Source organism: Chiloscyllium plagiosum, unplaced genomic scaffold (genome assembly GCF_037043375.1).
Source record: "Chiloscyllium plagiosum isolate Xiang-an unplaced genomic scaffold, Cpla_swu_hap1 HiC_scaffold_42, whole genome shotgun sequence".
Lineage (NCBI taxonomy): Eukaryota > Metazoa > Chordata > Chondrichthyes > Orectolobiformes > Hemiscylliidae > Chiloscyllium > Chiloscyllium plagiosum.
Genome location: NW_028270180.1, coordinates 69,994,991 through 70,064,511, shown reverse-complemented (window position 1 = coordinate 70,064,511; position 69,521 = coordinate 69,994,991).

Sequence of the window (69,521 nt, the reverse complement as noted above, 5' to 3'; positions counted from 1 at the left end):
GAGAGAGAGGAGGATGAGGGGGTGAGAGAGAGAGGGTGAGAGAGAGAGGAGGATGAGGGGGTTGAGAGAGAGGATGAGAGAGGGGTTTTAGAGAGAGGGGGGTTTTGAGAGAGCGAGAGAGCGGGTGAGAGAGAGAGAGGAGGATGAGGGGGGTGAGAGAGAGAGGGTGAGAGAGAGGGGTTTTAGAGTGAGAGGGGTTTGAGGGAGCGAGAGAGAGCGGGTGCGAGAGTGAGAGGAGGATGAGGGGGGTGAGAGAGAGAGTGTGAGAGAGAGGGCTTTCAGAGTGAGGGGGGTTTGAGAGAGCGAGAGAGAGCGGGTGAGAGAGAGAGAGAAGAGGATGAGGGGTGTGAGAGAGAGGGTGAGAGAGGGGTTATAGAGAGAGACGGGGTTTGAGAGAGCGAGAGAGAGCGGGTGAGAGAGAGAGAGAGGAGGATGAAACGGGTGTGAGAGAGAGAGGATGTGAGAGAGGGGTTTTAGAGAGAGAGGGTTTTTGAGAGAGTGAGAGAGAGCGGGTGAGAGAGATTGAGGAGGATGGGGGGTGAGACACAGAGGGTGAGAGATAGGGGTTTTAGAGAGAGAGGGTGTTTGAGAGAGTGAGAGCGAACGGGTGAGAGAGAGGGAGGAGGATGAGGGGGTGAGAGAGAGGGTGAGAGAGAGGGGTTGAGAGAGAGAGAGGGGGTTTGAGAGAGCGAGAGAGCAGGTGAGAGAGAGAGTGGAGGATGAGGGAGGAGAGAGAGAGAGGGTGAGAGAGAGGGGTTGAGAGGGAGAGGTGGTTTGAGAGAGCGAGAGAGAGCGGGTGAGAGAGAGAGTGGAGGATGAGGCGGTGAGAGAGAGAGGGTGAGAAAGAGGGGTTGTGAGAGAGAGGGGGTTTGAGAGAGCGAGTTAGAGCGGGTGAGAGAGAGAGAGGAGGATGAGGGGGGTGAGAGAGAGAGGGTGAGAGAGAGGGGTTGAGAGGGAGAGGGGTTTTGAGAGAGCGGGTGAGAGAGAGAGAGAGAAGAGGATGAGGGGGTGAGAGAGAGGGTGAGAGAGAGGGGTTATAGAGAGAGACGGGGTTTGAGAGAGCGAGAGATGGCGTGAGAGAGAGAGAGAGGAGGATGAGACAGGTGTGAGAGAGAGAGTGTGAGAGAGGGGTTTTAGAGAGAGAGGGGGTTTGAGAGAGCGAGAGAGAGCGGGTGTGAGAGAGGAGGATGAGGGGGTGAGAGACAGAGGGTGAGAGATAGGGGTTTTAGAGAGAGAGGGGTTTGAGAGAGTGAGAGAGAGCGGGTGAGAGAGAGAGGAGGATGAGGGGGTGAGAGAGAGAGGGTGAGAGTGAGGAGGATGAGGGGGTTGAGAGAGAGGGTGAGAGAGGGGTTTTAGAGAGAGAGGGGGTTTGAGAGAGCGAGAGAGCGGGTGAGAGAGAGAGGAGGATGAGGGGGGTGAGAGAGAGAGCGTGAGAGAGTGGGGTTTTAGAGTGAGAGGGGTTTGAGGGAGCGAGAGAGAGCGGGTGAGAGAGAGTGAGAGGAGGATGAGGGGGGTGAGAGAGAGAGTGTGAGAGAGAGGGCTTTTAGAGTGAGGGGGGTTTGAGAGAGCGAGACAGAGCGGGTGAGAGAGAGAGAGAAGAGGATGAGGGGGGTGAGAGAGAGGGTGAGAGAGGGGTTATAGAGAGAGACGGGGTTTGAGAGAGCGAGAGAGAGCGGGTGAGAGAGAGAGAGAGGAGGATGAAACGGGCGAGAGAGAGAGGATGTGAGAGAGGGGTTTTCGAGAGAGAGGGTTTTTGAGAGACTGAGAGAGAGCGGGTGAGAGAGATTGAGGAGGATGGGGGGGTGAGACACAGAGGGTGAGAGATAGGGGTTTTAGAGAGAGAGGGTGTTTGAGAGAGTGAGAGCGAACGGGTGAGAGAGAGGGAGGAGGATGAGGGGGTGAGAGAGAGGGTGAGAGAGAGGGGTTGAGAGAGAGATGGGGTTTGAGAGAGCGAGAGAGAGCAGGTGAGAGAGAGAGTGGAGGATGAGGGAGGTGAGAGAGAGAGAGGGTGAGAGAGAGGGGTTGAGAGGGAGAGGTGGTTTGAGAGAGCGAGAGAGAGCGGGTGAGAGAGAGAGTGGAGGATGAGGCGGTGAGAGAGAGAGGGTGAGAAAGAGGGGTTGTGAGAGAGAGGGGGTTTGAGAGAGCGAGTTAGAGCGGGTGAGAGAGAGAGAGGAGGATGAGGGGGGTGAGAGAGGGTGTAAGCGAATGTTTTTGAAAGAGCAAGAGAGAGCGGGTGAGAGAGAGGGAGGAGAATGAGGGGGGTGAGAGAGAGAGGGTGAGAGAGAGGGGTTGAGAGAGAGAGGGGGTTTGAGAGAGTGAGTTCGATCGGGTGAGAGAGACAGAGGCGGATGAGGGGGTTGAGAGAGGGTGTGAGCGAAGGTGTTTGAGAGAGCAAGAGAGAGTGGGTGAGAGAGAGGGAGGAGAATGTGGGGGGTGTGAGAGAGAGAGGGTGAGAGAGAGGGGTTTTAGAGAGCGAGAGAGAGCGGGTGAGAGAGAGAGAGGAGGATGAGGGGGTGAGAGAGAGAGAGGGTGAGAGAGAGGGGCTGAGAGAGAGAGGGGGTTTGAGGGAGCGAGAGAGAGCGTGTGAGAGAGAGAGCAGAATGAGGGGGGTGAGAGAGAGAGAGTGTGAGAGAGAGGGGTTTAGAGAGAGAGGTGGTTTGAGAGAGCGAGAGAGCGGGTGAGAGAGAGTGCGTGGAGGATGAGGGGGATGAGAGAGAGGGTGAGAGAGAGGGGTTGAGAGAGAGAGGGGTTTTGAGAGAGCGGATGAGAGAGAGAGAGAAGAGGATGAGGGGGTGAGAGAGAGGGGTTATAGAGAGAGACGGGGTTTGAGAGAGCGAGAGATGGCGTGTGAGAGAGAGAGAGGAGGATGAGACAGGTGTGAGAGAGAGGGTGAGAGAGGGGTTTTAGAGAGAGAGGGGTTTGAGAGAGTGAGAGAGAGCGGGTGAGAGAGAGAGAGGACGATGAGGGGGTGAGAGAGAGAGGGTGAGAGAGAGAGGAGGATGAGGGGGTTGAGAGAGAGGGTGAGAGAGGGGTTTTAGAGAGAGAGGGGGTTTGAGAGAGTGAGAGAGAGCGGGTGAGAGAGAGAGAGGAGGATGAGGGGGTGAGAGAGAGAGGGTGAGAGAGAGAGGAGGATGAGGGGGTTGAGAGAGAGGATGAGAGAGGGGTTTTAGAGAGAGGGGGGTTTTGAGAGAGCGAGAGAGCGGGTGAGAGAGAGTGAGGAGGATGAGGGGGGTGAGAGAGAGAGGGTGAGAGAGAGGGGTTTTAGAGTGAGAGGGGTTTGAGGGAGCGAGAGAGAGCGGGTGCGAGAGTGAGAGGAGGATGAGGGGGGTGAGAGAGAGAGTGTGAGAGAGAGGGCTTTTAGAGTGAGGGGGGTTTGAGAGAGCGAGAGAGAGCGGGTGAGAGAGAGAGAGAAGAGGATGAGGGGGGTGAGAGAGAGGGTGAGAGAGGGGTTATAGAGAGAGACGGGGTTTGAGAGAGCGAGAGAGAGCGGGTGAGAGAGAGAGAGAGGAGGATGAAACGGGTGAGAGAGAGAGAGGATGTGAGAGAGGGGTTTTAGAGAGAGAGGGTTTTTGAGAGAGTGAGAGAGATCGGGTGAGAGAGATTGAGGAGGATGGGGGTGAGACACAGAGGGTGAGAGATAGGGGTTTTAGAGAGAGAGGGTGTTTGAGAGAGTGAGAGCGAACGGGTGAGAGAGAGGGAGGAGGATGAGGGGGTGAGAGAGAGGGTGAGAGAGAGGGGTTGAGAGAGAGAGGGGGTTTGAGAGAGCGAGAGAGAGCAGGTGAGAGAGAGAGTGGAGGATGAGGGAGGTGAGAGAGAGAGGGTGAGAGAGAGGGGTTGAGAGGGAGAGGTGGTTTGAGAGAGCGAGAGAGAGCGGGTGAGAGAGAGAGTGGAGGATGAGGCGGTGAGAGATAGAGGGTGAGAAAGAGGGGTTGTGAGAGAGAGGGGGTTTGAGAGAGCGAGTTAGAGCGGGTGAGAGAGAGAGAGGAGGATGAGGGGGGTGAGAGAGGGTGTAAGCGAATGTTTTTGAAAGAGCAAGAGAGAGCGGGTGAGAGAGAGGGAGGAGAATGAGGGGGGTGAGAGAGAGAGGGTGAGAGAGAGGGGTTGAGAGAGAGAGGGGGTTTGAGAGAGTGAGTTAGAGCGGGTGAGAGAGAGAGAGGCGGATGAGGGGGTTGAGAGAGGGTGTGAGCGAAGGTGTTTGAGAGAGCAAGAGAGAGTGGGTGAGAGAGAGGGAGGAGAATGTGGGGGGTGTGAGAGAGAGAGGGTGAGAGAGAGGGGTTTTAGAGAGCGAGAGAGAGCGGGTGAGAGAAAGAGAGAGGAGGATGAGGGGGTGAGAGAGAGAGAGGGTGAGAGAGAGGGGCTGAGAGAGAGAGGGGGTTTGCGGGAGCGAGAGAGAGCGTGTGAGAGAGAGAGGAGAATGAGGGGGGTGAGAGAGAGAGAGTGTGAGAGAGAGGGGTTTAGAGAGAGAGGTGGTTTGAGAGAGCGAGAGAGCGGGTGAGAGAGAGTGCGTGGAGGATGAGGGGGATGAGAGAGAGGGTGAGAGAGAGGGGTTGAGAGAGAGAGGGGTTTTGAGAGAGCGGATGAGAGAGAGAGAGAAGAGGATGAGGGGGTGAGAGAGAGGGGTTATAGAGAGAGACGGGGTTTGAGAGAGCGAGAGATGGCGTGTGAGAGAGAGAGAGGAGGATGAGACAGGTGTGAGAGAGAGGGTGAGAGAGGGGTTTTAGAGAGAGAGGGGTTTGAGAGAGTGAGAGAGAGCGGGTGAGAGAGAGAGAGGAGGATGAGGGGGTGAGAGAGAGAGGGTGAGAGAGAGAGGAGGATGAGGGGGTTGAGAGAGAGGGTGAGAGAGGGGTTTTAGAGAGAGAGGGGGTTTGAGAGAGTGAGAGAGAGCGGGTGAGAGAGAGAGAGAAGGATGAGGGGGTGAGAGAGAGAGGGTGAGAGAGAGAGGAGGATGAGGGGGTTGAGAGAGAGGATGAGAGAGGGGTTTTAGAGAGAGGGGGGTTTTGATAGAGCGAGAGAGCGGGTGAGAGAGAGAGAGGAGGATGAGGGGGGTGAGAGAGAGAGGGTGAGAGAGAGGGGTTTTAGAGTGAGAGGGGTTTGAGGGAGCGAGAGAGAGCGGGTGCGAGAGTGAGAGGAGGATGAGGGGGGTGAGAGAGAGAGTGTGAGAGAGAGGGCTTTTAGAGTGAGGGGGGTTTGAGAGAGCGAGAGAGAGCGGGTGAGAGAGAGAGAGAAGAGGATGAGGGGGGTGAGAGAGAGGGTGAGAGAGGGGTTATAGAGAGAGACGGGGTTTGAGAGAGCGAAAGAGAGCGGGTGAGAGAGAGAGAGAGGAGGATGAAACGGGTGTGAGAGAGAGAGGATGTGAGAGAGGGGTTTTAGAGAGAGAGGGTTTTTGAGAGAGTGAGAGAGAGCGGGTGAGAGAGATTGAGGAGGATGGGGGTGAGACACAGAGGGTGAGAGATAGGGGTTTTAGAGAGAGAGGGTGTTTGAGAGAGTGAGAGCGAACGGGTGAGAGAGAGAGAGGAGGATGAGGGGGGTGTGAGAGAGAGGTTGAGAGAGGGGGTTTGGGAGAGAGAGGGGGTGTGAGAGAGCGAGAGAGCGGGTGAGAGAGAGTGAGGAGGATGAGAGGGGTGAGAGAGAGAGAGGGTGAGAGAGGGGTTGAGAGAGAGAGGGGGTTTGAGAGAGCGAGAGAGCGGGTGAGAGAGAGAGGAGGATGAGGGGGGTGAGAGAGAGAGAGCGTGAGAGAGAGGGGTTTTAGAGTGAGAGGGGTTTGAGGGAGCGAGAGAGAGCGGGTGAGAGAGAGTGAGAGGAGGATGAGGGCGGTGAGAGAGAGAGTGTGAGAGAGAGGGCTTTTTGAGTGAGGGGGGTTTGAGAGAGCAAGAGAGAGCGGGTGAGAGAGAGAGAGAAGAGGATGAGGGGGGTGAGAGAGATGGTGAGAGAGGGGTTATAGAGAGAGACGGGGTTTGAGAGAGCGAGAGAGAGCGGGTGAGAGAGAGAGAGAGAGGAGGATGAAACGGGCGTGAGAGAGAGAGGATGTGAGAGAGGGGTTTTAGAGAGAGAGGGTTTTTGAGAGAGTGAGAGAGAGCGGGTGAGAGAGATTGAGGAGGATGGGGGGGTGAGACACAGAGGGTGAGAGATAGGGGTTTTAGAGAGAGAGGGTGTTTGAGAGAGAGAGAGAACGGGTGAGAGAGAGGGAGGAGGATGAGGGGGTGAGAGAGAGGGTGAGAGAGAGGGGTTGAGAGAGAGAGGGGGTTTGAGAGAGCGAGAGAGAGCGGGTGAGAGAGAGAGAGGAGGATGAGGGGGTGAGAGAGAGTGAGGGTGAGAGAGAGGGGTTGAGAGAGAGAGGGGGTTTGAGAGAGCGAGAGAGAGCGGGTGAGAGAGAGAGAGGAGGATGAGGGGGTGAGAGAGAGAGAGGGTGAGAGAGAGGGGTTTAGAGAGAGAGGTGGTTTGAGAGAGCGAGAGAGCGGGTGAGAGAGAGTGCCTGGAGGATGAGGGGGATGAGAGAGAGAGGGTGAGAGAGAGGGGTTGAGAGAGAGAGGGGTTTTGAGAGAGCGGATGAGACAGAGAGAGAAGAGGATGAGGGGGTGAGAGAGAGGGGTTATAGAGAGAGACGGGGTTTGAGAGAGCGAGAGATGGCGTGTGAGAGAGAGAGAGGAGGATGAGACAGGTGTGAGAGAGAGGGTGAGAGAGGGGTTTTAGAGAGAGAGGGGTTTGAGAGAGTGAGAGAGAGCGGGTGAGAGAGAGAGAGGAGGATGAAACGGGTGTGAGAGAGAGAGGATGTGAGAGAGGGGTTTTAGAGAGAGAGGGTTTTTGAGAGAGTGAGAGAGAGCGGGTGAGAGAGATTGAGGAGGATGGGGGGTGAGACACAGAGGGTGAGAGATAGGGGTTTTAGAGAGAGAGGGTGTTTGAGAGAGTGAGAGAGAACGGGTGAGAGAGAGAGAGGAGGATGAGGGGGGTGTGAGAGAGAGGTTGAGAGAGGGGGTTTGAGAGAGAGAGGGGGTTTGAGAGAGCGAGAGAGCGGGTGAGAGAGAGTGAGGAGGATGAGAGGGGTGAGAGAGAGGGTGAGAGAGAGGGGTTGAGAGAGAGAGGGGGTTTGAGAGAGCGAGAGAGAGCGGGTGAGAGAGAGTGAGAGGAGGATGAGGGGGGTGAGAGAGAGAGTGTGAGAGAGAGGGCTTTTAGAGTGAGGGGGGTTTGAGAGAGCGAGAGAGAGCGGGTGAGAGAGAGAGAGAAGAGGATGAGGGGGTGAGAGAGAGGGTGAGAGAGGGGTTATAGAGAGAGACGGGGTTTGAGAGAGCGAGAGAGAGCGGGTGAGAGAGGGAGAGAGGAGGATGAAACGGGTGTGAGAGAGAGAGGATGTGAGAGAGGGGTTTTAGAGAGAGAGGGTTTTTGAGAGAGTGAGAGAGAGCGGGTGAGAGAGATTGAGGAGGATGGGGGGTCAGACACAGAGGGTGAGAGATAGGGGTTTTAGAGAGAGAGGGTGTTTGAGAGAGTGAGAGAGAACGGGTGAGAGAGAGAGTGGAGGATGAGGGGGGTGTGAGAGAGAGGTTGAGAGAGGGGGTTTGAGAGAGAGAGGGGGTGTGAGAGAGCGAGAGCGAGCGAGTGAGAGAGAGTGAGGAGGATGAGAGGGGTGAGAGAGAGAGAGGGTGAGAGAGAGGGGTTGAGAGAGAGAGGGTTTGAGAGTATGAGAGAGAGTGGGTGAGAGAGAGAGAGGAGGATGAGGGTGGTGAGAGAGTGAGAGAGGGTGAGAGAGAGGGGTTTTAGAGAGAAAGGGGGTTTGAGAGAGCGGGTGAGAGAGAGGAGGATGAGGGGGATGAGATAGAGAGGGTGCGAGAGAGGGGTTGAAGAGAGGGGGTTTGAGAGAGCGAGAGAGCGCGAGTGAGACAGGGGGAGGAGGATGAGGGCGGTGAGAGAGAGAGTGTGAGAGAAAGAGAGGAGGATGAGGGGGGTGAGAGAGAGAGGGCCAGAGAGAGGGGTTTTGGAGAGAGAGAGGGGGTTTGAGAGAACGAGAGAGAGTGGGTGAGAGAGAGGAGGATGAGGGGCGTGAGAGAGAGGGGTGAGAGAGGGGTTGAGAGAGAGGGGTTTTAGAGAGAGGGGATTTGAGAGATCGAGAGAGCGCGGGTGAGAGAGATAGAGGAGGATGAGGGAGTGAGAGAGGGTGAGAGAGAGGGGTTTTAAAGAGAGAGGGGATTTGAGAGAGCGAGAGAGCGCGGGTGAGAGAGAGAGAGGAGAATGAGGGGGGTGAGAGAGAGAGGGTGAGAGAGAGGGGGTTTAGAGAGAGAAAGGGTTTGAGAGAGCAAGAGAGAGCGGGTGAGAGAGCTGGAGGAGGATGAGGGGTGTGAGAGAGAGAGAGAGGGTGAGAGAGAGGGGTTGAGAGAGAGAGGGAGTTTGAGAGAGTGAGTGAGAGCGGGTGAGAGAGAGACGAGGATGAGGGGGGTGAGAGAGGGTGTGAGAGTAGGTGTTTGAGAGAGCAAGAGAGAGCGGGTGAGAGAGAGGGAGGAGAATGATGGGGGTGAGCTAGGGTGTGAGAAAAGGTGTTTGAGAGAGCAAGAGAGAGCGGGTGAGAGAGAGGGAGAAGAATGAGAGGGGTGTGAGAGAGAGAGGGTGAGAGAGAGGGGTTGAGAGAGGGGGTTTGAGATAGCGAGTGAGAGCGGGTGAGAGAGAGACGAGGATGAGGGGGGTGAGAGAGGGTGTGAGAAAAGGTGTTTGAGAGAGCAAGAGAGAGTGGGTGAGAGAGAGGGAGAAGAATGAGAGGGGTGTGAGAGAGAGAGGGTGAGAGAGAGGGGTTGAGAGAGGGGGTTTGAGAGAGCGAGAGAGAGCGGGTGAGAGTGAGAGAGGAGGGTGAGGGGGGTGAGAGAGAGAGGGAGAGAGAGGGGTTTTAGAGAGAGAGGGTGTTTGAGAGAACGGGGGAGAGCGGGTGAGAGAGAGAGAGAGGAGGATGTGGGGGTGTGAGAGAGAGGTTGAGAGAGAGGGGTTGAGAGAGAGAGAGGGTGTTTGAGAGAACGGGGAGAGCGGGTGAAAGAGAGAGAGAGAGGAGGATGAGGGGGGTGAGAGAGAGAGGGTGAGAGAGATGGGTTTTAGAGAGAGATGGGGTTTGAGAGAGCGAGAGAGCACGGGTGAGAGAGAGAGAGGAGGATGAGGGGGGTGAGAGAGCGAGGGTGAGAGAGAGGGGTTTTAGAGAGAGAGATGGGGTTTGAAAGAGCGAGAGAGCACGGGTGAGAGAGAGAGAGGAGGATGAGGGGGATGAGAGAGAGGTTGAGAGAGGGGTTTTAGAGAGAGAGGGATTTGAGAGAGCGAGAGAGAGCGGGTGAGGGAGAGAGAGGAGGATGAGGGGGTGAGAGAGCGAGGGTGAGAGAGAGGGTTGAGAGAGAGATGGGGTTTGAGAGAGCGAGAGATCGCGGGTGAGAGAGAGAGAGAGGAGGATGAGGGGGGTGAGAGAGAGAGGGTGAGAGAGAGGGGGTTTAGAGAGAGAAAGGGTTTGAGAGAGCAAGAGAGAGCGGGTGAGAGAGCGGGAGGAGGATGAGGGGGGTGAGAGAGAGAGAGTGAGAGAGAGGGGTTGAGAGAGAGAGGGGGTTTGAGAGAGCGAGTGAGAGCGGGTGAGAGAGAGACGAGGATGAGGGGGGTGAGAGAGAGAGGGTGCGAGAGAGGGGTTGAGAGAGAGGCGGTTTGAGAGAGCGCGGGTGAGAGAGAGAGAGACGAGGATGAGAAGGTGAGAGAGGGTGTGAGAAAAGGTGTTTGAGAGAGCAAGAGAGAGCGGGTGAGAGAGAGGGATGAGAATTAGAGGGGTGAGAGAGAGGGTGAGAGAGAGGGGTTGAGAGAGAGGGGGTTTGAGAGAGCGAGAGAGAGCGGGTGAGGGTGAGAGAGGTGGAGGAGGGGGGTGAGAGAGAGAGGGTGAGAGAGGGGTTATAGAGAGAGACGGGGTTTGAGAGAGCGAGAGAGCGCGGGTGAGAGAGAGAGAGGAGGATGAGGGGGGTTAGAGAGAGGGGTTTTAAAGAGAGAGGGTATTTGAGAGAGCGAGAGAGCGCGGGTGAGAGAGAGGCGGATGAGGGGGGTGAGAGAGAGGGTGAGAGAGAGGGGGTTTAGAGAGAGAAAGGTTTTGAGAGAGCAAGAGAGAGAGAGGGTGAGAGAGCGGGAGGAGGATGAGGGGTGTGAGAGAGAGAGGGTGAGAGAGAGGGGTTGAGAGAGAGGGGGTTTGAGAGAGCGAGTGAGAGCAGGTGAGAGAGAGAGACGAGGATGAGGGGGGTGAGAGAGGGTGTGAGTAGGTGTTTGAAAGAGCAAGAGAGAGAGGGTGAGAGAGAGGGGTTGAGAGAGAGAGGCGGTTTGAGAGAGCGAGAGAGCGGGTGAGAGAGAGAGACGAGGATGAGTGGGGTGAGAGAGGGTGTGAGAAAAGGTGTTTGAGAGAGCAAGAGAGAGCGGGTGAGAGAGAGGGAGGAGAATGAGAGGGGTGAGAGAGAGAGGGTCAGAGAGAGGGGTTGAGAAAGAGGGGGTTTGAGAGAGCGAGAGAGCGCGGGTGAGAGTGGAGGAAGGGGTTGAGAGAGAGAGGGTGAGAGAGAGGGGTTATAGAGAGAGACGGGGTTTGAGAGAGTGAGAGAGAGCGGGTGAGAGAGACAGAGGAGGATGAGAGGGGTGAGAGAGAGAGGGTGCGAGAGAGGGGTTTTAGAGAGAGGGGGTTTGAGAGAGTGAGAGAGCGCGGGTGAGAGAGAGAGAGGAGGGTGAGGGGGGTGAGAGAGAGAGGGTGAGAGAGAGGGGTTTTAGAGAGAGAGTGTGTTTGAGAGAACGAGGGAGAGCGGGTGAGAGAGAGAGGAGGATGAGGGGGATGAGAGAGAGAGGGTGAGAGAAAGGGGTTTGAGAGAGCGGGTGAGAGAAAGAGAGGAGGATGAGGGGTGTGAGAGAGCGAGGGTCAGAGAGAGGGGTTTTAGAGAGAGATGGGGTTTGAGAGCGCGAGAGAGCACGGGTGAGAGAGAGAGAGGAGGATGAGGGGGGTGAGAGAGAGAGGTTGAGAGAGGGGTTTTAGAGAGAGGGGTTTGAGAGAGCGAGAGAGAGCGGGTGAGGGAGAGAGAGGAGGATGAGGGGGGTGAGAGAGCGAGGGTGAGAGAGGGTTGAGAGAGAGATGGGGTTTGAGAGAGCGAGAGATCGCGGGTGAGAGAGAGAGGAGGATGACGGGGTTGTGAGAGAGAGGGGTTGAGAGAGAGGGTTTTAGATAGAGAGGGGGTTTGAGAGTGCGAGAGAGCGCGAGTGAGAGAGAGGGAGGATGAGGGGGGTGAGATAGAGGGGTTTTAGAGAGAGGGGGGTTTGAAAGAGTGAGAGAGCGCGGGTGAGAGAGAGAGAGGAGGATGAGGGGGGTGAGAGCGATTGTGTGAGAGAGCGAGAGGATGATGAGGGGGGTGAGAGAGACGGTGAGAGAGAGGGGTTTAGAGAGAGAGGAGGTTTGAGAGAGCGAGAGAGAGTGGGTGAGAGAGAGAGGAGGTGGAGGGGGTGAGAGAGAGAGGAGGAGGAGGGGGTGAGAGAGAGAGGGGGTTTGAGAGAGCGAGAGAGAGCGGGTGAGAGAGAGAGAGGAGGATGACAGCGGTGAGAAAGAGAGGGTGAGAGAGAGAGGAGGATGATGGTGTGAGCGAGAGAGGGTGAGAGAGAGGGGTTTTAGAGAGAGGGGGCTTGAGAGAGCGGGTGAGCGAGAGGAGGATGAGGGGCGTGAGAGAGAGAGAGGGTGAGAGAGAGGGGTTGAGAGAGAGGGGGGTTTGAAAGAGCGAAAGAGCGCGGGTGAGATAGAGAGAGGAGGATGGGGGTTGAGAGAGAGAGGGTGAGAGAGAAGGGTTGAGAGAGAGAGGGTGTTTGAGAGAGCGAGAGAGAGCGGGTGAGAGAAAGAGAGGAGGAGGAGGGGGGTGAGAGAGAGGGGTTGCGAGAGAGAGGGTGTTTGAGAGAGCGAGTAAGAGCGGATGAGAGAGAGGAGGATGAGGGGAGTGAGAAAGAGAAAGTGAGAGAGAGGGGTTTTGGAGAGAGAGAGAGGGGGTGAGAAGGAGGGAGAGGGGATGTGAAAGAGAAAGTGAGAGAGAGGGGTTTTGGAGAGAGAGAGGGGGTGAGAAGGAGGGAGAGGGGACGAGGAAGAGACAGTGAGAGAGAGGGGGTTATGAGAGAGGGGTGAGGGAGAGCGAGTGAGAGTGAGAGGGGGTTAAAGCGAGCGGGGTGAGAAGGACAGAGACTGGATTAGAAAGAGACGGAAAGAGGGGTGGGAGAGAGAAGGATGTGTGTGAGTGTGTGTGAGAGAGAGAGTGAGAGAGCGAGGTGAGATAGAGGGGAATAAGAATAAGAGAGATTGGGGTGCGAGAGAGAGAGGGGGGTGACAGAGAGAGAGGGTGGGAGGGTGAGAGTGGGAATGAGGTGGGAGAGAGTGAGGGGGTTGAGAGATGGGGTTGTGAGATGGGGTTGAGAGAGGGGTATGAGAGAGAGGTGGTGAGACAGATGGGCTGAGACAGATGGGGTGAGAGAGGGGTTGCGAGAGAAAGCGGGTGAGACAGAAGGGCGGTGAGAGAGAGAGGGGGTGAGAGAGAGGGGGTGAGAGAGGGGAAGTGAGAGAGTGGTTTGGGAGAGAGAGAGGGGAGAGAGAGGGGTGAGTGGGGTGTTGAGAGAGAGGGGCAGTGAGAGAGAGTGGATGGAGAGAGGGAGTGAGTAAGAGAGGGGGTGAGAGAGGGGTGAGAGAGGGGTGAGAGAGAGAGTGAGAGAGAGCGTGGGGTGAGAGAGAGGGGATGAGAGAGAGAGGGGGGTGAGAGAAAGGGGAGTGTGGGGGGGTGGGGTGAGAGAGAGGCGCGGTGAGAGAGAGAGAGGGGAGAGAGAGAGTGACGGGTTGAGAGAGAGAAGAGAGTGAGGGAGAGGAGTGAGAGAGAGGGGTTGAGAGATAGGGATCGAGAGAGAGGGGGATGAGAGAGAGGGGGATGAGAGGGGGGGATGAGAGAGGGGGGGATGAGGGGGGGGGGTTGAGAGAGACGGTGTGAGAGAGAATGGGGTTCGAGAGAGACAGGGTGGGAGAGCGATGGGGATAGGAGAGAGAGGGGTGAGACAGAGAGAGAGAGAGAAGGATGAGAGAGAGAGAGGGTGAGAGAGTGGGTGGGAGAGAGGGGTGAGAGAGAGTGGGTGGGAGAGAGAGGGGTGGGAGAGAGAGTAGGGTGGGAGAGACAGCGGGTGAGTGAGAGAGGGTGAGAGAGAGAGAGGGCGATGAGAGGGGCATGAGAGAGAAAAGGGGAGAGACAAAGGGGGTGTGAGAGTGGGTCAGAGAAAGGGTGGAGGTGAGATAGAGAGGGGCTGGGAGAGAGGGCGTGGGAGAGAGAGGGGTTGAGAGAGAGAGACGGTGTGAGTGAGATGGGGTGAGAGAGAGACACTGAGTGGGAGAGAGGGAGGGAGTGAGAGAGAGAAGGGTAAGAGAGAGAGGAGGTTTGAGAGCGAGAGAGAATGTGGGTGAGGGGTTGAGAGGGGAGTGAGAAAGGGGGTTGAGAGAGAGAAGGGGGTGAGATAGAGATGCTGAGAAAGAGAGAGGGGTGAGAGTGAAAGAGAGAGGAATGAGAGAGAGGGGGTAAGAGAGAGATAGTTTGAGAGAGCGAGAGAGCAGGTGAGAGAGAGAGGGGATGAGAGGTGTGTGAGAGAGGGGTGAGATGAGAGGGTGAGGGAGAGAGAAGGGGGTGAGAGAGAGGGGGTGTGAGAGAGAGTGGGGTGAGAGAGAGCGTGCGGGTGAGTGAGAGAGAGGGGTGTGAGAGAGGGGGTCGAGAGAGAAAGAGGGAGAGACAAAGGGGGAGAGACAAAGGTGGACAGAACGAGTGGAGGTGAGACTGTGAGGGGATGGAAGAGAGGGCGTGAGAGAGAGAGGGGTTAAGAGAGAGAGGTGGTTTGAGAGAGCGAGAGAGCAGGTGAGAGAGTGGGGGTGAGGGGGTGGGAGAGAGAGGGTGAGAGAGAAGCGTGTGAGAGAGAGGGGGGCTGAGAGATGGGATGAGGGGGGTGAGGGAGAAGGCAGTGAGAGAGAGAGGGGGGGTGAGAGAGGGGAGAGAGAGGGGGGATTGAGGGGGGTGAGAGAGAGAGTGAGGGGGTGAGAGAGCGAGAGTGTGTGAGAGAGAGTGGAGAGATGAGAGAGGGAGTGGGGTGAGGGGGTTTGAGAGAGAAAGTGGGCTGAATGAGAGGGGGCTGAGAGAGAGGGGGTGAGAGAGAGGAGATGAGAGATAGAGCGGGGTGAGAGAGAGGTGGTTGAGAGAGAAAGGGGGTGAGAGAGAAAGGTGGGTGTGAGACAGAGGGGGTGTGAGAAATAGAGAGAGAGTGAGAGGTTAAGAGGGTGAGAGAGAGAGGGTATGAGAGAGGGGTGAGATGAGAGAGAGAGCATGGTGTGAGAGAGAAAGGGGGCTGAGAGAGAGGGGGTAGGGAGAGTGGGGTGAGAGAGTGAATGGACTGAGAGAGAAAGGGGGCTGAGACAGAGGGGGTAGGGAGAGAGGGGGTGAGGGAGAGTGGGGTGAGAGAGTGAACGGACTGAGAGAGAAAGGGGGCTGAGAGAGAGAGGGGGCTGAGAGAGAGGGGGTGAGAGAGAGGGGGGTAGGGAGAGAGGGGGTGAGAGAGAGCGGGGTGAGAGAGCGAGTGGGCTGAGAGAGAGAGGGGGCTGAGAGAGGGGGGTAGGGAGAGAGGGGGTGAGAGAGAGCGGGGTGAGAGAGCGAGTGGGCTGAGAGAGAATGGGGGCTGAGAGAGAGGGGGTAGGGAGAGAGGGGGTGAGAGAGAGCGGGGTGAGAGAGAAAGGGGGCTGAGAGAGGGGGGGCTGAGAGAGGGGGTGAGAGAGAGCGGGGTGAGAGAGTGAACGGGCTGAGAGAGAAAAGGGGGCTGAGAGAGAGAGGGGGCTGAGAGAGAGGGGGTAGGGAGAGAGGGGGTGAGAGAGAGAGGGGGTTGAGAGAGAGCGGGGTGAGAGAGCGAGTGGGCTGAGAGAGAAAGGGGGTTGAGAGAGAGGGGGTAGGGAGAGAGGGGGTGAGAGAGAGCGGGGTGAGAGAGAAAGGGGGCTGAGAGAGGGGGGGCTGAGAGAGGGGGTGAGAGAGAGCGGGGTGAGAGAGTGAACGGGCTGAGAGAGAAAAGGGGGCTGAGAGAGAGAGGGGGCTGAGAGAGAGGGGGTGAGAGAGTGAACGGGCTGAGAGAGAAAGGGGGCTGAGAGAGAGGGGGTAGGGAGAGAGGGGGTGAGAGAGAGAGGGGGTTGAGAGAGAGCGGGGTGAGAGAGCGAGTGGGCTGAGAGAGAAAGGGGGTTGAGAGAGAGGGGGTAGGGAGAGAGGGGGTGAGAGAGAGCGGGGTGAGAGAGCGAGTGGGCTGGGGGGGCTGAGAGAGGGGGTAGGGAGAGAGGGGGTGAGAGAGAGCGGGGTGAGAGAGCGAGTGGGCTGAGAGAGAGGGGGTGAGGGAGAGAGGGGATGAGAGAGAGCGGGGTGAGAGAGCGAGTGGGCTGAGAGAGAAAGGGGGCTGAGAGAGAGAGGGGGCTGAGAGAGAGGGGATAGGGAGAGAGGGGGTGAGAGAGTGGGGTGTGAGAGAGGGTGTCAGAGAGGTGGGGAGAGTAAAGGGTATGTAAGGGAGGGGGGAAAGAGAGAGGGGGGAGAGAGAGGGTGCAGAGAGAGTGTGGAAGAGGGGATGTGAGAGAGAGGGTGAGATGAGAGGGAGAGAGAGAAGGGGGTGAGAGAGAGAGAGGAGGGTGAAAAAGAGAGAGAGAGGGAGAAAGAGAGAGGGGAAAGTATGAGAGGGGGTCAGAGAAAGAGTGGAGGTGAGGGGGTGAGAGAGAGGGAGTGGGAGAGAGGGGTTGGAGAGAGATAGAGGGTGAGAGAGAGGGTAGAGAGAGAGAAGGGTGAGAGGGTGAGAGAGAGAGGGAGAATGAGAAAGATCAGGGTGGAGGAGAGAGCGGGTTCGAAAGAGAAAGGGGGTGAGTGAGAGAGGGGTAGAGATACGGGGTGAGAGAGACGTAAGAGAGAGAGGGGAGTGAAAGAGAGAGGGGTAACAGAGAGAGGGTGAGAGAGAGAGGTGTGTGAGAGAGATCAGTGTGGGAGAGACTGGGGAGAGAGAGAGGGCTGAGAGAGAGAGATGTGAGAGAGAAGGTGTGAGAGAGAATCAGGGTGGGAGAGACTGGGGTGAGAGAGAGGGGTGAGAGAGAAGCGGTGAGAGAGAGAGAGGTGTGTGAGAGAGAGGAGGGTAAGAGAGAAAGGGGGGTGAGAGAGACAGGCAGAGAAAGAGAGGGTGAGAGAGAGGCGTGAGAGAGACGGGGTAAGAGAGAGGGGAAAGAGAGACAAGGTTGAGAGAGAGAGGGGTGAGAGAGAGAGGAGGGGGTGAGAGGGGGGGTGAGAGAGAGGTGTGAGAGAGAGGGGATGAACGAGAGGGACTGACAGGAGGGGTGAGAGAGGCGGTGAGAGACAAGGGGTGTGAGAGGGAGGTGTGAGAGAAAGAGGGTGTGAGAGAGGGGGGTGAGAGAGACAGGGTGAGAGACAGGTGGGTGAGAGAGAGAGGGGTAAGAGAGAGGGAGAGAGAGAGGCGTGAGTGAGAGAGAGAGAGGGGTGAGAGGGAGAGAAGGGTGAGGGAGAGAGAGGGATGAGGCGATGGAGGGTGTGAGAGAGAGATCGGGGTGGAAGAGAGAGCGGGTGAGAAAGAGACGGGGGGTGAGAGAGAGAGACAGACTGAGTTAGAGAGACAGGGGTGAGAGAGAGAGGGTGAGAGGGAGGTAAGAGAGAGAGATAGAGATGGGGTGAAAGAGAGAGAGGGGCTGAGAGAGAGAGGGTGTGAGAGAGAGGGGGTGAGATAGAGAGAGGGGAAGAGAGAGAGAGGTGGGAGAGAGAGAGGGTGAGAGAGAGACGCTTGTGAGATAGATCAGGGTGGGAGAGACTGGGGAGAGAGGGAGGGGTGCTGAGAGAGAGAGAGGGCTGAGAGAGAGGGGTGAGAGAGAGAGGGGTGAGAGAGAGAGAGAGGGATGAGAGAGAGGGGGGTGAGAGAGACGGCAGAGAGAGAGAATGTGAGAGAGAGGTGTGAGAGAGAGGGGGTAAGAGAGAGAGGGGGAAAGAAGGAGAAGGGTGAGAGGGTGAGACAGAGGGAGGATGAGAAAGATTGGGGTGGGGGAGAGAGTGGGGTGAGAAAGAGAAAGGGGGTGAGTGAGAGTGGGGAATAGAGAGGGGGTGTGAGAGAGGCGTAAGAGAGAGAAAGGGGTGAGAGAGAGCAATAAGAGAGAGAGGGGTGAGATAGAAAGGGTGGGCGAGATGGGTGTGAGAGAAAAAGGGGGTGAGAAAGAGAGAGAGTGAGTGAAAGAGAGAGAGTGTGTAAGTGAGAAAGAGAGAGTGTGAGTAATAAAGAGAGAGCGGGTGAGAGAGAGGGGTTGAGAGTCAAGGGGTGTTTGGGAGAGAGAAAGTGTGGAGGGGGTAAGAGAGAGAGTGGAGTTAGAAGGAGAGGGTGTGATTGAGAGAGTGAGTGAGAGAGAGGGTTTGGAGAGAGATAGAGGGTGAGAGAGGGTAGAGAGAGAGAAGGGTGAGATGGTGAGAGAGAGAGGGAGAAGAGAAAGATCGGGGTGGAGGAGAGAGCGGGTGCGAAAGAGAAAGGGGGTGAGTGAGAGAGGGGTAGAGAGACGGGGTGAGAGAGACGTAAGAGAGAGAGGGGAGTGAAAGAGAGAGGGGTAACAGAGAGAGGGTGAGAGAGAGAGGTGTGTGAGAGAGATCAGTGTGGGAGAGACTGGGGAGAGAGAGAGGGCTGAGAGAGAGAGATGTAAGAGAGAAGGGTTGAGAGAGAGATCAGGGTGGGAGAGACTGGGGTGAGAGAGTGGGGTGAGAGAGAAGCGGTGAGAGAGAGAGAGGTGTGTGAGAGAGAGGGGGGTAAGAGAGAAAGGGGGGGTGAGAGAGAGACAGGCAGAGAAAGAGAGGGTGAGAGAGAGGTGTGAGAGAGACGGGGTAAGAGAGAGGGGAAAGAGAGACAAGGTTGAGAGAGAGAGGGGTGAGAGAGAGAGGAGGTGTGAGAGAGAGGGTGTAAGAGTGAGAGGGGGTGAGAGAGGGGGGCTGAGAGAGAGGTGTGAGAGAGAGGGGATGAACGAGAGGGACTGAGAGGAGGGGTGAGAGAGGCGGTGAGAGACAAGGGGTGTGAGAGGGAGGTGTGAGAGAAAGAGGGTGTGAGAGAGGGGGGTGAGAGAGACAGGGTGAGAGACAGGTGGGTGAGAGAGAGAGGGGTAAGAGAGAGGGAGAGAGAGAGGCGTGAGTGAGAGAGAGATCGGGGTGGAAGAGAGAGCGGGTGAGAAAGAGACGGGGGTTGAGAGAGAGAGACAGACTGAGTTAGAGAGACAGGAGTGAGAGAGAGAGGGTGAGAGGGAGGTAAGAGAGAGAGATAGAGATGGGGTGAAAGAGAGAGAGGGGCTGAGAGAGAGAGGGTGTGAGAGAGAGGGGGTGAGATAGAGAGAGGGGAAAGAGAGAGAGAGGTGGAAGAGAGAGAGGGTGAGAGAGAGACGCTTGTGAGATAGATCAGGGTGGGAGAGACTGGGGAGAGAGGGAGGGGTGCTGAGAGAGAGAGAGGGCTGTGAGAGATGGGTGAGAGAGAGAGGGGTGAGAGAAAGAGAGAGGGATGAGAGAGAGGAGGGTGAGAGAGACGGCAGAGAAAGAGAGGGTGAGAGAGAGAAGGTGAGAGAGAGGAATGAGAGAGAGAGGGTAAGAGAGAGAGGGGGAAAGAAGGAGAAGGGTGAGAGGGTGAGACAGAGAGGGAGGATGAGAAAGATTGGGGTGGGGGAGAGAGTGGGGTGAGAAAGAGAAAGGGGGTGAGTGAGAGGGGGGAATAGAGAGGGGGTGTGAGAGAGGCGTAAGAGAGAGAAAGGGGTGAGAGGGAGCAGTAAGAGAGAGAGGGGTGAGATAGAAAGGGTGAGCGAGAGGGGTGTGAGAGAGAAAGGGGGTGAGAAAGAGAGAGAGTGAGTGAAAGAGAGAGAGTGTGTAAGTGAGAAAGAGAGAGTGTGAGTAATAAAGAGAGAGCAGGTGAGAGAGGGGTGAGAGAGAGGGGTTGAGAGTCAAGGGGTGATTGGGAGAGAGAAAGTGTGGAGGGGGTAAGAGAGAGAGTGGAGTGAGAAGGAGAGGGTGTGATTGAGACAGTGAGTGAGAGAGAGGGGGGAGCGAGAGGGGTGAGAGGTGGAGGGGTTAGAGAGAGCACGGGGTAAGAGAGAAAGGGTGTGAGAGGGGGTGAGAGAGAGGGGTGAGGGAAAGGGGGAGAGAGAGGGTTTGAGAAAGAGAGAGGGCATGAGAGATTGAGGGTGTGAGAGACTGAGGGGATGAGAGAGTGAGGGGGGTTGAGAGAGGGGTTGGTGAGAGAGAGGGGTGAGAGCGGGAGGGGTGAGAGAGAGGGGTTGAGAGAGAGGGGGTGAGAGAATGAGGGAGGGAGAGAGAGGGGGGTGAGAGAGGGGGGTGAGAGGGGGGGTTTGAGAGCGAGAGATAGGTTAGAGAGAGGGAGGTGGGAGAGAGAGAGGGGTGAGAGAGAGGGGGGTTGAGAGAGAGAGAGGGGTGGGGATGAGAGAGAGAGATAGGTTAGAGAGAGGGAGGTGGGAGAGAGAGAGGGGTGAGAGAGAGGGGTGAGAGAGAGGGGTGAGAGAGTGAGGGGGGTTGAGAGAGGGGGCGGTGAGAGAGAGGGGGTGAGAGATAGGTGGAGAGAGAGAGGGGTGAGAGAGAGGGGGGTGAGAAAGAGGGATTGAGAGAGAGGAGGTGAGAGAGTGTGGGTGCGAGAGAGTGAGGGGATGAGAGAGTGAGGGGGTTTGAGAGAGGGGGTGGTGAGACAGAAAGGGAGTGAGAGAGAGAGGGGTGAGAGCGCGAGGGGTGAGAGACAGGGGTTGAGAGAGAGGGGGGGTGAGAGAGAGAGGGTGAGAGAGAGAAGCGGTGTGAGAGAGAGGAGCGGTGTGAGAGAGAGAGGGGTAAGAGAGAGGGATAAGATAGAGACGGGGTGAGAGAGAGTGTGGTAAGAGAGAGAGGAGTGAGAGACAGAGGATGAGAGAGAGGTGTGTGAGAGGGAAGGGAGAGTGAGAGAGAGGGGCTGAAAGAGTGGGAGTGAGAGAGAAGGGGTGAGAGAGAAGGGCTGAGAGAGAGAGAGGTGAGAGAGAGAGGGGTAAGAAATGGATGGGTAGGAGAGAGAGAGGGTGAGAGAGGATGTGAGAGAGAGGGGGTGAGAGAGAGGGTGAGAGAGAGATGTGAGAGAGAGAGGGCGAAGAGAGAGAGCCGTAGTAGTGAGAGAGGGCGAGAGAGAGGGGGATGTGAGAAAGAGGGGGAGAGAGAGAAGGGTGAGAGAGAGGGGGTCAGAGAGAGAGGGGTGAGTGAGAGAGAGAGGGGTGAGTTAGAGAGCTTGTGTGAGAGAAATCGGGGTGGAAGAGAGAGCGGGTATGAAAGAGAGAGGGGGTGAGAGAGAGACAGGCTGAGAGAAAGAGGGTGAAAGAGAGGGGTGAAAGAGAAGGGGTGAGAGAGAGGGGATGAGAGAGAGGAGATGAGAGAGAGGGGGTGAGAGAGAGGGGTTGAGAGAGAGGGGATGAGAGAGAGAGAGAGACGGGCAAGAGAGAGAGAGGGGTGAGAGGGAGAGAAGGGTGATGGAGAGAGGGGTGAGGGAGAGAGAGAGGGTGTGAGAGAGAGATCGGGGTGGAAGAGAGAGTGGGTGAGAAAGAGACGGGGTGAGAGAGAGAGACAGGCTGAGTTTGAGAGACAAAGATGAGAGACAGAGGGTGAGAGAGAGAGGGTGAGAGGGAGGTAAGAGAGAGAGAGGGTGAAAGAGAGAGAGGGGCTGAGAGAGAGAGGGCCTGAGAGAGAGGGGGTGAGATAGAGATAGGGGAAAGAGAGAGAGAGGGGTGGGAGAGAGAGAGGGTGAGAGAGAGATGCATGTGAGAAGGTGTGTGAGAGAGATCAGGGTGGGAGAGACTGGGGAGAGAGGGAGGGGGCTGAGAGAGAGAGCGGGCTGAGAGAGGGGGGTGAGAGAGAGAGGGGAGTGAGAGAGAGGGGGGTGTGAGAGAGAGAGGAGTGAGAGAGAGAGGAGTGTGAGAGAGAGGGGTGTGAAAGAGAGGGGGTGTGAGAGAGAGAGGGGTGAGAGAGAGGGGTGTGAGAGAGAGGGGGTGTGAGAGAGAGAGGGGTGTGTGAGAGAGAGAGGGGTGTGAGAGAGAGGGGTGAGAGAGAGAGAGGTGAGAGAGAGGGGTGAGAGAGAGGGGGGTGTGAGAGAGATCGGAGTGGAAGGGAGAGCGGGTGAGGAAGAGAGAGGGGTGAGAGAGAGACAGGCAGAGAAAGAGAGGGTGAGAGAGAGAAGGTGAGAGAGAGGTGTGAGAGAGAGGGGGTAAGAGAGAGGGGGAAAGAGGGATAAGGGTGAGAGGGTGAGACAGAGAGGGAGGATGAGAAAGATTGGGGTGGGGGAGAGAGCGGGTGAGAAAGAGAAAGGGGGTGAGTGACAGTGGGGGAGAGAGGGGAGAGAGAGGGCGGGAGAGAGAGAGGAGTTGAGAGAGAAGGGGTGAGCGAGAGAGAGGGAGTGAGAAAGAGAGAGAGTGAGTGAAAAAGATAGAGAGTGTAAGTGAGAAAGAGAGAGAGTGAGTGTAAAGAGAGAGCAGGTGAGAGAGATGGGGTGTAACAGAGAGGGGGTGAGAGAGAGGGGTTGGGAGAGGGGGATGAGAGAGAGATGTGAGAGAGTGAGAGGGGTGAGAGAGGGGGTGTGACAGAGAGAGGGGTGTAAGAGAGGGAGGGGTGAGAGAGAGAGTGGTAAGAGAGAGAGGAGTGAGAGACAGAGGATGAGAGAGAGGTGTGTGAGAGGGAAGGGAGAGTGAGAGAGGGGCTGAAAGTTTGGGCGTGAGAGAGAGGGAGTGAGAGAGAAGGAGTGAGAGAGAAGGGTGGGAGAGAGAGGGTGTGAGAGAGAGGTGAGAGAGAGAGGGGTAAGAAATGGACGGGTAGGAGAGAGAGAGGATGTGAGAGAGAGGGGGTGAGAGAGAAGGAGGGGTGAGTGAGAGAGAGAGGGGTGAGTTAGAGAGTTTGTGTGAGAGAAATCGGGGTGGAAGAGAGAGCGGGTGTGAAAGACACAGGGGGTGAGAGAGAGACAGGCTGAGAGAGAGACAGGTTGAAAGCGAGGGGTGAGAGAGAAGGGTTGAGAGAGAGGGGATGAGAGAGAGGAGGTGAGAAAGAGGGGGTGAGAGAGAGGGTTAAGAGAGAGAGAGAGAGAAGGGCAAGAGAGAGAGAGGGTGAGAGGGAGAGAAGGTTGAGGGAGAGAGAGGGATGAGGAGAGAGAGGGTGTGAGACAGAGATCGGGGTGGAAGAGAGAGTGGGTGAGAAAGAGACAGGGGTGAGAGAGAGACAGGCTGAGTTAGAGAGACAAAGATGAGAGACAGAGGGTGAGAGAGAGGGTGAGAGGGAGGTAAGAGAGAGAGAGGTGAAAGAGAGAGAGGGGCTGAGAGAGAGAGGGGTTGAGAGAGAGGGGTTGAGATAGAGATAGGGGAAAGAGAGAGAGAGCGGTGGGAGAGAGAGAGAGTGAGAGAGAGAAGCATGTGAGAGAAGGTGTGTGTGAGAGATCAGTGTGGGAGAGACTGGGGAGAGAGGGAGGGGGCTGAGAGAGGGGGGTGAGAGAGAGGAGTGAGAGAGAGAGGGGTGTGAGAGAGAGGGGTGTGAGAGAGAGGGGTGAGAGAGAGGGGGGTGTGAGTGAGAGGGGGTGTGAGAGAGAGGGGGTGTGAGAGAGAGAGGGGTGAGAGAGAGGGGGTGTGAGAGAGAGGGGTGTGAGAGAGAGGGGTGTGATAGAGAGGGGGTGTGAGAGAGAGGGGGTGTGAGAGAGAGAGAGGTGAGAGAGAGAGTGGGTGGGAGAGAGGGGGTGTGTGAGAGAGAGTGGTGAGAGAGAGTGGTGAGAGAGAGTGGTGAGAGAGAGAGGGGGTGTGAGAGAGATCGGAGTGGAAGGGAGAGGGGGTGAGGAAGAGAGAGGGTGTGAGAGAGAGACAGGCAGAGAAAGAGAGGGTGAGAGAGAGAAGGTGAGAGAGAGTTGTGAGAGAGAGGGGGGTAAGAGAGAGAGGGGGAAAGAGGGATAAGGGTGAGAGGGTGAGACAGAGAGGGAGGATGGGAAAGATTGGGGTGGGGGAGAGAGCGGGTGAGAAAGAGAAAGGGGGTGAGTGACAGTGGGGGAGAGAGGGGAGAGAGAAGGCGGGAGAGAGAGAGGAGTTGAGAGAGAAGGGGTGAGAGAGAGAGGGGGTGAGAAAGAGAGAGTGAGTGAAAAAGATAGAGACTGTAAGTGAGAAAGAGAGAGAGTGAGTGACAAAGAGAGAGAAGGTGAGAGAGATGGGGTGTAACAGAGAGGGGGTGAGAGAGAGGGGTTGGGAGAGGGGGATGAGAGAGAGAGGTGTGAGAGAGTGAGAGGGGTGAGAGAGAGGGGTGTGACAGAGAGAGGGGTGTAAGAGAGAGAGGGGTGAGAGAGAGAGGGGAGTGAGAGAGAAGGGGTGAGAGAGGGGGGTTGAGAGAGAGGGGGTGTGACAGAGAGAGGGGTGTAAGAGAGAGGGGGGATGAGAGAGAGAGGGCCTGAGAGAGGGGGTGAGAGAGAATGGGTGAGATAGGGAGAGAGATGTGAGAGAGAGCGGAGGTTGAGAGACAGGGTGAGAGAGAGGTGTGTAAGAGAGAGGGGTAAGAGAGACAGGGGTGAGAGAGAGGGGTTGAGAGAGACAGTGGGTTGAGAGAGAGGTGTGAGAGAGAGAGGGGGGTGTGAGGGAGAGGGGCTGAAAGAGAGGGTGGGAGAGAAGGAGTGAGAGACAGAGGGTGAGAGACAGAGGTGAGAGACAGAGAGAGGTGTAAGAGAGAGGGGTAGGAGAGAGAGAGGTGTGAGAGGGAGGGGTAATGAGAGAGAGGGTTGAGAGAGAAAGGGTGAGAAAGAGGGGTGAGAGAGTGGCGGGGTGTGAGAGAGAGACAGGCAGAGAAAGAGAGGGTGAGAGTGAGAAGGTAAGAGAGAGTCGTGAGAGAGGGGGTAAGAGAGAGAGAGGGGAAAGAGAGAGAAGGCTGAGAGAGTGAGAGAGAGAGGGGGGATGGGAAAGATCGGGGTGAGAAAGAGAAAGGGGGTGAGTGAGAGTGCGGGAGAGAAAGGGGGAGAGAATGGGGGAGAGAGAGGGGGTGAGAGAGGGGGTGAGATAGAGGGGTAAGACAGAGAGGGGGTGAAAGAGAGAGAGGGGTAAGAGAGAATGAGAGTGGTGAGAGTGGGAGGGGTGAGAGAGTGAGAGGGCTAAGAAAGAGAGGGTGTGAGAGTGAGGGGGTGAGAGAGAGGGGAGAGAGGGAGGGGATGACAGATAGAGCGGGGTGAGGGAGAGAGGGGGTGAGAGAGAGAGAAGGGTGAGAGAGACAGGGGTGTGAGAGTGAGGGGGTGAGAGAGGGGGTGTGTGAGAAAGAGGGGTGAAAGAGAGGGGTGTGTGATAGAGAGGGGATGAGAGAGAGGGAGTGAGAGGGAGTAGAGAGAGAGGGGTGAGAGAGAGGGGGTGAGGGAGAGGGGTGTGTGAGGGAGAGGGGTGTGTGAGGGAGAGGGGTGTGTGAGAGAGAGGGGTATGTGAGAGAGAAAGGGGTGTGAAGAGAGAGGGGTGTGAGAGAGAGAGGGTGAGAGAGAGAGGGTGAGAGAGATAGAGGGGTGAGAGAGTGAAAGGGGCTGGAAGAGATAGCCTGAGAGAGGGCGATGAGAGAGGCAGTGAGAGAGAAGTGGTGAGAGAGAGAGTGTGTGAGAGAGAGGGGGGTAAGAGAGAGGGGTGAGAGAGAAAGGGTGAGAGAGATGTGTGTGAGAGAGAGAGGGTTAAGAGGGAGAGGGGTTAGAGAGAGAGGGGTTAGAGAGAGAGAGGGTTAAGAGGGAGAGGGGTTAGTGAGAGAGGGGTTAGAGAGAGAGAGAGGGTGAGAGAGAGAGAAGGTTGTGAGAGAGAGAAGGGGGTGAGACAGAGGGTGAGAGAGAGAGGTGTGTGAGAGAGACAGAGGGTAGAGAGAGGTCTGTGAGGGGGGGTGTGAGAGAGAGAAGGGCTGAAAGAGAGAGAGACGTGTGAGAGAGAGGGGGTGAGAGGGAGAGGTAAGAGAGAGAGAGGGGTGAAAGACAGTGAGAGGGTGAGAGAGAGAGGGTCTGAGAGAGAGGGGGGGGTGAGATAGAGAGAGGTGTAAGAGAGAGAGGCGTGAGAGAGAAGGTGAGTGAGAGAGATCAGGTTGGGAGAGACTGGGTAGAGCAAGAGGGTTCTGAGGGAGAGTGGTGTGTGTGTGTGAGAGAGAGAGGTAATAGAGAGAGGGGTGAGAGAGAGAGGGGTGAGAGAGAACGTTTGTGAGAGAGATTGGAGTGGAAGAGAGCAGGTGAGAAAGAGAGAGGGGGTGAGAGAGAGAGAGGGGGTGAGATAGAGAGGGGTGTAAGAGAGAGAGGCGTGAGAGAGAAGGTGAGTGAAAGAGATCAGGTTGGGAGAGACTGGGTAGAGCAAGAGGGTTCTGAGAGAGAGAGAGTGGTGTGTGTGTGAGAGAGGTAATAGAGAGAGGGGTGAGAGAGAGAGGGGTGAGAGAGAGCGTGTGTGAGAGAGATCGGAGTGGAAGAGGGCAGGTGAGAAAGAGAGAGGGGGTGAGAGAGAGACAGGCAGAGAAAGAATAGGTGAGAGAGAGGAGAGAGAGAGGCATGAGAGAGAGGGGGTAAGAGAGTGAGAGGGCTAAGAAAGAGAGGGTATGGGAGAATGAGAGAGGGGAGATAGATAGAGCGAGGTGAGGGAGAGAGGGGTGAGAGAGAGGGGGTAAGAGAGAGGGCGTGAGAGAGAGAGAGGTGTGAGAGTGAGGGTGGTGGGAGAGAGGGGGTGTGAGAAAGAGGGGTGAAAGAGAGGGGTGAGAGAGAGGGATGAGAGAGAAAGATGTGAGGGAGAGCGGGATGAGAGAGGGGTGAGAGAGAGGGAGGTGTGAGAGAGAGGGGGTGTAAGAGAGAGGGGGTGAGAGAGAGGTGTGAGAGAGAGAGAGAGAGGGTGAGAGAGAGGAGGGAGAGAGAGAGGGGTGAGAGGGAGAGGGTGTGAGAGAGAGAGAGAGGGGTGAGAGAGTGAGAGGGGCTGAAAGAGAGGGCCTGAGAGAGGGGTGAGAGAGAGGGGTGAGAGAGAAGGGGTGAGAGAGAGGTATGAGAGAGACAGCGTGTGAGAGAGAGGGGTTGATAGAGAGGGTGTGAGAGAGAGGTGTGTGAGAGAGAGGGGTAAGAGAGAGAGGGTGTGTGTGTGAGAGAGAGAGGTGAGAGAGAAAGGGTGAGAGAGAGGTGTGTGAGAGAGAGAGGGGTAAGAGAGAGGGGATGAGAGAGATAGAGGGTGAGAGAGAGCGAAGGGTGTGTGAGAGAGAGGAGGGCTGAAAGAGAAGGCCAGAGAGAGAGGGGGGTGAGAGAGAGGGTTGAGAGAGAGGGTGAGAGAGAGAGAGAGAGGAGTGTGAAAGCGACAGAGGGTTGAGAGAGAGGTGTGTGTGGGGGGGGGGGGGTGAGAGAGCAATGGGCTGAAAGAGAGGGCTTGAGAGAGAGGGGCTGAGAGAGAGTGAGAGATAGTGGGATGAGAGAGGGAGAAAGGGGTGAGAGTGAGAGACGGGTGAGAGAGAGAGAAGCGGTGTGAGAGAGAGAGGGGTAAGAGAGTTTGAGGGTGTGAGAGAGAGGGTGAGAGAGAGGAGGTGAGAGAGAGGTGTGAGAGAGAGTGGGATGAGAGAGAAAGGCATGAGAGAGAGAAGAGCTGAGAGAGAGGGGCTGTGAAAGAGAGGGTGAGAGAGAAGGCGTGAGAGAGGTGTGTAAGAGAGAGATGGGTAAGAGTGAGAGAGAGAGGAGTGAAAGAGAGAGGGGTGTGAGAGAGAGAGAGGGGTGAGGGAGAGAGAGGGGTGGAAGGGAGAGCAGGTGAGAAAGAGACAGGGGGTGACAGAGAGACAGGCTGAGAGAGACAGGGGGTGAGAGAGGGGGTGAGACAGAGGGGTGAAACAGAGCGAGAGGGGTGAAACAGAGAGAGAGAGGGCCTGAGAGAGGGGGGTGCGAGAGAGGGGCTAACAGAGTAGGGGTGAGAGAGAGAGGGAGTGAGAGAGAGAGGTGTGAGAGAGGGTTAAGAGAGAGAGGGTTGAGAGAGAGGGGTTGAGGGAGAGAGAGTGGTGGAAGAGAGAGCGGGTGAGAAAGAGACGGGCTGACAGAGAGACAGGATGAGAGAGTGAAGGGGTGAGAGAGAGATGGTGAGAGAGAGTGTGTGAGAGAGATCAGGGTGGGAAAGACTGGAGTGACTAGGTGGGCTGAGAGAGAGAGGGCTGAGAGAGAAGGGATAACAGAGGGGTTGAGAGAGAGGGGTAAGAGAGAGGGGTGAGAGAGAGAGAGGATGAGAGAGATGTGTGTGAGAGAGAGAGAGGGATCAGAGAGAGAGGGATGAGAGAGAGCGAGGGGTGAGAGAGAGAGGGACTGTGAGAGAAATCAGGGTGGGAGAGACTGGGGAGAGAGAGAGGGGCTGAGAGAGAGAAGGGCTGCCAAAGAGAGGGAGAGAGAAGGCGTGAGAGAGAGAGAGAGGCTGAGAGAGAGAGGTGTGAGAGAGGAAGAGACGGGTTAGAGAGAGAAGGTTGAGAGAGAGGGGTGACAGATAGAGGGGTGAAAGAGAGAGAGGAGTGAGGGAGTGAGGGGGTGTGAGACAGATAAGGGGTGAGAGAGAGAGACAGGCTGACAGAGAGAGAGGGTGAGAGAGAGAAGCGGTGTGAGAGAGAGAGGGGTAAGAGAGAGAGAGGGTGAGAGAGAGAGAAGGGTGTGACACAAAGAGAGGTTGAGAGAGAGGGTGCAAGAGAGAGAGAGAGGGCCTGAGATAGAGGGTGTGAGAGAGAGTAGGTGAGAGAGAAGGGGTGAGAGAGAAAGGGGTGAGCGAGAGGTTGAGAGAGAGAGAGGGGGGTGTGAGAGAAAGGGGGTTGAGAGAGAGGTGTGTGAGAGAGAGGGGTGAGAGAGAGGGGGGCTGAAGGAGAGGGCCTGAGAGAGAGGGTGTGAAAGAAAGTAGGAGAGAGAAGGGGTGAGAGAGAGGGTGTGAGAGAGAGAGGGGTGTGAGAGAGGGGTCTGAGAGAGACGGGGGCTGAAAGAGAGGGCCTGAGAGAGAGGGGGTGAGAGAGGGTGCAAGAGAGATGGGGTGAGAGAGAGAGAGGGTGAGAGAGAGGGGTGAGAGAGGGGGGTGAGAGTGAGGGGGGGCTGAAAGAGAGGGCCTGAGAGAGAGGGAGTGAGAGAGAGGGGTGTGAGAGAGGGGGGTGAGAGAGAGGGGGGGCTGAAAGAGAGGGCCTGAGAGAGAGGGGTGAGAGAGGGTGCAAGAGAGATGGGGTGAGAGAGAGTGAGGGTGAGAGAGAGGTGAGAGAGAGGGGGGTGAGAGAGAGAGGGGTGTGAGAGAGGGGGGTGAGAGAGAGGGGGGGCTGAAAGAGAGGGCCTGAGAGAGAGGGGTGAGAGAGGGTGCAAGAGAGATGGGGTGAGAGAGAGTGAGGGTGAGAGAGAGGTGAGAGAGAGGGGGGTGAGAGAGAGAGGGGTGAGAGAGAGAGAAGTGGTGTGAGAGAGAAGCGCTGAGGGAGAGTGAGAGAGACGTGTGAGAAAAGAGAGGGGTAAGAGAGAGAGGGTGAGAGGGGGTGTGTGTGAGAGAGAAGGGGTAAGAGAGAGGGGTGTGAGAGAGAGGGGGTGTGTGTGAGAGAGAAGGGGTAAGAGAGAGAGGGGTGAGAGAGAGGGGTGAGAGTGAGAGAGAAGGGGTAAGAGAGAGAGGGTGAGAGAGAGGGGTGAGAGTGAGAGAGGGCTGAGAGAGAGAGAAGCGGTGTGAGAGAGAAGGGCTGAGGGAGAGAGAGATAGAGAGGAGTGAGAGAGAGAGAGGACCATATTGGCTGCGTCCCTAACCGCACTCACCATGATATATCTCGGGATACTGGTGGTTAGGATTGTAGGCTGTAACAGATGGGTACGATCATGGTGAATAATACATGGACACACCCCCAGGGGCTGGATGGTAGATGGAACACCCGGGTGATCACCTTTAGTTTCATTCATTTGCAGCGTTTGAGTGTTCCTGGCTGGGCCCAGTATTGATTGCCTGTCCGTAGCTGCTCGGGAGCTGGTTTTGGTGGTGAGCTGCCTCCTTGAACTGTTGCAGGTGGTGGACCCACAAAGTCCTGAGGGAGGGAATTCCAGGAGTTTGAGCGAGCAGGTCTCATTCCCTTGCATTTATTCTGCTCACTGGATGTTGGCTATGCATCCCAATTCTGTATGGATTCTCAGAACGGAATATGTTTTGTCGAAACAGTTAGGAGTGCCACAGTCACTCAGTGGTTAGCACTGTTACCTCACAGCACCAGAGACCTGGGTTTGATTCCACTCCTGAGCGGCTGTCTGTATGGTGTTAGTACATTCTCCCTGCATCTGCATGGGTTTTCTCCCACTGTTCAATGGTGCACATTTTTGACAGATTGCCCGTAGTGTCGAGGGATATTCAGGTTAGCTGGAATAGCCATGGGAAATGCAGGGTTTCAGGGATATCATCAGGGGATGGATCTGAGTTGGGTTCTCTTCAGAGGGTCATTGTGGACTCGATGGGCTGAAGGGCCTGTTTCTGCTCTGTAGGTATTCTATGATATCACTTATCAGCTATATGACAATCGGTTTGACCAATGTACAAAGTGTATTTCGCTCAAACCGCAGGCTACTCTGACAACAAACATAACCAGCTTTTAAAATTAGGTTTGTAATTCATTGTATAAGCTTCTTTCCATTCAAAAGACTGGGTGGTGGATGGGGAATGGGTGAAGTGTTGCGGCCTCCTTGCTAAAACACAGATAGACAGCCAAGAGATGCTGGGTATATTGGACAAGTTATACTCCCAAATCACAAAAGCCAGACAGCAGCCAGATGGTTATCCCATCAGCATAAGGCAACAGTTCCCCTGGGCAGGCATATCCCTAACAACGTCTCCACCAAACAAAGGAGGGCCGAGATAGGAAGGCACCGGGTCCTGATACACAAAGAAACTAACAGGAACAAGCCATCCAAATGATCAGCAACGCTTCAAACTATTAACTGATTCTCCTGACTGGCCAGAAGTATAGAAAGTTCTGGGAAACCATCCAGAAATGAACAAAACCAGGGTTCACCTGCAGACTGATCTCTTGAATTTTCTGGAGGCTTTCTGAGATTACCAACATGGCAAGGGACAGAGACCAGCTCACCATCCAGAGAGAGGGAGAGAGAGGGAGAGAGACAAGCTGAAGGAAACCCCAGGAGCATGGGAGAGAGGGAATGTGAAAACCCATTGAGAGAGAGGGAGCTGGAACCAACTGGAATACTGAGTGTCCCCCCTTCAGTCTGTCCATGCTTCAACGCCTGTTTGTCTCAGTCTGACTTCCCCTTCTCTCTTTATCCTTCTCTCTCCCTGTCTGTCACTTTCTCTCAATCTGCCTTTCTCTCACACCCTCCCTCTCACTGTCTCCTGTTCCTATTTCGGATGGTCTTATGTTCTTAACACTACCTCCCAGCTCTTGGCCCCCACACTGGAGGTTATAACTACATAAGGGCCTGATCTGTAGAGTGCTGCCCCCTTCCGTGAGTCTCGGAGGGAACCAGCCTGATTTGGATTGGAGTTGCAGCCTCTCAGTGAGAAGTGAAATCTCCTTGAGGTTCCCCTCAGTGTCTCACTGTAAGGTGGAGCAGGCCAGACTCGGGGAAGCAAACAGCAGGCCAGGTCTGCCATGTCCTCCAGCTCCATTTCAGACGGCCAGATGGGAGGGGCTTGTTTCCTTCATCAGCTTCCCGTGCTCTCCCTTCTGGGTTAGGGTGGGGCCGAATGGCCTTACTCGTGACTCCTATTGAGGTGCAGGCTGGCTATGATTGGGTTATACAGGGCATGCCCCTGGAGTGAAGTCAGTTAGCTCAGTTGGCTGGGCAGTTGGTTTATAATGCAGAGTAAAACCAATAGCGTGTGTTCAATTCCCACACTAGCTGGGGTGACCCTGAAGGACTCTCCTTCCCAACCTCTCCCCTCAGCCGGGCCATGGTGACCCTCTGATTAAAACACCACCAGACACCGCTCTCTAATGAGGAGCTGTCCCATGCTCTGGTAAGACAGTACATTGGTTTGTACCTGGGGCACTGTGTGCAGGACTAGTCACTGCATTGCCAGAGGGATGTTAGTGTGTGGGGAAGGTTTACTGATTAAATGCCCATGGGAATGAACAGCACTCTCTTTCCCCCAGTTAAGGCACCCTGACAGATTTTGTGTCTATGGAGACACAAGGACCAATTCACCTGAAACAGCAGCTGGATTTTATATTCATGAGCACCCAATAAGATTGGCTAGTTTACATGCACACACACACGCACACACACACACACACATACACTCTCCCTCAAACACACATAGACACATTCTCATACACACATACACAAAGGACCCCGCCACACACAGGCTCTCTCACACACACAGACACACGCTCCCTCAAACACAAACACAGACACACTCACACACACATACACACAGGCACAACTCTCTCACACACATACACACACAAGCACACACTATATCGCTCACACACATACACGCACAGACATACGCTCCCTCAAATACACACAGACACACTCTCTCACACATACATGCAGACACACTCTCTCTCACACAGACACACTCTCTCTCACACACACACACTCTCTCTCATTCACACACTCTCACACACACTCTCTCACACACACTCACTCTCACACACACAGACATTCTCTCTCACACACATACAAACAGACAAACACACGATCCCTCAAACACACACAGACACACTCACACACACACATAAACGCACAGTTACTCTCTCTCATACACACATACACACGCAGACACACGCTCCCTCAAACACATATAGACACACTCTCTATCACACACACACACATGGACACACACACTCTCTCTCACGCACACACACTTACACACTCTCTCACACACACAGACGCTCTCTCTCACACACACATAAACACACAGTTACACTCTCTCTCACACACATACACACGTAGACACACGCTCCCTCAAATATGCATAGACACACTCTCTCAAACACACACACGGACACCCACACTCTCTCTCACACACACTGACACACACACTCTCACACACAGATACACTCACTCTCACACACACATGCACACAGACACACACTCTCTCTCACACACATACACACTCTTTCTCACACAAGACACATTGTCATACACACACAGACACACACACATATAGACACACAGACACACAAACACATAGACACACAAACACATAGACACACAGACACATTCTCTCACGCACACAGCGACACTCTCACACACACATACACACAGACACACTATCTCTCACACACATACACACTCTCTCACACACACTCTCACTCATACTCTTTCACACACACAAACACGGACAGTCTCTCTCTCTCTCTCTCTCTCTCACACACACACACACAGCTGTAAAGGCATTGTCGGGGTGTTGCTGGAGAAATGATTTCTCCGAGGACTGAGCCATGATCTCACATGATGACTGCTCCAGGGGGAGAGACAGCAGCTACAGAGACTTGTTGGATCTTCCTGTGCACCAGCTCTTGCATCGACAGCATTAGTCTGTTTGGGTGCTGCTTTTCTAAAATGTCTCCAAGCAACAAGTAACAATAGATTGATGAATGTTTTCCCCCAAACCATGTTTCAGACACATGCTGCTGTTATTTTTCACTGATTGTTTAAAATGATCTGGATCTTCTGAAATGGGGAGTGGCTTCCATTTCAAATTACGACACCAGTGTGCCTCGGGGACCCTGAGGAAATGATCAGGAAATTACATCTGTTCCTTTCTACCCTCTGCACTCTGTACCACCAGATAGTGCACCCTCAGTACCTCAGATAGTGTTCCCTCAATACCAGAGAAAGTTCTCCATCAGTACCCCAGATAGTTCTCCCTCAATACATCAGATAGTTCTCCCTCATACCTCAGAAAGTTCTCCCACAATACCTCAGAAAGTGCTCCCTCAGTACCTCAGAAAGTGCTCCCTCAGTACCTCAGAAAGTGCTCCCTCAGTACCTCAGAAAGTGCTCCCTCAGTCCCTCAGATAGTGCTCCCTCAATACCTCAGAAACTGCTCCCTCAATACCTCAGAGAGTGCTCCCTCAATACCTCAGATAGTGCTCCCTCAGTACCTCAGATAGTGCTCCCTCAGTACCTCAGAAAGTGCTCCCTCAGTACCTCAGATAGTGCTCCCTCAATACCTCAGAAAGTGCTCCCTCAATACCTCAGAAAGTGCTCCCTCAATATCTCAGATAGTTCTCACTCAATATCTCAGATCGTTCTCCCTCAATACCTCAGATAGCCCTCCCTCAGTACCACAGAATGTCCTCCCTCAATACATCAGATAATGCTCCCACAATACATCAGAAAGTTCTCCCACAATACCTCAGAAAGTGCTCCCTCAGTACCTCAGAATGTGCTCCCTCAATATCTCAGATAGTTCTCCTTCAATACCTCAGAAAGTCCTCCCTCAATACCTCAGAAGGTGCCCCTCAAATAGCTCACATAGTTCGCCCTCAGTACCTCAGATAATGCTCCCTCAATTCCTCTGTCAGTGCTCTCTCAATACCTCAGAAAGTGCTCCCTCAGTACCTCAGATAGTGCTCCCTCAATACCTTAGATAGTTCTCCCTCACTACCTCAGACAGTGCTCCCTCAACACCTCAGAAAGTGCTCCCTCAAAACCTCAGAAAGTGCTCCCTCAATACATCAGAAAGAGCTCCCTCAGTACCTCAGAAAGTGCTCCCTCAGTACCTCAGATAGTGCACACTCATATCTCAGAAAGTGCTCCCTCAATGCATCTGAAATTGATCCCTCAATAGCTTATAGTTCTCCCTCAATATTTCAGATAGTTCTCCCTCCTTACCTCAGATAGTGCTCCCACAATACCTCTGAAAGTCCACCCTCAATATCTCAAAAAGTGCTCCATCAATACCTCTGAAAGTGCTCACTCAATACCTCAGAAAGTGCTCCCTCAGTACCTCAAAAAGTGATCCCTCAATACCTCAGATAGTTCTCCCTCAGTATCTCAGATAGTGCTCCCGCAGTACCTCAGAAAGTGCTCCCTCAATACCTCAGATAGTGCTCCCTCAATACCTCCGAAAGTGCTCCCTCAATACCTCAGAAAGTGCTCCCTCAATTCCTCAGATAGTTCTCCCTCAATACCTCAGAAAGTCCTCCCTCAATACCTCAGAAAGTGCCCCTCCAATAGCTCACATAGTTCGCCCTCAGTACCTCAGATAATGCTCCCTCAATTCCTCAGACAGTGCTCTCTCAATACCTCAGAAAGTGCTCCCTCAGTACCTCAGATAGTGCTCCCTCAATACCTCAGAAAGTGCTCCCTCAGTACCTCAGAAAGTACTCCCTCAGTATCTCAGAAAGTGCTTCCTCAATACCTAAGAAAATGCTCCCTCAGGACCTCAGAAAGTGCTCCCTCAGCACCTCAGGAAGTGCTCCCTCAGTACCTTAGATAGTTCTCCCTCAATACCTCAGAAAGTGCCCCTCCAATAGCTCACAGAGTTTGCCCTCAGTACCTCAGATAATGCTCCCTCAATTCCTCAGACAGTGCTCTCTCAATACCTCAGAAAGTGCTCCCTCAACACCTCAGAAAGTGCTCCTTCAAAACCTCAGAAAGTGCTCCCTCAATACATCAGAAAGAGCTCCCTCAGTACCTCAGAAAGTGCTCCCTCAGTACCTCAGATAGTGCACACTCATATCTCAGAAAGTGCTCCCTCAATGCATCTGAAATTGCTCCCTCAATAGTTCTCCCTCAATATTTCAGATAGTGCTCCCTCAATACCTCAAAAAGTGCTCCGTCAGTACCTCGGAAAGTGCTCCCTCAATATTTCAGATAGTTCTCCCTCCTTACCTCAGATAGTGCTCCCACAATACCTCTGAAAGTCCACCCTCAATATCTCAAAAAGTGCTCCCTCAATACCTCTGAAAGTGCTCACTCAATACCTCAGAAAGTGCTCCCTCAGTACCTCAAAAAGTGATCCCTCAATACCTCAGATAGTTCTCCCTCAGTACCTCAGATAGTGCTCCCGCAGTACCTCAGATAGTGCTCCCGCAGTACCTCAGAAAGTGCTCCCTCAATACCTCAGATAGTTCTCCCTCAGTACCTCAGATAGTGCTCCCTCAATACCTCCGAAAGTGCTCCCTCAATACCTCAGAAAGTGCTCCCTCAATTCCTCAGATAGTTCTCCCTCAGTACCTCAGACAGTGCTCCCCAATACCTCAGAAAGTGCTCCCTCAGTACCTCAAAAAGTGATCCCTCAATACCTCAGATTGTTCTCCCTCAGTACCTCAGATAGTGCTCCCGCAGTACCTCAGAAAGTGCTCCCTCAATACCTCAGATAGTTCTCTCTCAGTACCTCAGATAGTGCTCCCTCAATACCTCCGAAAGTGCTCCCTCAATACCTCAGAAAGTGCTCCCTCAATTCCTCAGATAGTTCTCCCTCAGTACCTCAGACAGTGCTCCCCAATACCTCAGAAAGTACTCCCTCAGTACCTCAGAAAGTGCTCCCTCAATACATCAGATAGTTCTCCCTCAGTACCTCCGAAAGTGCTCCCTCATTACCTCAGACAGTGCTCCCTCAATACCTCAGAAAGTGCTCCCTCAGTACCTCAGAAAGTGCTCCCTCAATACCTCAGACAGTGCTCCCTCAATACCTCAGAAAGTGCTCCCTCAGTACCTCAGAAAGTGCTCCCTCAATATCTCAGATAATTCTGCCTCGATATCTCAGATAGTTCTCCCTCAATACTTCAGATAGTGCTTCCTCAGTACCTCAGATAGTTTTCCCTCAGTACCTCAGATAGTGATTCCTCAGTACCTCAGAATGTGCTCCCTCAGTACCTCAGACAGTGCTCCCTCAATACCTCAGAAATTGCTCTCTCAGTTCCTCAGAAATGGTTCTCTCAGTACCTCAGACAGTGCTCCCCCAATACCTCAGAAAGTGCTCTCTCAGTACCTCAGACAGTGCTCCCTCAATAGCTCAGAAGTTGCTTCCTCAATACCTCAGAAAGTGCTTCCTCAATACCTCAGATAGTTTTCCCTAATTACCTCAGATAGTGATTCCTCAGTACCTCAGAATGTGCTCCCTCAGTACCTCAGAAAGTGCTCCCTCAATACCTCAGAAAGTGCTCCCTCAGTACTTCAGAAAGTACTCGCTCAATACCTCAGAAAGTGCTCCCTCAATACCTCAGATAGTTCTCCCTCAGTACCTCAGATAGTGCACACTCATATCTCAGAAAGTGCTCCCTCAATGCATCTGAAATTGCTCCCTCAATACCGAAGAAATCATCACTTTGTTGTGTTTAAGCCCAAAACCCCTCAGACAGTAGCTCCACAAAACATTCATATCCTCAACACTTCAGGGCTCAGGGCGCAGCCCCCCCTCAGATTGTGTTCAAACCCCTTCAGACTGTAAGGACCCACATCCACCCCTGTCCAAGATTGGAGCCCAGGTCCCCAGAACAGTACTTGTCTCTCTGGATTAAGTTTAGAATTCCTACAGTGTAGAAGCAAGCCATTCCGTCCATTGGCTCCACACTGACTGTCTGAACAGCATCGCACCCAGACTCACATCCTCTACTCTATCCCTGTAATGCTGCATTTCCCATGGCATCTTTGGGCGGTGGGAGGAAACTGGATCACCCGGAGGGAACCCGCACAGATACAGAGAGAATGTGTAAACTCCACACAGACAGTCACCGGGAGTTAGAATCAAACCACTGAGGCACCGTGCTGTCCTCTCTCCTTGGATGCCATCTTATCTAACCTTTTACTAAGCAATCTCCCATGTGAAACCTTCTCATCTGTCTCCATCGTCATCCCTTCAAAAGCTCTATCAAGTTGGACACATCATTTCCACAAACAAAGCCAAGCTGACCATTCCTAATCAATCCTTACTTTTCCAAATGCATTGTCATTGTCTCTCAGAATGCCCACCAACAGCTTACCCACCACTGCTACCAGGCTCACAGCTCCATAGTTCAATGGCTGTTCCTTGCAGCCTTACTTCAATAATGGCCCATCATTAATCACCCTCCAGTCTTCAGGCACCTCACCCGTTGTCACTGATCGGTCCATCTGACAAGGCCATCTCCATCCTTCTGTAACCTAAGGCTATCCTCCTCAGTATTTATCACCCCACCAATCTTCATATCATTCATGAACCCAATGATTAACCCTCCACCATTCAAATCTAAATCTTTTCTAACAACCACATCAGCAAGACCCCAGCAGTGAGACATGAACAGACAGAGATTTCTAACTGGGCCATCACTGTCTGCTTCCTGCCACTCAGCATTCTGCGCCAAATTCCTTGGATCTTGAGTTTTTATGTTCACTATCAGTTTCCAGTATGGGTCCTGATAAAAGCCTGACTGACCTCCAAGCAGACGACAGGAAAGCATTGCCCTTATTTACACATCTGGTCACATCCTTAAAAAGTGCAATCCCTTTGGTCAGACCTGAGCTCCCCTTAACACAACCATTCTGACTGTTCATCATGAACTCCAGTCTCTGTAAACGTTGATTAATTCTATCTCCCCAAAATTGCTTCCAACAGACGTCCCACCCACGACATTAGCCTGACTGGCCTGGAGCTGCCTGGTATATCCCATGTTCCTACTTGAATAACAGTACCACATGGTCAGTCCGACGGCACCTCTCCTGTGGCCAGAGCGGATTTGAAAATGTTTGCAAGTGTCCCTGTTACTTCCTCCATCACCTCATTCGGTAAATTGAGATACATTTCCACGGTCTTTGGAGATTTATTGGGTTGTAAGAAGGCCAGACCACTCAGAACCATCTCTCTCTATATATATGCTAATTCATTTAATTGTATCACAGAGCATCTCCACGATTTCATACCGTCCCTGTCCCAATGAGCATTGACAAAATGCATCCATTCACTGTAGCCTCTGGGTCCATGCACACATTCTCACTGTGTTCCACAACCTACTCTTTCTCTCATTATCAATTCACCCTTAATGTCACTGTAAAGTACTTTCAGATTTTCATTTCCTCTCTTAGCACTCCTCGTTCCCAGACAAATAGCCTGCGATACGATTTGGAGGAGTGTGGGATGTCATTCTGGATGTGATTAGCATTGGGAAGCTCAGAAATAAGGAACACACGACTGTGCTGAGTGTGGGGCAGTGGGATTCATTTGGGATGAGCACATGGAAGCTGAGGAATAAACCTCAGCCCTGCAGCATGGAAATATCCCTTTGAGCTGGCAGGTCAGTCACGTGAAACGAAAACTCGATCCCTGGGAAAAGTGGGTGGTAACCAAATGAAGACTGTCTGTCAGAACACAGTCTCTGGAACCTGGACGTGGGAATCATTACTGAGCAGGGTCTGTAGGAAGCAGAGGCAGAAATGGACTGAACAATTTCAGATATTCCTCTTCGACCACAAGACATGGGAGCAGATATTAGGCCATTCAGCACATCTGATAGTGTGGCAATCACTCAGTACTGACTCTCTTACAATGCAGGTATCCCCCAGACTGAGGTGCTGACAGTGCAGCACTCCCTCAGTCATGATACTCTGACAGTGTGGCACTCCCTCAGTACTGACCCTCTGACAGTGCAGCGCTCCCTCAGTACAGACCCTCTAACAGTGCAGCGCTCCCTCAGTACTGACCCTCTGACTGTGCGGCACTCCCTCAGTACTGACCCTCTGACAGTGCAGCGCTCCCTCAGTACTGACCCTCTGACAGTGCAGCGCTCCCTCAGTACTGACCCTCTGACAGTGCAGCACTCCCTCAGTACTGACCCTCTGACAGTGCAGCACTCCCTCATTACTGATCCTCTGACAGTGCAGCACTCCCTCCGTACAGATCCTCTGACAGTGCAGCACTCCCTCCGTACAGATCCTCTGAAACAACACTCCCTCAGAACTGACACACAGACCGTGTAGCGCTCCCTCAGTCATGTCCCTTTGAGTGTTCATCACTCTCTCAGTACTGACCCTCTGGCAATGCAGCAATCACTCAGTACTGACTGTCCGACACATAGTGTGGTGCTTCCTCAGTACTGAACCCCTCACAGCGCGGAGATCCCTCAGTACTAATACCCTCAGAGTGCCGTGCTCCCTCAGTTCTAACCCATTCACAGTTCAGCGCTCCCTCAGTAGTAACTCTCTCACAGTGCGACACTCTGACGGCATGGCCATCCATTAGCACTGACCGTCAGTGAGTGCGCACTTCATCATTACTGACTCTCTCACTGGACAGCAATCCCTCCATCCTGACTTTCTGACAATGCTGCACTCCGTCCACACTGATCCTCTGACAATGCTGCACTCCCTCCACACTGATCCTTTGACAATGCTGCACTCCCTCCACACTGATCCTCTGACAATGCTGCACTCCCTCCACACTGACCCTCTGACAATGCTGCACTCCCTCCACACTGACCCTCTGAAAATGCTGCACTACCTCCACACTGACCCTCTGACAATGCTGCACTCCCTCCACACTGATCATCTGACAATGCTGCACTCCTTCCATACTGACCCCTGACAATGCTGCACTCCCTCCACACTGATACACTGACAATGCTGCACTCCCTCCACACTGACCCTCTGACAATGCTGCACTCCTTCCATACTGACCCCTGACAATGCTGCACTCCCTCCACACTGATCCTCTGACAATGCTGCACTCCCATCACACTGACCCTCTGATAATGCTGCACTCCCTCCACACTGACCCTCTGACAATGCTGCACTCCCTCCACACTGACCCCCTGACAATGCTGCACTCCCTCCACACTGACCCCCTGACAATGCTGCACTCCCTCCACACTGACCCTCTGACAATGCTGCACTCCCTCCACACTGATCCTCTGACAATGCTACACTCCCTCTATTCTGACCCTCTGACAATGCTGCACTCCCTACGCACTGACCCTCTGACAATGCTGCACTCCCTCCACACTGACCCTCTGACAATGTTGCACTCCCTCCACACTGACCCTCTGACAATGCTGCACTCCCTCCACACTGACCTCCTAACAATGCTGCACTCCCTCCACACTGACCCTCTGACAATGCTGCACTCACTCCACACTGACCCTCTGACAATGCTGCACTCCCTCCACACTGACCTTCTGACAATGCTGCACTCCCTCCGTACTGACCCTCTGACAATGCTGCACTCCCATCACACTGACGCTCTGACAATGCTGCACTCCCTCCACACTGACCCTCTGACAATGCTGCAATCCCTCCACACTGACCCTCTGACAATGCTGCACTCCCTCCACACTGACCCTCTGACAATGCTGCACTCCCTCCACACTGATCCTCTGACAATGCTGCACTCCCTCCACACTGACCCTCTGACAATGCTGCACTCCCTCCACACTGACCCTCTGACAATGCTGCAGTCCCTCCACACTGACCCTCCGACAATGCTGCACTCTCTCAGTACTGACCCCCTGACAATGCTGCACTCCCTCCATCCTGACCCTCTGATAATGCTGAACTCCTCCGTACTGACCCTCTGACAATGCTGTACACCCTCCACACTGACCCTCTGACAATGCTGCACTCCCTCCACACTGACCCTCTGACAATGCTGCACTCCCTCCACACTGACCCTCTGACAATGCTGCACTCCCTCCACACTGACCCTCTGACAATGCTGCACTCTCTCAGTACTGACCCTCTGACAATGCTGCACTCCCTCCACACTGACCCTCTGACAATGCTGCACTCCCTCCACACTGACCCTCTGACAATGCTACACTCCCTCCATACTGACCGTCTGACAATGCTGCACTCCCTCCACACTGACCCTCTGACAATGCTGCACTCCCTCCACACTAATACTCTGACAATGCTGCTCTCCCTCCACACTGACACTCTGACAATGCTGCACTCCCTCCACACTGACCCTCTGAAAATGCTGCACTACCTCCACACTGACCCCCTGACAATGCTGCTCTCCCTCCACACTGACCCTCTGACAATGCTGCACTCCCCCCACACTGACGTTCTGACAATGTTGCACTCCCTCCGTACTGACACTCTGACAATGCTGCACTCCCCCCACACTGACGTTCTGACAATGTTGCACTCGCTCCGTACCTACCTTCTGACAATGCTGCACTCCCATCACACTGACCCTCTGACAATTCTGCACTCCCTCCACACTGACCCTCTGACAATGCTGCACTCCCTCCACACTGACCCTCTGACAATGCTGCACTCCCATCACACTGACGCTCTGACAATGCTGCACTCACTCCACACTGACCCTCTGACAATGCTGCACTCCCTCCACACTGACCTTCTGACAATGCTGCACTCCCTCCGTACTGACCCTCTGACAATGCTGCACTCCCATCACACTGACGCTCTGACAGTGCTGCACTCCCTCCACACTGACCCTCTGACAATGCTGTACACCCTCCACACTGACCCTCTGACAATGCTGCACTCCCTCCACACTGACCCTCTGGCAATGCTGCACTCCCTCCACACTGATCCTCTGACAATGCTGCACTCCCTCCACACTGACCCTCTGACAATGCTGCACTCCCTCCACACTGACCCTCTGACAATGCTGCAGTCCCTCCACACTGACCCTCCGACAATGCTGCACTCTCTCAGTACTGACCCCCTGACAATGCTGCACTCCCTCCATCCTGACCCTCTGATAATGCTGAACTCCTCCGTACTGACCCTCTGACAATGCTGTACACCCTCCACACTGACCCTCTGACAATGCTGCACTCCCTCCACACTGACCCTCTGACAATGCTGCACTCCCTCCACACTGACCCTCTGACAATGCTGCACTCCCTCCACACTGACCCTCTGACAATGCTGCACTCTCTCAGTACTGACCCTCTGACAATGCTGCACTCCCTCCACACTGACCCTCTGACAATGCAGCACTCCCTCCACACTGACCCCCTGACAATGCTGCACTCCCTTGATACTGACCCTCTGAAAATGCTGCACTCCCTCCACACTGATCCTCTGACAATGCAGCACTCCCTCCACACTGATCCTCTGACAATGCAGTACTCCCTCCATACTGACCCTCTGACAATGCTGCACTCCCTCCACACTGACCCTCTGACAATGCTGCACTCCCTCCACACTGACCCCCTGACAATGCTGCACTCCCTCCACACTGACCCTCTGACAATGCTGCACTCACTCCACACTGACCCTCTGACAATGCTGCACTTCCTCCACACTGATCCTCTGACAATGCTGCACTCCTCCCATACTGATTCTCTGATAGTGATGCACTCCCTCAGGACTGACTCTCTGACAGTGTGGAAGTGGCCCTATATTGGTCCTCTGACAGTGAGGTCCAATCTCAGGACAAAATCTCTGACAGTACAGCGCTCCATCATAACTGACACTCTGACAGTACAGCATTGCCTCAGTACTGACTCATTGACAGTGGAGCACTCCCTCAGTCCTGACCTTCTGCCTCGGTCCTGCACCTCTGACAGTCCTGCAGTGCCTCCGTACTGTCTATCTGACCGTGTAGCACTCTCTCTGCACTAACCCTCTGCCAATGCAGCACTCCGTCCGTACTGACCCTCTGACAGTGCAGCACTCCCTCAGTACTGACCCTCTGACAGTGCAGCACTCCTTCAGTACTGACCCTCTGAGAGTGCAGCACTCCCTCAGTACTGACCCTCTGGCAATGAGGCACTCCCTCAGTACTGACCCTCTGATGTTGCAGTGCTCTCTCAGTGCAGATCCCCTAATAGTGAGGCTTGCCGTCTGGACTGAAACTCTGACAGTGTGGTGCTCACTCAGTACTGACTCTCTGACAGTGCAGCACTCCCTCAGAACTGACCCTGTGACAGTGCAGCACTCCCTCAGTACTGACCCTCTGACAGTGCAGCACTCCCTTAGTACTGACCGTCTGACAGCGCAGTGATCCCTCAGAACCGACCCTCTGACAGTGCAGCACTCCCTCAGTACTGACCCTCTGACAGTGCAGCTCTCCCTCAGTACTGACCCTCTGACAGTGCAGCATGCGGTCAGTACTGACCCTCTGACAGTGCAGCACTCCCTCAGTACTGACCCTCTGACAGTGCAGTACTCCCTCAGTACTGACCCTCTGACAGTGTGGCACTCCCTCAGTACTGACTCTTTCTTTTTCGATTTCATAGAGTCTTGTGGAAATTTGGAGACATACGGTTTGCAGATTCTAAGGAAGCCTGAGAGAGACACACAAACCAAACCCTGTCTGAAAGTCTCTGTAATAGACTATTCAGAGGCACAGAGTCACAGAGGTGTACAGCTTGTAAATGGACCCTCCTCTCCAACTCGTCCATACCAACCAGATATTCTCATCTCATTTCATCCCATTAGCTAGCACTTGGCTGATGTCCCTCTAAACCCTTCCTCTTCACATACTCATCCTGATGCCTTTTAAATGTAGCAATTGTACCAGCCCCCATCACTTCCTCTGGCAGCTACCTGCATGCCCTTGAATAAGTGCTCAAACATTCATACTGCCGATACCATACTCTAATAAACACCAACCTGCGAAATGCTATCATTGTCATTTTCAATCCACCCTTAGCTTCTTCATTACGCTGTTTTGAACAGAGGTAAAGAAACAGAGTTAGTGACCATCCACCGTGACCCTTTTATAAAACTTATTTTCACATGTGGCTTGTATGTGATTCCCACACCCTCTAATAATTGCCTGGAAGGTGGGGGTGAGCTGTACACTCCTGCTGCAGTCCTTGGGTGTCCCACAGTGATGTTAGGGAGGGAGCTCCAGGATTTTGACCTGAACCATGTAAAGAGCTCTCTTACTGGAGTGCCCTTTTAAAGTTGGGAAGTTAGTATAGACCAGGAGGACCCGAGAGCTGCTGTCTTGTCAGAGAGAGAGGCCTGGTGGGTCACACACCTCTGGTGAGGGCTGAGGTTGAGAAGCTGGGGCCTTCATGGTAATTTCAGACATGATAGAGATTGAGCCAACAATGTTGGCATCACGAACCTGTTAGCTGTGGTAACTGACCCCCCTTTGTGGCAGAGGGATTCAATCCCTTTAATAGAGCAAGCTTGAGAATTCAACCCTAAAATCAATCTGTACAGACGCGCTGGAGACCTGAACCATCAATACAGAGATTGCTGAAGAAACTTAGCATGTCCGGCAGCATCTCTGAAGGGAGAGGGAGAAAGAGACAGAGAGAGAGTTCACCTTTCAATCCAGTGATTTCTGCGGGAAAGTTCCTTCAGAACAGACCGTTTTGAGGAAGGGTCACTTGAAATGCAAATTGTTCCTCTCTCTCTTCACCGTTGCTACCTGCTGAATTCTGCTGAATATCCCCAGCCATCTGTTTGCTTGAGAATTTGACCTGATCCAAGCGTCACTGAGTAATTCAGTCTGTGTTCAATGTCCTGAGGCTGCTCCTGTTGAAAGTTGACAAACAGGTTTAAGGCTTTGTAAGGTATTGTATTTGGAGGGCGGGCGACATGGGAGAACAGGTACAGAGCACAGGCACTTCACAAAGATCCTTCTCAATGTAACTTTGTGATGTTAATTCAGAAGAAACAGCTCAGACCTAACATTTCAGTTAATCAGCCAAGGGGAGGATATATGTCATGGCAAAGACTTCTTGTAAAGACTGTACCGAACCGAACTTTAGTGACTATGTTTGTACGTAAAGTTTTTTTGTGAATAAAGTCTCTTTTTGAAATTGATATAAATATTTTTTCGATGGGGACCAAGCATCTTGAGCTTGTGGAGGCATTGCCCTTGTCCCTAATCTTTCTTAAATAAACGCTAGACAAGTTCGATACTCCCCGGATACAGACATCAAACGGTCATCAACGGGGAGGAGATGGTGGGATGGTCACCGGGGCTCAGTGTTGCCTCACCCCACCCGGGTTCGATTCCAGCCTCGGGCGACTGTCTGTGTGGAGTTGGCACATTCTCCCCGTGTCAGCCTCCGGGGGCTCCAGTTCCCACCCACTGTCCAAAGATGTGCAGGCTGGGTGGGTTATCCAGAGGAAATGAAGGGATCCAGGGATAGAGGGGTTAGGGTGGGATGCTCTGCCGAGGGTCAGTTTGAACCTGATAGGCCGAATGACCTGCTTCCCCATCTTAGGGATTGTATGATCAATCCAGAGACTCAAATACTGTTCTGGGCCCTGGGCTCCAATCTTGGAGGTGGCTGTGGGTCATCACAGTGAGAACAGGTTTGGGGATGAACACGGTCCAAGGGGGCAACAGGTTTGCTTTCTGAGGTGTTGAGGGCATGAATGTTCTGTCGAGGTGCTTTGGGGATAAACACACTGAGGGGATGGTTTCTAAGGTATTGAGGGAGCACTATCTGTCAATACAGGGTGCAGATGGTCGAAAGGTACAGATACACTTCATAGAACATAGAACAGAGGACATCGAACAGTACAGCACAGAACAGGCCCTTATTGCTGTGCCGACCATCGATCCTCATGTAAGGGAAACCTAAAGTATGAACACTCAAATTTCTGTGACCATATGCATGTCCAGCAGTCACTTAAATATCCCCAATGACCTTGCTTCCACAACTGCTGCTTGCAACGCATTCCATGCTCTCGCAACTCTCTGCTTAAAGAATCCGCCTCTGACATCCCCTCTATACTTTCCTCCAAACAGCTTAAAACTATGACCTCTCGTGTTAGCAATTTCTGCCCTGGGAAAAAGTTTCTGGCTATCAACTCTATCTATGCCTCTCATTATCTTGTATACCTCAATTAGGTCCCCGTCTTCCTTCTTTTTTCCACTGAAAGAAGTCCGAGCTCAGTCAACCTCTCTTTGTTAGATAAACCCTCCATTCCAGGAAGCATCCTGGTAAACCTCCTCTGAACCCTCTCCAAAGCATCCACATCTTTCCGATAATAGGGCGACCAGAACTGGACACAGTATTCCAAGTGCGTTCTAACCAAAGTTGTATAGAGCTGCAACAAGATCTCACGACTCTTCAACACAATCCTCCTGTTAATGAAAGCCAAAACACCATATGCTTTCTTAACAACCCTGTCCACTTGGGGAGCCATTTTAAGGGATCTATGTACCTGCACACCAAGATCCCTCTGTTCCTCCACACTGCCAAGAATCCTGTCTTTAATCCTGTACTCAGTTTTCAAATTTGACCTTCCAAAATGCATCACCTCCATTTATTCAGGTTGAACTCCATCTGCCACCTCTCAGCCCATCTCTGCATCCTGTCAATGTCCCGCTGCAGCCAACAACAGCCCTCCATACTGTCAACGACACTCCAACCTTTGTGTCGTCTGCAAACTTGCTGACCCCTCCTTCAATCCCCTCATCCAAGTCATTAATAAAAATTACAAACAGTAGAGGCCCAAGGACAGAGCCCTGTGGAACACCACTCACCACAGACTTCCAGGCAGAATATTTTCCTTCTACTACCACTCGCTGTCTTCTATTGGCCAGCCAATTCTGTATCCAGACAGCTAAGTTTCCTGGTATCCCATTCCTCCTGACCTTCTGAATGAACCTACCATGGGGAACCTTATCAAATGCCTTACTGAAGTCCATATACACCACATCCACAGCTCGACCCTCATCAACTTGCCTAGTAACATCCTCAAAGAACTCAGTAAGGTTTGTGAGGCATGACCTGCCCCTCACAAAGCCGTGTTGATTGCATTAAATCAAGCCATGCTCTTCCAGATGCTCATAAATCCTGTCCCTCAGAATCCTTTCTAACTCTTTACATACGACAGACGTGAGAGTGTTTTGTCTGTAATTGCCGGGGATTTCCCTATTTCCTTTCTTGAAGAGAGGAATTATATTTGCATCCCTCCAGTCCTCAGGTACGACTCCAATGGAGACCGAGGATGTAAGGATCTTCACAAGCAGCGAAGCAATCACATTTCTCACTTTCCAAAGCAGCCAAGGACAAATCTGGTTTGGCCCTGGCGACTTGTCAATCTTAATGTTTGTCAAAATGTTCAGCACATCAGCTTCCTCAATCTCTATCTGTTCCAGCATGCTTACCTGCTCCTCAATGGTTTCATTCACTACAAGGTCCTTTTCTTTAGTAACGACAGAAGCAAAAAACTCATGTAGGGGGTTCCCCTGCCTCCTCAGACTCTACACACAAGTTCCCTATGCTATCCCTGAGCGGCCCTACTCTTTCTTTGATCATTGTCTTACTCCTCACATCCGTGTAAAATGTCTTTGGATACTCCCTAATCCTTCCTGTCAAGCCTTTTTCCTGCCCCCTCCTGGCTCTCCTCAGGCCATTTTTGAGCTCCTTCCTCGCCTGCCTGTAATACTCTAGAGCTGAGCAAGATCCTTCCTTCCTCCACCTTACGTAAGCTGCCTTCTTTCTTTCGAAAAGGAGCTCCTCCGCTCTCGACATCCAAGGTTCCTTTATCTTACCCCTTCTTGCCTGACTCAGAGGAACACATTTGTGCATCACTCGCAACAACTGTTCCTTAAACCGTCTCCACATGTTTATAGTGGCCTTTCCATGGAATAATTGCTCCCACTCCATGGTTCCCAACTCACGTCTGATAGTATCATAGTTTCCTTTTCCCCAATTAAATATCCTCCCATTGTGCCTGCTTCTCTCCTTCTCCATAGCGATGTAGAATGTGAGGCAGTTGTGGTCACTATCACCAAAATACTCTCCCACCGCAAGATCTGACACCTGCCCCAGCTCATTGCCGAGCACCAAAATCAAAATGGCCTCTCCCCTCGTCGGCCGCTTCCATGTGCTGAGTTAGGAAACCCTCCTGAACACACCTTACAAAACCATCTGCTCGAAGCAGGTTCCAATCTATATTGAGAAAGTTAAAGTCACTCATTACAACAACCCTATTACATTCACCCTTTACCAAAATCTGCTGACCTATGCTTCCTTCAATCTCCCTGCGGCTGTTGGGGGGGGGGGGGGGGGGGGGGGGGGCTGTAGTAAACAGGATGGTGTGAGTTTCTAACCTGAACTGACAGTGAGGGATTTTATAAACTTGTATTAGAGGATACTACAGGTGGACATTCAGATGGTAATCTCAGTTCTGTAACGCTAAACTCTTACACAATTCATCAGGACCTGGATATTCACATTGTGTTCCAGCTCAATCCCATTTACTGCATAAAAGTTCTCCTTTCAATCATCCCATTCTCTCAATAGTTCTCCCCACAACTTCAATGTGTTCTGAGGGTCAGGCTGGGGGTGTTGTGTGGGACGCAGTGAGGGTCAGGCTGGGGACGGTGCGTGGGACGGAGTGAGGGTCAGGCTGGGGACGGTGTGTGGGACGGAGTGAGGGTCAGGCTGGGGACGGTGTGTGGGAGGCAGTGAGGGTCAGGCTGGAGACGGTGTGTGGGACGCAGTGAGGGACAGGCTGGGGACGGTGTGTGGGACGGAGTGAGGGTCAGGCTGGGGACGGTGTGTGGGACGGATTGAGGGTCAGGCTGGGGGTGTTGTGTGGGACGGAGTGAGGGTCAGGCTGGGGACGGTGTGTCGGACGGAGTGAGGGTCAGGCTGGGGACGGTGTGTGGGACGGAGTGAGGGTCAGGCTGGGGACGGTGTGTGGGACGGAGTGAGGGTCAGGCTGGGGACGGTGTGTGGGACGGAGTGAGGGTCAGGCTGGGGACGGTGTGTGGGACAGAGTGAGGGTCAGGCTGGGAACGGTGTGTGGGACGCAGTGAGGGTCAGGCTGGGGACGGTGTGTGGGAGGCAGTGAGGGTCAGGCTGGGGACGGTATGTGGGACGGAGTGAGGGTCAGGCTGGGGACGGTGTGTGGGACGGAGTGAGGGTCAGGCTGGGGACGGTGTGTGGGACGGAGTGAGGGTCAGGCTGGGGACGGTGTGTGGGACGGAGTGAGGGTCAGGCTGGGGACGGTGTGTGGGACGGAGTGAGGGTCAGGCTGGGGACGGTGTGTGGGACGGAGTGAGGGTCAGGCTGGGGACGGTGTGTGGGACAGAGTGAGGGTCAGGCTGGGAACGGTGTGTGGGACGCAGTGAGGGTCAGGCTGGGGACGGTGTGTGGGAGGCAGTGAGGGTCAGGCTGGGGACGGTATGAGGGACGGAGTGAGGGTCAGGCTGGGGACGGTGTGTGGGACGCAGTGAGGGTCAGGCTGGGAACGGTGTGTGGGACGGAGTGAGGGTCAGGCTGGGGACGGTGTGTGGGACGCAGTGAGGGTCAGGCTGGGGACGGTATGTGGGACGGAGTGAGGGTCAGGCTGGGGACGGTGTGTGGGACGCAGTGAGGGTCAGGCTGGGGACGGTGTGTGGGAGGGAGTGGGTCAGGCTGGGGACGGTGTGTGGGACGCAGTGAGGGTCAGGCTGGGGACGGTGTTGTGGGACGCAGTGAGGGTCAGGCTGGGGGCGGTGTGTGGGACGGAGTGAGGGTCCGGCTGGGGACGGTGTGTGGGACGCAGTGAGGGTCAGGCTGGGGACGGTGTGTGGGACGGAGTGAGGGTCAGGCTGGGGACGGTGTGTGGGACGCAGTGAGGGTCAGGCTGGGGACGGTGTGTGGGACGGAGTGAGGGTCAGGCTGGGGACGGTGTGTGGGACGGAGTGAGGGTCAGGCTGGGGACGGTGTGTGGGACGGAGTGAGGGTCAGGCTGCGGACGGTGTGTGGGACGCGGTGAGGGTCAGGCTGGGGACGGTGTGTGGGACGCAGTGAGGGTCAGGCTGGGGACGGTGTGTGGGACGCAGTGAGGGTCAGGCTGGGGACGGTGTGTGGGAGGCAGTGAGGGTCAGGCTGGGGGCGGTGTGTGGGACGGAGTGAGGGTCAGGCTGGGGACGGTGTGTGGGACGCAGTGAGGGTCAGGCTGGGGACGGTGTGTGGGAGGCAGTGAGGGTCAGGCTGGGGACGGTATGTGGGAGGCAGTGAGGGTCAGGCTGGGGACGGTGTGTGGGACGGAGTGAGGGTCAGGCTGGGGACGGTGTGTGGGACGGAGTGAGGGTAAGGCTGGGGACGGTGTGTGGGACGGATTGAGGGTCAGGCTGGGGGTGGTGTGTGGGACGGAGTGAGGGTCAGGCTGGGGGTGGTGTGTGGGATGGAGTGAGGGTCAGGCTGGGAACGGTATGTGGGACGGAGTGAGGGTCAGGCTGGGGCGGTGTGTGGGACGGAGTGAGGGTCAGGCTGGGGACGGTGTGTGGGATGGAGTGAGGGTCAGGCTGGGGCGGTGTGTGGGATGGAGTGAGGGTCAGGCTGGGGACGGTGTGTGGGACACAATGAGGGTCAGGCTGGGGACGGTGTGTGGGACTGAGTGAGGGTCAGGCTGGGGACTGTGTGTGGGACGCAGTGAGGGTAAGGCTGGGGGCGGTGTGTGGGACGCAGCAAGGGTCAGGCTGGGGACGGTGTGTGGGACGGAGTGAGGGTCAGGCTGGGGACGGTGTGTGGGATGGAGTGAGGGTCAGGCTGGGGACGGTGTGTGGGACGGAGTGAGGGTCAGGCTGGGGATGGTGTGTGGGAGGCAGTGAGGGTCAGGCTGGGGACAGTGTGTGGGACGCAGTGAGGGTCAGGCTGGGGACGGTGTGTGGGACGGAATGAGGGTCAGGCTGGGGACGGTGTGTGGGACGGAGTGAGGGTCAGGCTGGGGAATGGTGTGTGGGAGGCAGTGAGGGTCAGGCTGGGTCGGTGTGTGGGACGGAGTGAGGATCAGGCTGGGGACGGTGTGTGGGACGCAGTGAGGGTCAGGCTGGGGACGGTGTGTGGGAGGCAGTGAGGGTCAGGCTGGGGACGGTGTGTGGGACGGAGTGAGGGTCAGGCTGGGGGTGGTGTGTGGATTCCCATGTAGGTCAGGCTGGGAGCGGTGTTGGACGACGGTGAGGGTCGGCCTGGGGGTGGTGTGTGGGCGGCAGTGAGGGTCAGGCTGGGGGCGGTGTGTGGGCTGCAGTGAGGGTCAGGCTGGGGGTGGTGTGTGGACGACAGTGAGGGTCAGGCTGGGGGTGGTGTGTGGATTCCCATGTAGGTCAGGCTGGGAGCGGTGTTGGACGACGGTGAGGGTCAGCCTGGGGGTGGTGTGTGGGCGGCAGTGAGGGTCAGGCTGGGAGTGGTGTTGCACGGCGGTAGGGGTCAGGCTGGGGGCTGTGTGTGGGACGGAGTGAGGGTCAGGCTGGGGACGGTGTGTGGGTGGGCATTCGTGCTGTGTGCTGCTGCAGTCTCCTGAATGGGGAACAGACTTTGAAAACTCCGAGCCCCAGAGGAAAGGCATTTAATCAATTCACAGAATCATTGATTGTCCGAATGAATTAGTGCCCACCCAACTCGTTCACATAATTGAGGTTCCTCTGTCGGTGGGAACATGATTTGGAAGGGTTTAGAGGGTTACGGGCCAGATGTTGGCAGGTGGGACTAGAATGGGTTGGGATACCTGGTCAGCATGGACGGGTTGGACCGAAGGGTCTATTTCTGTGCTGTATATCTCTATGACTCTATGACCTTCCAGCCAATTTTGTATCAAAATCTCCCCATCTCCTTGTATTCTATGGTGATGGACTTTTATACCCGTGTGTTATGTGGAACCTTGCTGACCGTCTTTCTGAAGTCCAAGTTAGTGATTTCCATGCACAAAACCATGCAGACTATCCCTAATCAATCTTGTCTTTCCAATTACATGTACATCCTACCCCTCATACGCCCTTCCAACAACTTGCCTTCTACTGACTACAGCCTCACCGGTCTATAGTTTGCTGAATTTTCCTTACCGCCTTTCTCAAATAATGGCACCAGTCTTCCAGCAACTAGTCCAGAACCAGAGGGCATAGGTTTAGGGTGACAGGGTAAAGATATAAAAGAGACTGAAGGGGCAACTGTTTCACACAGAGGGTGGTACGTGCATGGAATGAGCTGCCAGAGGAAGTGGTAGAGGCAGGTACAATTGCAACATTTAAGAGGCATTTGGATGGATATATGAATAGGAAGGGTTTGGAGGGATATGGGCTGGGTGCTGGCGGGTGGGACTAGATTGGGTTGGGATACCTGGTCAGCATGGATGGGTTGGATGGAAGGGTCTGTTTCCCTGTTGTACATCTCAATGACTCTGACTCTAAATGGTCAGTTTCCACACCACAGTGATTCTACGGGAAACCCATTTGGACAGGCACCTAATAGGAAATGTTTGGATATGTGTGGACCAAGGGGAGGCAGGTGAGATTACCTCAGTTTGGAATTATGTTTGACATGGATTGATTGGATCACAGGGTCTGTTTCCATGCTACATAACATTACGACTCTAATTCTTGCTATCTCTGCATCCCTCCCTCTTCACATCTCTCCCTATCTCTGTCACCTCACCCAGCCTCACAACTCTTCCTTATCTTCAAAGTTTATGAGAAGATTTGTAGCTCGGGTCATCGTTGTTGTGGTTCTGTTCGCCGAGCTGGGAATTTGTGTTGCAGATGTTTTGTCCCCTGTCTAGGTGACATCCTCAGGGCTTGGGAGCCTCCTGTGAAGCGCTTCTGTGATGTTTTTTTCCGACATTTATAGTGGTCCAGGAACTGACAACCGAAAGCGGCAGAGACAGACCACTATAAATGCCGGAGGAAAAATCACAGAAGCGCTTCACAGGAGGCTCCCAAGCACTGAGGATGTCACCTAGACAGGGGACGAAACGTCTGCAAGACAAATTTCCAGCTCGGCGAACATCTTCCTTATCTCTAATAATTCCTCTCCAGCCTCAGACACCTCCCTAACTCTAATCCCCTCCAGTCTCTGAAAGTTGTGCTATATGTGCCTTTCTTTGATTGCATCCTTTAGGATATCCCATTTTTATTTCTCACTTGATGATGGCCCTTTCAGATTCCTGCATCGAGCTCCAGAATTTCCTCCTAAACCGCTCCATCTCACTTTCCTCCCAAACACATTCACCAATCATGTGTCATCTAATCTACTATCATTTTTTCTGACCTGGTGTCAAAGGTGGCCGGTCATATTCCTATATTAAGTTTGTTGAGGTTTACAGCAAAGAAAAAGGCTCTGTGGGCCATTGAGTCTGTGCCAGTAAAGAAAACTATAACCAAACCATCCTGATCCATTTTCCAATACACAGCCATTGGCACCATCTGTCTTGGTATCACAGTGTGCACCGAAATGTGTCTTAAATGCTGTTGGGAATTCTGTGTCTCCCACACTCACAGGCCCAGGTTTAGTGCAACTGTTGCTCGATGATGGCATCACCCACAGGAACACAGAGCAGCTGGGTCTGTGCAAACCAGCGATCGCCCACACATTGGGAAGGATGGCAGGGTCCCTGAGATGGGGCACAGGGTATTTACCAGGATGGTTCAAGGAATGGGGGATTGTAGTAGCATGTTTTGGATATTATTTTACATTATTCATTGGTATGATATAGTTGTTGCTGATACATTGGGTAGATAATATCGATCTACAATAGATGGACTCTCCTTCCCAACCTCTCCCCTTGCCTGGGCTGGGGTAACCTTCAGGTTGAACCACCACCAGTCATCTCTCCCTAATGAGAGAGCAGCCTCTCTGGTAGGACAATACTGACTTTGCCTCTTACACAGTGATGACACTGTACCTCGAGGGTGGGGAGAGGGAATGCTGAAGGTGGTGGATGGGACACCACTCAGGCACAGTGCTTTGTCCTGGAGGATTTTCATGTTCTTTAACATTGCTGGGAGCTGCACTGATGCAGGCAAGTGGATAATGTTCCAACACAACCCAGATGTGTGCCTTATAGAGAGCAAACAGACATTGGGGAATCAGGGATTGAGGGAAACTGTGATTGTTCTCCTTGTAGCAAAGGAAATTGAGGGGAGCTGTGACAGAGGGGTTTACAAACGTTACCCGTTATAATAAACCTTATACTCATCAGCTCATTATCCAAGGATTACAGGGCACATTGAAGGTGTGGGGAGAACTATTGCGAGAATGGGATGATTGAAAGGAGAACTTTTATGCAGTAAATGGGATTGAGCTGGAACACAATGTTCACGCACAATGTGAATATCCTGGTCCTGATGAATTGAGTAAGAGTTTGGTGTTACAGTTACCGAGATTACCATCTGAATACCCACCTGAAGTATCCTGTAATAGAAGTTTATAAAATCCATCACTGTCAGTTCAGGTTAGAAACTCACACCATCCCCTCCTCCTGGCCCAGGATGACTGGACACATTACCCCTTGTGGAGGTCAGCAGTTAGTTCAGGGGAAATCTATGTGGGTTTCTAGGAGTTTCCACCTTGGGACTTCATGTGACTGAACAGGGCAGATATTTCATAGATGGGACAGAATGATCCAAGAGTCAGTGAGATGTGGAGAGCAGGAGTTCCTTCCTTTTCTTTCCTTCCGTGTTGCCGCTGTGCCTCATCAATAAGACATGGGGAGTGAAAGGTTCATGCAGCTCGATGGGCAAGTTGTCTCCATTCTGACCAATGGGCAGCAAGCTCCTCCTAGTCATCCCATAGAGTCTCACGAAAAACAGAGCAACACTGCACGCTTCCCACTGCCCAGAATTCCCAGTAAACGTTTAGAAGAATTGGTGGGGGGGGGTGCGGGGGGGGGGGGGGGGGGGTGCGGGGGAGTCTGTCAGAAAAGGCATAAGTGTAAAGGTCTAAGAGGATTGTGAAGAGAGAGAGATGCACAGGAGAAGGGGGCAACAAGTTGCCAGATGGAGTATAATTTGGGAAAATGGGAAGTTGGTCATTTTGGAGGGGATAATAAAAGAACAGAATGCTATTTAAATGGTGGAAACTGTAGAAAGCTGCACCACAAAGGGACCAGGGGGTAATTGTGCAGGAAACACAGAAAGCAGCAGATTATTGGTCAGTCACGGAATCAATGGTTCGGCTTCAGATTCGTCAAGTTTAAGGTAACACCGACACGGGGAAGGGGTTTCAGTAGCAATGGAGCTGGGGTGAGGGGGAGACAAGCTACATTTTAGAGAATGGAATTCCTGGTGTTTGTGATTGTGTGGATGTCTGATCAGAAGGTCACCTTGGGGTCAGATATCACAGCAATATTGTGAAGAATGTAGTGTACCTCAGATATTTCCCAGTGGGAGGGAGGGGCTCAGCAGTAAGGGAAAGGAATTTGTAATAGCAACTGAAGGCAATGGTTCTAACCATTACAATGTTTCACTTGAGAAAATTGCAGCTAATCGAGTAATGGGAGCATGGTAAGCAGTTTGATAACTGAGTAACAGTGGAGTAATGAAGAGGGATGATGGGGAGGGAGAGCTGGGCAGTGTCAGTGTACATGTGAAACCTAACACAGTGCTTTTGGACAATGTTACCTCCTGGCAGTATGTCGGTGAGAAAAAGGAGGGTCCAAGGATAGATCCTTAGATTCCCTCCAGTGTGGAAACAGTCCCTTCGTCCCAACAAGTCCACACCGACCCTCCGAAGAGGAACCCATCCAGACCCATTCCCATACGTTTACCACTGATTAATGCACCGAACACTACAGGCACTTTAGCATGGCCATTTCACCTAACCTGCACATCTTTGGACTGTGGGAAGAAACCGGAGCACCCGGAGGAAACCCACGCAGACACGGGGAGAATGTGAAAACTCCACACAATCGCCCGAGGCTGGAATCTAACCTGAGTCCCTGATGCTGTGAGGCAGCAGTGCTCACCATTGAGCCACCGTGCTGGCCAACCCTTGAGGGACACCACATGCAATGAATTCAGAAAGGAAATCAGAGAGGGGATCACAGCTACAGAAGTTACCATTGTCGAGGAGGGTCTGCCTACTGAGGCAGTATGGGTGGAAATTAGGATCAGTAAGGGAGCAGTCACCTCATTAGGGGTTTACTACAGCTCCCTCCCCCCCCCCCCTTTTGCTTCTGTCTTTACTAAAGAAAAATACCTTGTAGTGAATGAAACCATTGAGGAGCAGGTAAGCATGCTGGGACAGATAGACATTGAGGAAGCTGATGTGCTGAATATTTTGACAAACATTAAGATTGACAAGTCGCCAGGGCCAGACCAGATTTGTCCTCGGCTGCTTTGGGAAGTGAGAAATGTGATTGCTTCGCTGCTTGCGAAGATCCTTACATCCTCGCTCTCCATTGGAGTCGTACCTGAGGACTGGAGGGAGGCAAATGTAATTCCTCTCTTCAAGAAAGTAAATAGGGAAATTCCAGGCAATTACAGACCAGACACTCTCACGTCTGTCGTCTGTAACCAGTTAGAAAGGATTCTGAGGGACAGGATTTATGAGCATCTGGAAGAGCATGGCTTGATTTAATGCAATCAACACGGCTTTGTGAGGGGCAGGTCATGCCTCACAAACCTTACTGAGTGCTTTGAGGATGTTACTAGGCAAGTTGATGAGGGTCGAGCTGTGGATGTGGTGTATATGGACTTCAGTAAGGCATTTGATAAGGTTCCCCTGGTAGGTTCATTCAGAAGGTCAGGAGGAATGGGATACAGAGGAACTTAGCTGTCTGGATACAGAATTGGTTGGCCAACAGAAGACAGCGAGTGGTAGGAGAAGGAAAATATTCTGCCTGGAAGTCAGTGGTGCGTGGTGTTCCACAGGGTTCTGTCCTTGGGCCTCTACTGTTTGTAATTTTTATTAATGACTTGGATGAGGGGATTGAAGGAGGGGTCAGCAAGTTTGCAGATGACACAAAGGTTGGAGGTGTCATTGACAGTATAGAGGGCTGTTGTAGGCTGCAGCGGGACATTGACAGGATGCAGAGATGGGCTGAGAGATGGCAGATGGAGTTCAACCTGGATAAATGGAGGTGATGCATTTTGGAAGGTCAAATTTGAAAGCTGAGTACAGGATTAAAGACAGGATCCTTGGCAGTGTGGAGGAACAGAGGGATCTTGGTGTGCAGGTACATAGATCCCTTAAAATCGCTACCCAAGTGGAGAGGGTTGTTAAGAAAGCATATGGTGTTTTGGCTTTCATTAACAGGAGGATTGTGTTTAAGATCCGTGAGATCTTGATGCAGCTCTATAAAACTTTGGTTCCAACGCACTTGGAATACTGTGTCCAGTTCTGGTCGCCCTATTAAAGGAAAGATGTGGATGCTTTGGAGAGGGTTCAGAGGAGGTTTACCAGAATGCTGCCTGGAATGGAGGGCTTATCTAACAAAGAGAGATTGACTGAGCTCGGACTCCTTTCAGTGGAAAAAAGAAGGAGGGCAGGGGACCTAATTGAGGTGTACAAGATAATGAGAGGCGTAGAAAGGGTTGATAGCCAGAGACTTTTTTTCCCAGGGCAGAAATTGCTAACACGAGAGGTCATAGTTTTAAGCTGTTTGGAGGAAAGTATGGAGGGGATGTCAGAGGCGGGTTCTTTAAGCAGAGAGTTGCGAGAGCATGGAATGCGTTGCAAGCAGCAGTTGTGGAAGCAAGGTCATTGGGGATATTTAAGTGACTGCTGGACATGCATATGGTCATAGAAATTTGAGGGTTCATACTTTAGGTTTACCTTACATAAGGATCAATGGTCAGCACAACATCAAGGGCTGAAGGGCCTGTTCTGTGCTGTACTGTTCGATGTCCTATGTTCTATGTTCTATGAAGTGTATCTGTACCTTTCGACCATCTGCAACCTGCACTGACAGATAGTGCTCCCTCAATACCTTAGAAACCATCCCCTCAGTATGTTTATCCCCAAAGCACCTCGACAGAACATTCATGCCCTCAACACCTCCGAAAGCAAACCTGTTGCCCCCTTGGACCGTGTTCAACCCCAAATCTGTTCTCACTGTGATGACCCACTACCACCTCCAAGATTGGAGCCCAGGGCCCAGAACATTATTTGAGTCTCTGGATTGATCATACAATCCCTAAGATGTGGAAGCAGGTCATTCGGCCTATCACGTTCAAACTGACCCTCGGCAGAGCATCCCACCCTACCCCCTCTATCCCCGGATCCCTTCATTTCCTCTGGCTAACCCACCCAGCCTGCACATCTTTGGACAGTGGGTGGGAACTGGAGCAGCCGGAGGCTGACACGGGGAGAATGTGCCAACTCCACACAGACAGTCGCCCGAGGCTGGAATCGAACCCGGGTGGGGTGAGGCAACACTGAGCCCCCGTGACCATCCCACCATCTCCTCCCCGTTGATGACCGTTTGATATCTGTACCTGGGGAGTATCGAACTTGTCTAGCGTTTATGTAAGAAAGATTAGGGACAAGGGCAATGCCTCCACAAGCTCAAGATGCTTGGTCCCCCTCGAAAAAAATATTTATATCAATTTCAAAAAGATACTTTATTCACAAAAAAAACTTTACGTACAAACATAGTCACTAAAGTTCGGTTCTGTACAGTCTGTATAACAAGTCTTTTCCATGACATATATACTCCCCTTGGCTGATTAACTGAAATGTTAGGTCTGAGCTGTTTCTTCTGAATTAACATCACAAAGTTACATTGAGAAGGATCTTTGTTAAGTGCCTGTGTTCTGTATCTGTTCTCCCATGTACCCCGCCCTCCGAATACAATACCTTACAAAGCCTTAAACCTGTTTGTCAACTTTCAGCAGAAGCAGCCTCAGGGCATTGCACACTGACTGAATTACTCAGTGACGCTTGGATCAGGTCAAATTCTCAAGCAAACAGATGGTGGGGAAATTCAGCAGGTAGCAACGGTGAAGTGAGAGAGGAACAATTCGCATTTCAAGTGACCCTTCCTCAAAATGGTCTTTTCTGAAGGAACGTTCCCGCAGAAATCACTGGATTGAAAGGTGAACTCTCTCTCTGTCTCTTTCTCGCTACCCCTTCAGAGATGCTGCCGGACATGCTGAGTTTCTTCAGCAATCTCTGTATTGATGTTTCAGGCCTCCAGCGCGTCCGTACAGATTGATTTTAGTGTTGAATTCTCAAGCTTGCTCTAGTAAAGGGATAGAATCCCCCTGCTACAAAGGGGGGTCACTTACCTCAGCTAACAGGTTCGTGATGCCAACATTGTTGGCTCAATCTCTATCATGTCTGAAATTACGATGAAGGTCCCAGCTTCTCAACCTCACCCCTCACCTGAGGTGTGTGACCCACCAGGCCTCTCTCTCTGACAAGACAGCAGCTCTCGGGTCCTCCTGGTCTATACTAACTTCCCAACTTTAAAAGGGCACTCCAGTAAGAGAGCTCTTTACATGGTTCAGGTCAAAATCCTGGAGCTCCCTCCCTAACATCACTGTGGGACACCCAAGGACTGCAGCAGGAGAGTACAGCTCACCCCCACCTTCCAGGCAACTATTAGAGGGTGTGGGAATCACATACAAGCCACATGTGAAAATACGTTTTATAACAGGGTCACGGTGGATGGTCACTAACTCTGTTTCTTTCCCCGTGTTGAAATCAGCTTAATGAAGGAGCTCAGGGTGGGTTGAAAATGACAATGATAGCCTTTCGTACGTTGGTGTTTATGAGAGTATGTTTCGACAGTATGAATGTTTGAGCACTTATTCAAGGGCATGCAGGTAGCTGCCAGAGGAAGTGATGGGGCTGGTACAATTGTGACATTTAAAAGGCATCAGGATGAGTATGTGAATAGGAAGGGTTTAGAGGGGTATCAGCCAAGTGCTAGCTAATGGGATGAAATGAGATGAGAACATCTGTTTGGTATGGACGCGTTGGACAAGAGGGTCCATTTCCAAGCTGTGCATCTCTATGACTCTGTGCCTCTGAATAGTCTATTACAGAGATATTCAGACAGTGTTTGGTTTGTGTGTCTCTCTCAGGCTTCCTCAGAATCTGCAAACCCTGTGTCTCCAAATTTCCACAAGACTCTATGAAATAGAAAAAAAAGAGGGTCAGTGCTGAGGGAGTACTGCACTGTCGGAGGGTCAGTACTGAGGGAGTGCTGCACTGTCTGAGGGTCAGTACTGAGGGAGTGCTGCACTGTCAGACGGTCAGTACTGAGGGAGTGCTAAACTGTCAGAGGGTCAGTGCTGAGGGACTGCTGCACTGGAAGAGGTTCAGTACTGAGGGAGTGCTGCACTGTCAGAAGATCAGTACTGCGGGAGTGCTGCACTGTCAGAGGGTCAGTACTAAGGGAGCGCTGCACTGTCAGAATGTCAGAACTAAAGGAGCGCTACACTGTCAGAATGTCAGAACTAAAGGAGCGCTGCACTGTCAAAGAGCTGCACTGCAAGAGGGTCAGTACTGAGGGTGTACCGCACTGTCACACGGTCGGTATGGGGGCAGAGCCACTCTGTTACATGGTCAGTACTGAGGAATTCTGCACTGTGTGAGCGTCAGTACTGAGGGAGTGCCGCACTGTCAGAGGGTCTGTACTGAGGGATCACTGCACTGTCAGAGGGTCAGTACTGACGGACTGCTGCACTGCCAGAGGGTCAGTACCGAGGGATCACTGCACTGTCGGACATTCAGTAGTGAGGGTCTGCTGCATTACCAGACAGCCATTTCTGAGGAGTACTACACTGTCAAAGGGTCAGTACTGAATGAGCACCACACTGTCAGTGGCTCAGTCCAGAGGGAATGCCGCACTGTCTGAGGCTCTGTACTCTGAGAGCACTGCACCATCAGAGGGTCAGTACTGAACGAGCACGACACTGTCAGAGGGTCAGCACTGAGGGAGCATGCATTATCAATAGGTCACTACTGAGGGTGCGCTACACAGTGAGAGTGTCAATTCTGAGTCAGTGCAATTTCAGAGAGTCAGTACAGAGAGAGTGCTGCACTGTCAGAGGGTCAGAACTGAGAGAGTGCTGCACTGTCAGATGGTCAGTACTGAGAGAGTGCTACACTGTCAGAGGGTCAGTTCTGAGGGAGTGCTGCACTGTCTGAGGGTCAGTACTGAGTGAGCACCTCACTGTCAGAGTTTCAGTCCAGACGGCAAGCCTCACTGTCAGAGGATCTGCACTGAGAGAGCACTGCACCACCAGAGGGTCAGTACTGAGGGAGTGCCTCATTGACAGAGGGTCAGTACTGAGAGAGTGCTGCACTGTCAGAGTGTCAATACTGAGGGAGTGCTGCAGTGTCAGAGGGTTAGTCCATAGAGAGTGCTGCACGGTCAGACAGACAGTACTGAGGCACTGCTGGAATGTCAGATGTGCAGGACCGAGGCAGAAGGTCAATGCTGAGGGACTGCTACACTGTCAATGAGTCAGCACTGAGGCAGTGCTGCACTGTCAGACAGTCAGTTAGGATGGAGTGGTGTACTGTCAGAGGTTTTGTCCTGAGATTGGGCAACACTGTCGGAGGTCTGTACAGGGCCACTTCCACGCAGTCAGAGAGTCAGTACTGAGGGAGTGGATCACTATCAGAGGATCAGTGTGGAGGGAGAGCAGCATTGTCAGAGGGTCAGTGTGGAGGGAATGCAGCATTGTCAGAGAATCAGTATGGAGGGAGTGCAGCATTGTCAGAGGGTCAGTGTGGAGGGAATGCAGCATTGTCAGAGGATCAGTGTGGAGGGAGTGCAACATTGTCAGAGGATCAGTGTGGAGGGAGAGCAGCATTGTCAGACGGTCAGTATGGAGGGAGTGGAGCATTGTCAGAGGATCAGTGTGGAGGGAGTGCAGTATTGTCAGAGGATCAGTGTGGAGGGAGAGCAGCATTGTCAGAGGGTCAGTGTGGAGGGAATGCAGCATTGTCAGAGAATCAGTGTGGAGGGAGAGCAGCATTGTCAGAGGATCAGTGTGGAGGGAGAGCAGCATTGTCAGAGGATCAGTGTGGAGGGAGTGCAGCACTGTCAGAGGGACAGTGTGGAGGGAATGCAGCATTGTCAGAGGATCAGTATGGAGGGAGTGCAGCATTGTCAGAGGGTCAGTGTGGAGGGAATGCAGCATTGTCAGAGAATCAGTGTGGAGGGAGAGCAGCATTGTCAGAGGATCAGTGTGGAGGGAGTGCAGCACTGTCAGAGGGTCAGTATGGAGGGAGTGCAGCATTGTCAGAGGGACAGTGTGGAGGGAATGCAGCATTGTCAGAGGATCAGTATGGAGGGAGTGCAGCATTGACAGAGGGTCAGTGTGGAGGGAATGCAACATTGTCAGAGGGTAAGTGTGGAGGGAGTGCAGCATTGTCAGAGGGTCCGTGTGGAGGGAGAGCAGCATTGTCAGAGGGTCAGTGTGGAGGGAGTGCAGCATTGTCAGAGGGTCAGTATGGAGGGAGTGCAGCATTGTCAGAGGATCAGCATGGAGGGACTGCAGCATTGTCAGAGGATCAGTGTGGAGAGAGTGCAGCATTTTCAGTGGATCAGGGTGGAGGGAGTGCAGCATTGTCAGAGGATCAGTATGGAGGGAGTGCCGTAATGTCAGAGGATCAGTGTGGAGGGAGTGCAGCATTGTCAGAGGGTCAGTGTGGAGGGAGTGCAGCATTTTCACAGGGTCAGTATGGAGGGAGTGCAGCATTTTCAGAGGATCAGTATGGAGGGAGTGCAGCATTGTCAGAGGGTCAGTTGGAGGGAGTGCAGCATTGTCAGAGGATCAGTATGGAGGGAGTGCAGCATTGTCAGAGGATCAGTATGGAGGGAGTACAGCATTGTCAGAGGATCAATGTGGAGAGAGTGCAGCATTGTCAGTGGATCAGGGTGGAGAGAGTGCAGCATTGTCAGAGGATCAGTATGGAGTGAGTGCAGCATTGTCAGAGGGTCAGTTGGAGGGAGTGCAGCATTGTCATAGGGTCAGTATGGAGGGGGTGCAGCATTGTCAGAGGGTCAGTGTGGAGGGAGTGCAGCATTGTCAGAGGGTCAGTTGGAGGGAGTGCGGCATTGTCAGAGGATCAGTATGGAGGGAGTGCAGCATTGTCAGAGGGTCAGTGTGGAGGGAGTGCAGCATTGTCAGAGGGTCAGGATGGAGGGTGTGCAGCATTGTCAGAGGGTCAGTATGGAGGGAGTGCAGCATTGTCAGAGGATCAGTGTGAAGGGAGTGCAGCATTGTCAGAGGGTCAGGATGGAGGGTGTGCAGCATTGTCAGAGGGTCAGTATGGAGGGAGTGCAGCATTGTCAGAGGATCAGTGTGGACGGAGTGCAGCATTTTCAGAGGATCAGTGTGGAGGGAGTGCAGCATTATCAGAGGGTCAGTGTGGAGAAATGCAGCATTGTCAGAGGATCAGTATGGAGGGTGTGGAGCATTGTCAGAGGGTCAGTGTGAAGGGAGTGCAGCATTGTCTGAGGATCGGTGTGGACGGTGTGCAGCAGTGCCAGTGGGTCAGTAAGGACGGAGTGCAGCATTGTCAGAGGGTCAGTGTGGAGGGAGTGCAGCATTATCAGAGAATCAGTGTGGAGGGAGTGCAGCATTGTCAGAGGGTCAGTATGAAGGGAGTGCAGCATTATCAGAGCATCATCGTGGAGGGCGCGCAGCATTGTCAGAGGATCAGTTGGAGGGAGTGCAGCATTGTCAGAGGGTCAGTTGGAGGGAGTGCAGCATTGTCAGAGGGTCAGTTGGAGGGAGTGCAGCATTGTCAGAGGATCAGTATGGAGGCAGTGCAGCATTGTCAGAGTGTCAGTGTGGAGGGAGTGCAGCATTGTCAGAGGGTCAGTTGGAGGGAGTGCAGCATTGTCAGAGGATCAGTGTGGAGGCAGTGCAGCATTGTCAGAGTGTCAGTGTGGAGGGAGTGCAGCATTGTCAGAGGATCAGTGTGGAGGGAGTGCAGCATTATCAGAGGGTCAGTGTGGAGGAAATGCAGCATTGTCAGAGGATCAGTATGGAGGGATTGCAGCATTGTCAGAGCATCAGTGTGGAGGGAGTGCAGCATTGTCAGACGATCAGTATGGAGGGAATGCAGTATTGTCAGAGGATCGGTGTGGAGGGAGTGCAGCATTGTCGGAGGATCAGTATGGAGGGAATGCAGTATTGTCAGAGGATCGGTGTGGAGGGAGTGCAGCATTGTCAGAGGGTCAGTATGGAGGGAATGCAGTATTGTCAGAGGATCGGTGTGGAGGGAGTGCAGCATTGTCAGAGTGTCAGTATGAAGGGAGTGCAGCATTGTCAGAGGGTCAGTATGGAGGGAGTGTAGCAATGTCAGAGGGTCAGTGTGGAGGGAGTGCAGCATTTTCAGTGGGTCTGTATGGAGGGAGTGCAGCATTGTCAGAGGATCAGTATGGAGGGTGTACTGCATTGTCAGAGGATCAGGGTGGAGAGAGTGCAGCATGGTCAGAGGGTCAGTGTGGAGGGAGTTCAGCATTTTCAGAGGGTCAGTTGGAGGGAGTGCAGCATTGTCACAGGATCAGTATGGAGTGAGTGCAGCATTGTCAGAGCATCAGTGTGGAGGGAGTACAGCATTTTACAGAGGATCAGTGTGGAGGGAGTGCAGCTTTTACAGAGGAGCAGTGTGGAGGGAGTGCAGCATTATCAGAGGGTCAGTGTGGAGGGAGTGCAGCATTTTCAGAGGATCAGTGTGGAGGGAGTGCAGCATTGTCAGAGGGTCAGTTGGAGTGAGTGCAGCTTTGTCAGAGGATCAGTATGGAGGGAGTGCAGCATTGTCAGAGGATCAGTATGGAGGGTGTACAGCATTGTCAGAGGATCAGTGTGGAGAGAGTGCAGCATTGTCAGTGGATCAGGGTGGAGAGAGTGCAGCATTGTCAGAGAATCAGTGTGCAGTGAGTGCAGCATTGTCAGAGGGTTAGTTGGAGGGAGTGCAGCATTGTCAGAGGATCAGTATGGAGGGAGTGCCGCAATGTCAGAGTGTCAGTGTGGAGGGAGTGCAGCATTGACATAGGGTCAGTATAATGGGGTTGCAGCATTGTCAGAGGGTCAGTGTGGAGGGTGTGCAGCATTTTCAGAGGATCAGTATGGAGGGAGTGCTGCATTTTCAGAGGGTCAGTGTGGAGGGAGTACAGCATTTTCAGAGGATCAGTATGGAGGGAGTGCTGCATTGTCAGAGGATCAGTGTGGAGGGAGTGCATCATTGTCAGAGGATCGGTGTGGAGGGAGTGCAGCATTGTCAGAGTGACAGTATGAAGGGAGTGCAGCATTGTCAGAGGGACAGTATGGAGGGAGTGTAGCATTGTCAGAGGGTCAGTGTGGAGGGAGTGCAGCATTTTCAGTTGGTCTATATGGAGGGAGTGCAGCATTGTCAGAGGATCATTGTGGAAAGAGTGCAGCATGGTCATAGGGTCAGTGTGGAGGGAGTGCAGCATTGTCAGAGGGTCAGTATGAAGGGAGTGCAGCATTGTCAGAGGGTCAGTATGGAGGGAGTGTAGCATTGTCAGAGGGTCAGTGTGGAGGGAGTGCAGCATTTTACAGAGGATCAGTGTGGAGGGAGTGCAGCATTATCAGAGGGTCAGTGTGGAGGGAGTGCAGCATTTTCAGAGGATCAGTGTGGAGGGAGTGCAGCATGGTCAGAGGGTCATTTGGAGGGAGTGCAGCTTTGTCAGAGGATCAGTATGGAGGGAGTGCAGCATTGTCAGAGGATCAGTATGGAGGGTTTACAGCATTGTCAAAGGATCAGTGTGGAGAGAGTGCAGCATTGTCAGTGGATCAGGGTGGAGAGAGTGCAGCATTGTCAGAGAATCAGTGTGCAGTGAGTGCAGCATTGTCAGAGGGTTAGTTGGAGGGAGTGCAGCATTGTCAGAAGATCAGTATGGAGGGAGTGCCGCAATGTCAGAGTGTCAGTGTGGAGGAGTGCAGCATTGTCATAGGGTCAGTATGGAGGGGGTGCAGCATTGTCAGAGGGTCAGTGTGGAGGGTGTGCAGCATTGTCAGAGGGTCAGTGTGGAGGGAGTGCAGCATTTTCAGAGGATCAGTATGGAGGGAGTGCTGCATTTTCAGAGGATCAGTATGGAGGGAGTGCAGCATTGTCAGAGGGTCAGTTGGAGGGAGTGCGGCATTGTCAGAGGATCAGTGTGGAGGGAGTGCAGCATTGTCATAGGATCGGTGTGGAGGGAGTGCAGCATTGTCAGAGTGACAGTATGAAGGGAGTGCAGCATTGTCAGAGGGTCAGTGTGGAGTGAGTGCAGCATTGTCAGAGGGTCAGTTGGAGGGAGTGCAGCATTGTCAGTGGATCAGGGTGGAGAGAGTGCAGCATTGTCAGAGGATCAATATGGAGTGAGTGCAGCATTGTCAGAGTGTCAGTGTGGAGGGAGTGCAGCATTGTCATAGGGTCAGTATGGAGGGGGTGCAGCATTGTCAGAGGGTCAGTATGGAGGGAGTGCAGCATTGTCAGAGTGTCAGTATGGAGGGAGTGCAGCATTGTCAGAGGGTCAGTATGGAGGGAGTGTAGCATTGTCTGAGGATCATCATGGAGGGAGTGCAGCATTGTCAGAGTGTCAGTATGGAGGGAGTGCAGCATTTTCAGATGATCAGTGTGGAGGGAGTGCAGCAATATCAGAGGGTCAGTGTGGAGAAATGCAGCATTGTCAGAGGATCAGTGTGGAGGGAGTGCAGCATTATCAGAGGGTCAGTGTGGAGAAATGCAGCATTGTCAGAGGATCAGTATGGAAGGGGTGCAGCATTGTCAGAGGGTCAGTGTGGAGGGTGTGCAGCATTGTCAGAGGGTCAGTGTGGAGGGAGTGCAGCATTTTCAGAGGATCAGTATGGAGGGAGTGCTGCATTTTCAGAGGATCGGTATGGAGGGAGTGCAGCATTGTCAGAGGGTCAGTTGGAGGGAGTGCGGCATTGTCAGAGGATCAGTTTGGAGGGAGTGCAGCATTGTCAGAGGATCGGTGTGGAGGGAGTGCAGCAGTGTCAGAGTGACAGTATGAAGGGAGTGCAGCATTGTCAGAGGGTCAGTATGGAGTGAGTGTAGCATTGTCAGAGGGTCAGTGTGGAGGGAATGCAGCATTATCAGAGAATCAGTGTGGAGGGAGTGCAGCACTGTCAGAGGGTCAGTATGAAAGAAGTGCAGCATTATCAGAGCATCATCGTGGAGGGCGTGCAGCTATGTCAGAGGGTCAGTGTGGAGGGAGTGCAGCATTGTCAGAGTGTCAGTGTGGAGGGTGTGCAGCATTGTCAGATGGTCAGTGTGGAGGGTGTGCAGCATTGTCAGAGGGTCAGCATGCAGGGAGTGCAGCATTGCCAGAGGATCAGTATGGAGGCAGTGCAGCATTGTCAGAGTGTCAGTGTGGAGGGTGTGCAGCATTGTCAGAGGGTCAGTGTGGAGGGTGTGCAGCATTGTCAGAGGGTCAGCATGGAGGGAGTGCAGCATTGCCAGAGGATCAGTATGGAGACAGTGCAGCATTGTCAGAGTGTCAGTGTGGAGGGAGTGCAGCATTGAAAGACGATCAGTAAGGAGGGAATGCAGCATTGTCAGAGGATAGATGTGGAGGGAGTGCAGCATTGTCAGAGTGTCAGTATGAAGGGAGTGCAGCATTGTCAGAGGGTCAGTATGGAGGGAATGCAGTATTGTCAGAGGATCGGTGTGGAGGGAGTGCAGCATTGTCAGAGTGTCAGTATGGAGGGAGTGTAGCATTGTCAGAGGGTCAGTGTGGAGGGAGTGCAGCATTGTCAGAGGATCAGTGTGGAGGGAGTGCAGCATTGTCAGAGGATCAGTATGAAGGGAGTGCAGCATTGTCAGAGGATCAGTGTGGAGGGAGTGCAGCATTGTCAGAGGGTCAGTATGGAGGGAGTGTAGCATTGTCAGAGGTTCAGTGTGGAGGGAGTGCAGCATTGTCAGAGAGTAAGTATGAAGGGAGTGCAGCACTGTCAGAGGATCAGTGTGGAAGGAGTGCAGCATTGTCAGAGGGTCAGTATGAAGGGTTTTCAGCATTGTCAGAGCATCAGTGTGGAGGGAGTGCAGCATTGTCAGACGATCAGTATGGAGGGAATGCAGTATTGTCAGAGGATCGGTGTGGAGGGAGTGCAGCATTGCTCGAGTGTCAGTATGAAGGTAGTGCAGCATTGTCAGAGGGTCTGTATGGAGGGAGTGTAGCCTTGTCAAAGGGTCAGTGTGCAGTGTGTGCAGCATTGTCAGAGGGTCAGTGTGGAGGGAGTGCAGAATTGTCAGAGGGTCAGTGTGGAGTGAGTGCAGCATTGTCAGAGCATCAGTGTGGACGTTGCGTAGTAGTGTCAGTGGGTCTGTATGGAGGGTGTGCAGCATTGTCAAAGTGTCAGTGTGGAGGGATTGCAGCATTTTCAGAGGATCAGTGTGGAGGGAGTGCAGCATTGTCAGAGGGTCAGTGTGGAGGGTGTGCAGAATTGGCAGAGGGTCAGTGTGGAGGGAGTGCAGCAGTGTCAGAGGGTCAGTGTGGAGTGAGTGCAGCATTGGAAGAGGATCAGTGTGGAGGGAGTGAAGCATTGTGAAAGGGTCAGTGTGGAGGAAATGCAGCATTGTCAATGGGTCATTGTGGAGGGAATGCAGCATTGTCAGAGGATCAGTGTGGAGGGTGTACAGCATTGTCAGAGGATCAGTGTGGATGGTGTGCAGCATTGTCAGAGGGTCAGTATGAAGGGAGAGCAGCATTGTCAGAGGATCAGTGTGGATGGTGTGCTGCATTGTCAGAGGGTCAGTATGGAGGGAGTGCAGCATTGTCAGAGGGTCAGTTGGAGGGATTGCAGCATTGTCAGAGGGTCAGTTGGACGGATTGCAGCATTGTCAGAGGGTCAGTGTGGAGGAAATGCAGCGTTGTCAGAGAATCAGTGTGGAGGGAGTGCAGCATTGTCAGAAGGTCAGTGTGGAGGGTGTACAGCATTGTCAGAGGGTCAGTATGGAGGGAGTGCAGCATTGTCAGAGGGTCAGTGTGGAGGGAGTGCAGCATTGTCAGAGGGTCAGTATGGAGGGAGTGCAGCATTGTCAGAGGGTCAGTATGGATGGTGTGCAGCATTGTCTGAGGGTCAGTGTGGAGGGAGTGCAGAATTGTCAGAGGATCAGTGTGGAGGGAGTGCAGCATTGTCAGAGGGTCAGTGTGGAGGGAGTGCAGCATTGTCAGAGGGTCAGTATGGAGGGAGTGCAGCATTGTCAGAGGCTCAGTTGGAGGCATTGCAGCATTGTCAGAGGATCAGTATGGAGGGTGTGCAGGAATGTCAGTGGGTCAGTGTGGAGGGAATGCAGCTATGTCAGAGGGTCAGTGTGGAGGAAATGCAGCGTTGTCAGAGAATCAGTGTGGAGGGACTGCAGCATTGTCAGAAGGTCAGTGTGGAGGGTGTACAGCATTGTCAGAGGGTCAGTATGGAGGGAGTGCAGCATTGTCAGAGGGTCAGTGTGGAGATAGTGCAGCATTGTCAGAGGGTCAGTATGGAGGGAGTGCAGCATTGTCAGAGGGTCAGTATGGAGGGAGTGCAGCATTGTCAGAGGATCAGTGTGGACGTTGTGCAGCATTGTCAGAGGGTCAGTATGGAGGGAGTGCAGCATTGTCAGAGGGTCAGTATGTATGGTGTGCAGCATTGTCAGAGGGTCAGTGTAGAGGGAGTGCAGCATTGTCAGAGGGTCAGTATGGAGGGAGTGCAGCATTGTCAGATGATCATTATGGAGGGAGTGCAGCATTGTCAGAGTGTCCGTGTGGAGGGAGTTCAGCATTGTCAGAGGGTCAGTATGGATGGTGTGCAGCATTGTCAGAGGGTCAGTATGGATGGTGTGCAGCATTGTCAGAGGGTCAGTATGGAGGGAGTGCAGCATTGTCAGAGGGTCAGTATGGAGGGAGTGCAGCATTGTCATCGTACCAGTATGGAGGGAGTGCAGCATTGTCAGTGGGTCAGTATGGATGGTGTGCAGCATTGTCAGAGGGTCAGTGTGGAGGGAGTGCAGCATTGTCAGAGGATCAGTGTG